Source organism: Peromyscus californicus, unplaced genomic scaffold, assembly GCF_007827085.1.
Source record: "Peromyscus californicus insignis strain IS unplaced genomic scaffold, ASM782708v3 Scaffold_82__1_contigs__length_181997, whole genome shotgun sequence".
Taxonomy (NCBI): Eukaryota; Metazoa; Chordata; class Mammalia; order Rodentia; family Cricetidae; genus Peromyscus; species Peromyscus californicus.
The window spans coordinates 120,620-181,998 of NW_026294598.1; the positions used below are offsets into that span (position 1 = coordinate 120,620).

Below are 61,379 nucleotides of genomic sequence, written 5' to 3' on the forward strand. Positions count from 1 at the left end.
GATATTGCACACTCAGTGGAAGGGCTATCACCCATCAATCATAAATCAACAAAATCTGCTAAAAACTTAGCAACTAGCTACTCTGATGGGGCACATCCTCAACAGATGTTCCCAAAGGTGACTGTGAGCTCAGAAATGTTGACCTATGAAAGTAATTGTGAAACAGAGACAATGATATATGAGACTTTACAAACCAAAACCCAATGATTCAACTGCATCAATAACTTAAAGAGAAAAAAATGATGATGATAACAAGTAGCAATACAGATACACCAAGAAATGAAGAAATACAAGTTTCTAAGATCAAGAAGATAAAAACTAAAATTGTTCCTCCACAATTCCTCCAAATCAAAAACCTAAGGAACTCCTGCTGTGGGATGGTCTGTATGTCAAATGTGTTGCTGATTAGTCAATAAATAAAACACTGATTGGTGATTGGCTAGGCAGGACAAGGAGGAGAATAAAGCTGGAAAGTGGAAGGCTGAGTCAGAGAGACACTGCCAGCTGCCACGATGACAAGCAGCATGTGAAGATGCTGGTAAGCCACGAGCCATGTGGCAAGGTATAGATTAATGGAAATGGATTAATTTAAGCTGTAAGAACAGTTAGCAAGAAGCCTGCCACGGCCATACAGTTTGTAACCAATATAAGTCTCTGTGTTTACTTGGTCGGGTCTGAGCAGCTGTCGGACTGGCAGGTGAGAGAGATTTGTCCTGACTGTGGGCCAGGCAGGAAAACTTTAGCAACAAATGACGTCCAACGTGGTGGCAAGAGTTTCCACCTAAAGACTGAGAAAAAAGATTCTAAAATGGAGCTAAAAACAGCTTCCTAATTGTCTCTCTCAAATGAGCGGCAGCTGCCAGTTTGAGCTACTCCTAGCGTGCGAGCTCAACCTGCAGTTTGGCAGGAATGAGGCCTCTGCAAGTGGCACATTAAGCTGCATGGTGGATTTAGCCTTTGCTAGTACAAAACAGAAAAAGAGGTTTCTGGGCTACACGGTGCTTGGATAAAAGCATAGACCCACAATAGCTCCCAGAGCAGGCGGTAAGCATAACACCACCATGTTGGGAAGCTGAGGTGGGCGGAGCCAGCAGCCAAAGCTGCAGCAGTTTAAAACAATAGATTCACAATAAGAGCTTCAGATGTAGTAGTTTACAATGTGTGTAAAATATACGTAGGCATGAAAGAGACAAAATAGGTGATATATACAGTTATATAAACAAATACATAGTTTTAAAAAATAAAGTCTTTAAAGAGACAGTAAAGTTAATATAAAAAATAAGACATGTGAAGATGAATAATACACAGAGAATCTGGATTGTGTTTTCTTTGGGATTTTTAACTGCAGAAAAACATTTGATTATAAAAACTGTTGAGTTATGCCAAAATGTATATTTTAAATGTACCTTGACTTCAAAATTTGGATATAAGGATATGTTGCTTTGGAAAGGAGACTCTGCTTTTGTTCCCACAGAAAGCCAAAGGCTATGGATTTGTTCCAGATTAAGATACATCAGGTTTGACCAGCCAAGACCCCCAGAAAGGTGACACCAAGGCCCAGATGATCCAACATCCAGAATGGTTTCAAGGCAACTGGCTCAGACGATACAGCCTCATGGACTATTCCATGATCCTAAAATTTTCTTTGTGTCCCCATAAGATACAGCGTCCCCCTCCAGCAGGAAGTAGTAAGAGAAGCTACGCCCAAATTCCCAAATTATATGTAATTTTACTTTGTTAAGGTTAAAAACCTTCCTTTTTGAAAAAAAAAAGGGGGAAGTGCTGTGGGATGGTCTGTATGTCAAATGTGTTGTTGATTAGTCAATAAATAAAACACTGATTGGCCATTGGCTAGGCAGGAATTATAGGCGGGACAAGGAGGAGAATAAAGCTGGAAAGTGGAAGGCTGAGTCAGAGAGACACTGCCAGCTGCCATGATGACAAGCAGCATGTGAAGATGCTGGTAAGCCACGAGCCATGTGGCAAGGTATAGATTAATGGAAATGGATTAATTTAAGCTGTAAGAACAGTTAGCAAGAAGCCTGCCACGGCCATACAGTTTGTAACCAATATAAGTCTCTGTGTTTACTTGGTCGGGTCTGAGCGGCTGTGGGACTGGCAGGTGAGGGAGATTTGTCCTGACTGTGGGCCAGGCAGGAAAACTTTAGCAACAAACTCCTAACTTAATATAGCAATTTTCCATAAAATAAAAATAAGTGAAGTTCCATCATTTGCCAGAGAAACAATATAACTATATCATAACTAATAAAAAATCACAGCATACAGACAGTACCACTGATAAAAGGGGACAAAAAGACAGACCTACAAATATAACATTGTCCCTTGAAAAAGAATTATAAGTTTCTAATCAAAATCAAAATCAAAGAAATCACTGACTACCACTCACAAGGTGCACTCCACTTCTCTCCTTCACAAATACTAGAAAATCGGTTGGGTGAGGAGACTGTTACACCAAAATTGGAATCACTTACTTGAAGCCTGATATTTCTACATTGTAGAAAATAGTTTTGGCTACTAATACTATCTCATTCTCCTTTGATTAAAAAAAGGATGTCTGTTAGAAAATTTAGAAATAATTTTGTTTCCTATGATTGAAGATTAGATGTAAACCTGTATCAGAGTGAGGAAATGAATTTTTATAAATAAATGAAAGACAGTAGTTTTTTGAAGATATTGTATGATTTTATTATATACTTAAAGCAACCCGATTTCTCTTATTGCTTTATAAGTCATAAGAGCTTTTGAAAACAAGTCTAGACCCATTGTATGTGTATATTTGTAGGTATGAAAAAGAATATTTTCCATGTGTGTATAGGTGACAGAACAAAGAGCATGTCAGATCCCCTGCATCTGCAATTGCAGTTGATTATCATCCTCCAAACTCTGGGTGCTCATATCTGAACTCCCACAAGAAGAATACTTGTTAACTGGCATTTGCAGCCCAAATACTACTTTTTCAACCAATAAACTAGACATCTTTCACAGATTAGCCACAACAGAAGCCTAAATAAGTAAATAAATGATCCCTGGGAAGCTAATGAATCAGTATTAAGATGTTGGGTATGGAACCAGGAAGACTATCCACAGACCTTCTCCACTCTCAGAGATCCAATACTCAGGGTTGCCCTGAGGGCTGAAAACAGAACTTCAACTACAGCTTCTCTTCTCTCTTTCCATGTCTCCTGTGGATTCCATAGACCATCCCACCTACCTTTCCCTACTCACCTCATATCTGAGTCCCATTACCCAACTGGGGTGGATACCCTCTGGTCATTTACTCACCACATCTTCCAGATGACCTGTTAGGATGTCTGCAGATCTACCACATTGTCTCTTACCCCATATCTAATTTAAAAAGTTGTTTCTATCCATGGAGTAGAACATCAGAGGCAGCTTACTCTCTTGTCTCTCCATGGTTCCAATGCATCTGAAGATCATCTCCCTTGCATTCCTCTTTTCCCAGTTCCCAACACCATCAAGCATTCTCCCTTGAACACACCAGCTAAGAAGACCAGGAAAAAGGCAACACTCATTCAACAAACATTCTGAAACTCCAGAGAACAAATACAAACCCAGGAACAAAACTCCTATCCAACAAAGATGATGTTATAAACCAGCACCTAGACCTATTATCACCCTAAACCCAGAGGCCTAGTAGATGAACATAATTAATAAAAGCCAGGGCAGTATGTCACCACCAGAACCCAACTATCCTACCACAACAGGACCTAAATACTTAAAAATAGTTGAAATACAAGGAAAAAAAATCTTAAAACCAAATATATGTAGATGATAGTGGCCTGTAAAAAATGAATAGCTTACATGAATTCATGAAAGCACAAACAAACAATGGAAGAAAATCAATGAACTCCTCCAAAAAAGATAGGGAAACACAAACAATTGGAGTAAACCAATGAAAAACTTAAATAAAGCCAAGATAAAATGAATTGTTACAAGAAACAATACAGCTGTTTAAGAGCTGAAAATGGAAATAAATACAATAAAAAAAAAACAGAAACTGAAGGAATTCCAGAAATGAAAACTTTAGGACTACAAACAGGAATTACAGAGGCAAGGTTCACAAATAGAATAGAGAAATGCAAGGGAGAATCTCACACCCTGGGATACAATAGAAGAAATGGATACATCAGTTAAAGGGAATGTTAAAAATAAAAATTCCTTGATGCTAAACAACTAAGAAATCTGGGATATTATGCAGAGACCAAACCTGTGAAGGATAGGAGTAGAGGAAAGATTAAGAAAAAAAAACATAACTCAAATGTCCAGAAAATATTTTCAATAATATCATATAATAAATTTTTCCTAAGTTAAAGGAGGTGCTGATGAAAGTACAAAGAAGCATGTAAAACATCAAATAAACTGGGTCAGAAAGGAAAGTCCCCTTTTCACATAATAACCAAATCTTTAAACATACAGAATAAAGAAAAATATTAAAAGATGCAAAGGAAAAAGACCAAGCAACATATAAAGGCAGACCTATGAAAACTATACCTAGCTTCTCAATGGAGATTCTAAAAGCCATTAGGGCTTGGACACATGTGGTGCATGTTCTAAGTAAACACAGATGCCATCTCATATTACTATATCCAGAAAATTTTAATTACCAAAAATAAAGAAAATAACTTATTCTATGAAAAAGTCAAATTTAAACAGGATCTATGTACAAATCCAGTACTACAGAAGATTCTTAGAAAATTATGCAACCAAAGGAAGCTAACTACACACATGAAAAAACAGTAAATAAATAATCTCACATTATCAAAACCAAAAGAAGGAAAACACAAACAAGCACACACTCATTCATGTAGTACCATCACTACTAACAACAAAATAACAGGAATTAATGATCATTATTCCTGATATCTCCCAGTATCAAATGACTCAACTCCCCAATGAAGACACAAATTAAGAGTATGGATTCAAAAAAAAAAATATCCATCAATCTACCATATTCAAGAAACACACTTCAACACCAAGGATGGAGAGTACTAAAAGGCAAAGGCTGGGAAAACATATTTAAAGTAATTGGAACTAAGAAGCAGGCTTGTGCAGCCATTTTATTACCTACCAAAATAAACTTCAAACAAAATTTAATCAAAAGACATTAGAAGAACACTCATTATTTATCAAAGGAAAATCCACCAATGACACTTCAATTATTAATATCTATGCCCCTAACACAAGGACATCCACTTTTGTAAAAGAAACACTTCCACAGAGTAAATGACAGACTGACTCTCACACAGGGTTTGACAGTGGTAGACGTCAATACCCCACTCTCACCAATGGACATGTCATCTAGACAAAAACCAAAGAGAGAAATGTTGGAGATAATGGATTTTATAAACTATATGATCCAAAGAGATACTAGAGAATATTCCACCCAAAGAAAAAAGAATACACCTTCCTCTCAGCAGCACATGGGGTTCTCCCCAAAGTAGATTACACACTTGGACACAATTCAAGTCCCAACAGATACAAGAAAATTTAATAACACAATGCATGCTACCAGACAACTGTGGATTACAGCTGGATATGAAAAAAATAAATTTTAAAATCTCATGAATATTGATCAACTTTCTACTGAAGAAAATGAGTCAAGACAGAAATAAAAAGGGAAATTAAAGAGTTTCTAGGACTCAAAGAAAATGATTGCACAACATACCCAAACCTAAAGGACACAACAAAAGTGGTGATGTGAGCAAACTGTATAGCATTGAGTGTCTACATTAAAAAAGGAAATAAATTAAAATTATAACTGTCTAGTCTTAAACTCTATCAAAGGCCCAAGAAGTAAATAATAATACCTGCATAAGCAGGAAGTACAAGCAAGTGACTTCCAAAAAACTGTAAGAAACAACAGAAAGAGCTGGCTGCCTGGACAATCACCCAAGATTCCTCTGCAATTCCTCTGGGGCATCCAATTTTGGCCTACACCCTTAGCATATCTGACAGACTTTCATGTGAGGCAGGAAGTTTTTTACAAACTGTCCCACCTTGTCTTGAAAAGGTTTGGTAGTTATCTTTCATGCATCCAAATGACACTAAACACTGTTTCTTCCCGTATACAGAAGCAACAAAGGAAGGTCATCATACTGACTTTTAGTTAGGAAACACCTATAAAATGGTGTTAAAACTGATTGTGGCTTCATCACTGAAGACCAAACCTAGAGGTTGAAGGGAAACATCTAATAGATGGGTGCCATTGTGAGCCCATCAAAAATGTCTTATGGACTTTGGAAAGTTAATTCTTTCCAGACACCAGTAAAGGAAATCTACTTCTGTCTATATCTGAGATTTTGGACATTATAAGAGGACAATGGAAGGATATCCCAATACTGCCACCTAGTAAACCAAATTCAGTGGGAAGAAGCCAGATCAGTCATTGTTTCAATCTCATAATTTCAGTTAGTGTTACCTCTGCAGAGGGATGTGGAATAAGAACTGAAGGAAAAATTCAACTCTGCAGTTTAGGGTAAAAAAACCCAAAGTAATGTAACCAGTTGTTTCTTGACTAAAAGCCAGAAGTGTCTCTAAGACTCTTAGCAGTTTCAAGTGTTTGGGAGTTCTGATCTCTGATGATAAGTGATACTAGGGGCCAAGAAGGTACAAAGTTAAATGTAGTAAAGAAGACCTGTTATGAGAAAAAGGCCCCTGATTAAGAGAATAGAATCTCTGTTCTGGCACAGACCTAATATTTCAATGAAAACATGTACATCTCCTGGCCAAGGATCCTGTTCTCTGGAGCCCAAGAAATGGTCAATTGGGACAATTATAGATCATCTATACCTGATTCACTGGTTGCATATTGGTAATTCCCAATGTTGACAAAACTGGATAATTTTTGTTTTTTGTTTTCCAAGAAAGGAATTCTCCATGTAGTTTTGGTGCCTGTCCTGGATCTCACTCTGTAGACCAGGCTGGACTTGAACGTAGACAGATCTGCAAGGCTCTGTCTCCCAAGTGCTGGGATTTAAGGCATGTGCCATAGCCACCCAGCCCAAATCTGATTTGTATTGACTCATCCTGAAATCATTTTCCAAAATGCACTGAAGCATCCCAGCTTAAGCTCTGCAGAGATACTCACGTTCAGGACAATAGCTCTTACTTAAAGTCACTTTTGGTATAAGCCACTGGTCCAAATTATTTTCAGAAATAAATAGACCAAGTATGATAGCAGAGCCAGGCAGATCTCCTTGAATTTGGTCTTCATGGTGAATATGAGACACAGACCTTTATCAATGAGACACACACAGAGACACACACACACACACACACACGCACACACACACACACAAATATAGTTAAATATAATTTTGCTCTGTTGTTTGAGACAAGATTACAAAGCTCCAGCAAGCCTCAAACTCATACTGTATAGTTTAATGAATAATATATGTTGAATATATGGAATAAATAAAACAAATATAAACTAATTTGCTTTAAATATATAAAACCAATTCCAGTAAACATATCATTTTATACCATTGGTTTATTATTCAAAATATAACAGTTTTCTTTCTATGCAAGAGAGTGCTTCCAAACCCTGACTTGTCTAACCAACATGTATAAGAACAGCAACAATGTATAATTTCAACCAGCTCCCTAATTCTGATAATAATCAATATAACTAGATTTTTAAATACAAAATAGAAATGCTTCAAAAAACAGTTATGAGTTTATTTGCCTTATAACACTACCAGTTTTGCCTATGAGGATGACCCATGCTGTCTCAGGAACATCCAAGTCTCTAGCAGTATCTGAAGTCTCAGAATGCAATGGTGAGCCCCTGGAACACTCAGTAAAGCAGCTGGGTACCAGAAAGTATTTGGAAAACATTTGCACTCAAAGAAGGGTCTGGAGAGTATCTTAGAGACTAAAGAAACAGAAGGCAGCCTGGTGGCAGGAAGATCTTTAAAAAGGATAGGTGGATTCTTGGATCACTTTTCCTGCATCAAATTCTCACCTCTATGACCATGGCAAGCTGTTCCTGCACTGTTCCAGCATCCTGCTACTCCTAACAACTACAGTAGCAGCACTATAACCTCCACATCTCTGGGTTTCATCATCAGCCTTTGTTGACTCCTTGTCCACCTAGATCCACGTCCTGGGGGATTCCAGGGACTAGTTCAAGGGCTCCAAATGATCAGGCCACGTGACACTCCATGAACATTTCCTTCATCTCTACAGATAATTGAGATAGGTAAGAACAGAACTGTGTTGGTGTACAGGGTCTGTGAGCTTTTGCAGCCCCAACTTTCTGCCTCCCTGGACCAAGTCCACAAATCATCTACTATGCATACCCTCTCCCTGAGGCAAACTGAACAGAAATTTCTCCACTTCTCTCCTCACAAGACCAGCAATCTCCAGATGCAACCCCAGGCAAGTCCCTCACAGACACACCCATAGAACATGTTCACAGACATTCCTCTTGCCTGGAAATGCCCTTCCAGACATTATTCTCAGCCTGACTCAGAAGAAATGGGAATCCTGTGATGATTTCAGTTTTGAGGAAAGAGGAAGAATATGGAGTGCTTGACAGCTAAACTTGAGACCTGCTCTAAGATCAAGACCAGTGGAGACAGCAAGGCAGCCCATCTACTGCAAACCACAGGGCCCTGGAGGAGGAGACCTGGACCTCCATACAGGAAGCTGGGAAGCCAAAGCCACAGCCACAGCTAGCATGGAAGACTGGCCCTAAGATCTGCAAAAAGATCTCAGGTAGAGAAGCAAGCATGGCCAGTACACATGCTAACATAGAAAGTTTAGGGAGATCTAATGAGACCCTCTTTCTAGAAGTACTATAGGAGACTAATGACTATTGAGAGGGAAAATTGTTTTTCCCAGATGTCAGCATCCTTGTTGGTTATTCAAAACAATGTGTTCTGCCCCTAAGTCATATAAATAGAAAAAAATAATTAGAAGAAATAATGGACTCAGTAGCTCATATTTATTCATGAGCATAGACATACAAATAACAATAGAGAAACAACCAACTTGAAATGAAGTAAGTAGGGGCATGTAGCGGGTTTCTTTTTGTGGCATGAACCAGCTCCAAAATCATGACACAGAGACTTCTTATCAGTTATGAATGCTTCTTGTCACATGGATAATGGCAGGAGATGTGGATTCTGCCCTTTCCACCCACACAACATCATGCACACCTGAGAAATCTCTGAAGATCAGAAACTCCTTTTGTACCCTGGAAATAAATAAATTTTACAGAATCACACCATTGTGTCTGGTGGTGGCAGAACCTTAGAAGCATTCTAATCATATTTTGATGAAACTCTGTCTTCTAACTACACACCAAAAGCATGCCTGTGTGTGCACGCTCGGCAGTGACACTACAAGCATCATATCCTCCCATGCCAGGACTGCAGAGTCTCCCCTCTCCCTTAGAAATTCACACAACACACAGTGAGGCTCAGAAGACAAGGACCACTGCCCAGATCATCACATTAACCAACAGAACAGCAGTCTGGCTCATGGTTGATGCAAATTCCAACAGAAATGACAACTCAGTAGACCTGCTATGAACACTCCATACTCATCATGGCATATTTTGTGATCTTCTTTAAAATTCACTACAGCAAACGTAGAGGAGAATTCTGTACAGAACCTGAGAGCTACCTTCCACTAACTAGTACTCATAATTGCTAAGACTTTCCAGAGTCCTTCATTGTCTAGGGCCACCCATCTAGGCCTCAGAATATTAACAGCTCCCCTACTGGGTGATCAGAGATCAAATGATTCAGAAAGCACAGTCCTTCCACCTCTGCCCTTCCAGTCCTGCATACATGCCCTAGTCCAGAAAGTTTGTATTTTAGTAGACATCCTTCTACTTTCCCAGAGCACATCATGATCCTTATCCAAAATACAGGGCCCTTTGTGTGCACATTCTATTACACATTGAATGTGTATAGCAGCTGACCCATTGCCTTGTAGCTGGGACAACTGCACAGGTCATAGGTCAAATTCACACAGTAGCTATTGCTATTGTTTAACTGTTGATACTGTTTAACTTTTGTTAAAGAAAAATAGACTGTGAATTAGAAAACAATGAGGGGTTATAGCAAAGCCTGGCTATAGGAAAGAGAATGTGGATATGATGTAATTATAATCTCAAAAAATTATTTTGGAAAGTTGAAACAAACTTTATGTCCATGGGCTCCAGAGACTAAGAATTTATTTTACAGCATATCAAAGATTTCTCACAACATTTGTATCAGGGTTAACATATAAAACCAGAAAAATAACAATCCTCTTAGGCACAGCCATGACATTATACATAGATCTCTTTTGGTTGAACTACTGAAGCTATAGAAACTTGGGTTCAGGATAAGGTCAATCCTTTATTCAGATTCATGATTGCCCTGGTCTATGGATCCCAATAATGACCAATCAGGATATTTATGGAGCATCTGAAATTTATTATCTAATGACACATTGCTAATCTTAATTATTGTTGAAGTAGGAAAGATCTCAACCTCCATCCTGCCTCTCCCTTTCTGCACTGTGACTCTACCAGCTTCAAAGTTAGTCTGTGAACTTAACAACTGTACAGGTCCCTCTTCATTTTCAAGTCCCCACTAAAAGTCAGAGACATTGGAGGTCACTCATTAACTGGTCTATTTTTCCTTCTCACTGACCAGTCAAGGCTCAGAATGGAAGGAATTGTGGGACTGTCTGCCTAGCAGTGGGCAGCAAAGCCAAGATTAGGTGTCCAAAGTAATTCTCAATTATGTAACATGAAGCAGTAATATTACAAGCTCATAATCTCCCATGCCAGGATGGCATGGCCTCCCCCTTCCCAGGGAATCCACACTAAGCAAATCTCATAGGCCAATTGCCACTACCCAGGTCACCATAGGGACCAACACAATCTCAGTCTGGCTCATGGTCCATCAAAGCCCAAGAAGCTTTGACAGATCAGCCAACCTGTTCTTTCTAGTATAGGGACGTGGCCCCCACACTCACTATGACATGGTTTGTCATTACTCTTACATCTCCCTACATCAGAACAAGAGGAGAATCCTGGAAAGAACCTGTAAGCTACTTCCTACTGGTATTCCATATTGCTATGCCTTCCCAGAGTCACTTATTAGCTAAGATGACCCAACTGGACTTCAGGACATTAGCAGAGATCAAAAGACTCGGAGAGCAAAAACCCTCCTAGGTTGGTCCTTCCATAATTGGCCGACCTGACAGGATCCTAAACTGGAATATTTGTAGTTCAGCAAAATCTTACATTCTCCCAGAACACTTCCTATTTCTCTTCCAAGGCACAGGGTCCTGTAGGTACACATACCATTACACAATCAATGTGCAGTGTAGACAGCCCTGTACTTCATAACTGGAAGGTCGTGCAATCAAACACAGGTAACATTCAAACTGTTTCTGTTGTTAAACAAAAAGAGGCCATGGCTTAAAACACAAGAGACTATGGAAGGTATTGAAGGCAGCAGATAATACAGTGCAAATAATGTAATTATAATAAAAAAATCTATTAAAAAGATGAAACAGGCTTTATGGCCATGTGCTCCAGAGACTAGGGATTTTTATTACAACACATCAAGTACTACTCACATTATTTCTCTCCAAGTATACATTGTAAACCTGGAAAACACAATCATATTAGGCAGGGTGACTCCATTTTATACAGTTCTACTACTTAGGTTGAAACAGTATAATTAGAGTAATTTGGTTTCATTAAAACTCAGTTCTTTATCCAGATTTTAGATACCCTGGTCTGTTGACTGAAGAAATGGCCAGTCAGAAGAACATTTATTGATCATCTAAAATGGATTACTTACTCATTGCTAATGTCAACTACTGTCACAGCAGGAAAGTTTTCACAATCTTCCTTGCCCATCCCTTTCTCTGCTTTAACTATACTTGTTTTACACTTGGTCAGTGAATTAAAATCTCATGCAGTTCCCACTTTATTTGTCAAACTCACAATAAAATCTAAAGAACTTGGAGGATACTCATTCACTGGTCTATTTTTCCTCCCCACAGATCAGTCAAGGTCCAGCCTGGAAGAAGTTTCAGGACTGTCCTTCCAGCACTGGGCAGCAGAGGCAAGATTAGGTGTCCAAAACAATTCTCAATTACATAGTGTGATGCGGGCCTAAGCTACAAGATACAGCCACCTAAACCTGTGGTTCTCAACCTACCTAAGGATGTAACCACTTAATACAGTTCCTCATGCTGTGGTGACCCCTCAACTATATAATTATGTTCACTACTAGTTCATATCTACATTTTTGCTACTGTTAGGAATTATAATATAAATATCTGTCTGTGCTTTTTGATGGTCTTAGGCCAGTCCTGTGATAGGGCCTTTTGATTTCCCAGAGGGGGCAATGATCCCCCATGTGGAGAATCACTGCTTTAAACTGATATAAATGCATAAATAAATAAATAAATAGCATTGAAAAAAAATAGAATGAGATTCTTAAAATGGAAAGTATTGTTAAATAGTAAAAAATTACAGTAATACATTTTTAAAAAATGAATTTTAAAAATGATACCAATAATTTATGTTCATAATGATACAAATAATTAGAAGGACACTTAGGTATACTGACATTGAAATGGAATAGGTAATACTTTGATAGAGAGAATACCATTAATAATACATTGTATGACTTTGTTCCATGTAACGTGTTAGCCTCTGATTGTTGTAAGTAACACATGGAGTTATGGCCAATGTCCTGTGTCTCAAACCTCTGTGTTAACTTAACTGCACATATCTAAGTAGGAGAGTTCTCTAATTTGAAACTGAATACTTACTTGTTCAAGATATCTTCCCCAAATTGTACACCCACCAATTCTGTCTGTCTTTGTTCATATGGAAGAAATTAATCCATGCAGAAAAATTACAGAGAATCTCACTCACCCTGACCCTCAGTCCTTCTTTATAATGGAGACGACTGCAACTCACTGCTTTCAACTTCAATCAGGGATCAAGCTATTGTCTAGTCTGTTTCCCACTGCACTGTACACAGTACACTGTTCCTCTTCTTCCAGTCTGCAGTGAGAAGTTATGCTCCACACACAAATCCTTTCCCTGTTCTGCAATGGACAGTCCACAATGTGACTCAAATTGGTAATTTTAGAACTCTGTGGTGCTGCAAATGTATCATCCAAGATTTAGGATGGTTAGTCACAAGGATAACAAGGGCAGTGCCCTGTGGGACTACAGACAGGGTTCAATTCCAACTCCAGCAACATCAGAGACCATGACTCAAAACTGAAAAGACCACACAGGACCACTCAAAACCAGAGTGGAGCATGCAGACACAGCAGAACCAGGCAGGACCAAGCAAGAACATGTGGAACTCTCCATCCAGACACTGGCTCCCACCCAGCCAGGAGAAGACCCACCACACTGGCTCTCGGGGATCAACTGACCTCTCCTCCCAGTCTGGGGATTCCAGCCACTAGCTCACCATAGCATGGTTTTCCAGTTCTCCCATTTTCTCTGCTCACTTCCCTGAAGCGGAACTCACAGCACACAAAACCACTGGCACCAGATCCTCCAGCCAAGCCTGAAGCCCGCGACAGGAGGGACCCTGCACAACTTTTGACTGGCAGGTTGCCTGGAGCCCCTGATTGGCTAGTGAAGTGTGAGTGACATAGGTTTAAACTGTGCTTAAAGCACAGTACAATGGTTCCCAATCCTGCTTTCCACCCCAGACCCAGAGCTTTTCTGAATCAGCTGTGATTTGCATTTCAATAGCACCTGCCCCAGGCTCTAATAGGGAACCCTGCTTTCTTCCTGCCCTCCACAGGCACTTCCCCTTCATTCTCCTGGACACAATGTGGCTAGCTAGCTTGTACAGCCCACTATACTATGTAGGGTGGAGGGATTCCCTGTCACACACATGGATGGGTACTGGGAATATTAACAACTAAAGAGAGATATAATCACACAATAGGAGATGTTTGTTACATGGCTTCACACTGAGTCTTCTCTCAGGTCAGGTCAGTTGAATGTGCATGAACAAAAGACTTTTTTTTCTGCTTGTCATGGGGACTTTAGAAAACCAGAAAAGAAAAGCAGGAACCAGATCACAAAATCCCCCCAACAAGATAAGTCTTTCTCCAATTAGAATGCTGGATGATGGCTCTATTGCTTAAGGAGTTTTACTCTTGAAATTCAGTTTTACTCTTGAAATAAAGTGTTGGAAAATTAAATAATGATAAAGAGTAGTCTTCATTGAAAGTTTTATACTTAGAGAATAACTGAACCAGAAAGAATGCAATTATGAGCACCATTGTTAGTCAGCACATCTTCCTCAGTGGACAGGTGAAAAAAAAAACCACAACTGTGTTATTCAAGGTTCTCTACATGAACAAGACTAGTAGAATAAATCTCTCCATGTATGTAGAAAGTCGATTTAATAGAATACCTCACAAGCTGTGTTCCAGGTTGTCCAACAACTTTTCTATTATTCTTATTTCCTTTCCTTTCTTTTTTTTTCTTGTATTTTCAAGACAGATTTTTACTGTGTAGCTTTGGAGCCTCTCCTGGAACTTGCTCTGTAGACCAAGCTGTCCTCAAACTCACAGAGGTCAACCTGCCTCTGCCTCCTGAGTGAGTGCAGGGAAAATAGGTGTGCACTACCACCACCACCGGCTAGTGTTTTACTTTTCAAATAAGTTGACATATTTGTCATATTGTCCATCTGGCAGAACTATGCTTTTCTCAAGAAGAAAACTGGAACTTCATGGCATACCAGGATTTGAGGTTGTTTGTGACCCTGTAATGCCTCAATGAGCAGCTTGTTAGAGTCCCATTCTTTGATTCAGTGTTAGGCCTAGTGGTTTGTTTTAAATAAGCAGTGGCTCCTTTGTGATGGTTTGGAGATAAACAAATGTGTTTCCTCCTGTCCTAATCTCTAACAGGCCTGGCTGCAATACAACTACCTTTGAGGTTTTTTTTTTTTTTGAGTCAGTCCTCCCTCAGCTAAATTCTATTTTGTGAGACTCACTATCTCCAAAGAATTAGTAAATCCTTTATATCACCAATTATACTCTTTTACTTCACATGCTAATAGTGACATGCTATCCAACACATGAGATGCCTTTTACAACCTCCACAAAATTACCTATGAATGGATCTTACACATGAAAGTGAAATGCAAAGTGCTGAACCTCTAAAAGCTACTGGAAGGCACTCTCCATGTTTGACAACCTGCTTTCTTTGTTTTTTTTTTTTTTGTTGTTGTTGTTAAAAACAGTTTATTAACATATAAATGCCATATGCACATTACAGAAAGCACAGAGAAATGAATAAGCCTCTAGATTGCATAGCAAAGAGTCTATGCTTCTGTGGGGTGTTTACCACCAACCTCACATTTCCCCAGAGTTTTCTTGAGTGCGAGCAGCAGGAAATATTAGATAGAAGGATTTAGATTGTGGAGATGAACAGGTAGAAAATACAGGATAGTCTCAAGAGGGCCTGGAACCTATTTCATTTGGCCCTGACTGTCTCTGCTCCCGGTATTTATAAAGATGCAAAGGGGTGGAACAAAAGACCTCCCCCCAGCACACCCAAGTGCAAGCCATCTCAGACACCTACACTAGGGCTGTGGTCCAATCATCCTCTTTATTCAGACCTGCTGGGTAAAGTCACGAGGAATCTGAAACCGGGCTCCCACAGGTCCCCCTTTCTTTCTTTTTTTTATGTTACTTTTTTAAATTTTTTTTACTTTTATTTTTTAAATTACACTCATGATATTCATTAATTACACTCATGATATTAATTACCTTTGGACAACCTGCTTTCTATGGGTGCAACAAAACATGTCAAAGCTCACTACAAAAACATTTCTTTCTTTTCTTTTTTTTTTTTTTTTTTTTGACGGGGATTCTCTCTGTAGTTTTGATACCTGACCTGGATCTCACTTTGTAGAGAAGGCTGGCCTTGAACTCACACAAATCTGCCTGACTCTGTTTCCCAGTGCTGGGATTAAATGCATGGGCCACTCTCATGCAGCACCAAGATGTTTCTACACACAACTCGCTGTGCCCAATTCTGTGAAGATACAGTCCACAGAGCAAAGTTATTCAGAGGTCTGCCCCAGGGTCCAAGATTCAAGTACCACATGGGACCTCATAGTACAAAGATTCTGCAGGCAGGTTCCCACCCAGATCCAAGGAGGACACATCACACCAGATCTTCCACCTCACCACCTCCCCCACTCCGTCTGGAGATAGCAGCCCCTCACTCACCATGTCATGATTTCTCAGCTCGGCCATGCTCTCTGCTCAGCTCCCTGCAACAGGACTCACAGCACACCACACAAAACTGCTGGAACCAGCTCTTCTTCAAAGCCAAGTTTGAAGCCAGTGGCCAGAAGGACCCTGCACCACTTTTGACTGGCAGGTCACCTGGAGTGCCTGATTGGCTAGTGATGCCTCAGTGACAAGAGCACCTCCCATAGGATTACAGTGACTTAAAGACACAGCACAATGGTTCCTGACCCTGCCTTCCACCCTAGACAAAGACTTTTTCTAAATGAGCAAAGATGTGCATAATAATAACACTTGCCCCTGGCTCCAATAGCTGACCCTGCTATCTTCCTGCACTCCATAGGAACTTCCCCTTCTTCCTCCAGAACACAATGTGGCTAGCTAGCTTGCACAGACCACTAAACTATGTGGAGTGGAGTGATTTCCTGTTACATAGGAAAAAGAATGTCAGGAATATTAACAACTAAAGAGAGATTTAAAGACACATGAGGAGAGTGTTTATTATGTGACTTAATGCTGACATCAGGTGAACTAAATGTACTTTTTACCTGGTTGTCATAGGGACTTCAGACAACCAGCAAAGAAAAAGAGAAACTGGATCACAACCAAGAAAATAGGTCCATTGCTTTAGGAGTTTTATTCCAGAAATTCAGATCAAACTCTTGGCAAATTAATAATATCAAAGAGTAGTCTTCATGGATAATTTAATACTTACAGAACAATTGAGCTATGGAGAATGTGTTCATGAACACTATTGTTAGCCAGCACATCTTTCTCACTGGGCAGGTGAAGGAAAAAAAAACAACGGCATTATTCAAGGTTCTCTATCTGAAAATGATAGAACAAATCTCTCTATGTATAAAAGAAGTAGATTTATTAGAATGTGGTTCAGGCAGTCCATCAATAGCAGCTGCCAATGGAAATTTGAAGAATTCAGTAGCTGTTTAGTTCATGAGGCTGTCTATCTCCACTGGTCTCAGTATAAACCACACGTCTAAGGAAGTGGGCTCTAATGCTGGTAAAGGAATGAACTTGGTCCAAGATTCAAGTACCACATGGTACCTCATAGAACAAAGATTTTGCAGTCAGGTTCCCACCCAGATCCAAGGAGGACACATCACACCAGATCTTCTGAAAGGACCAAGCAGATGCCATACAGGCTGCTCAGTCTTCTCTCAGAGATCAGGCCTCAATTTCAGTTTCCTGAGACTTGAGCAAGCAGTTTCTGGGAGGGCCATGAACAAAAGACTGCTCAAAGTTTAGCCAGATGTTTACTTTCCGGGGCCCCTCACCAACTTAGTTATGTGCAGTACGTGCTTGACCAGCCAGCCCCCATGGTGGCTCAAGGACAAAGCCTGGGACTTGTGCTGGACTGCCCCCAAAGTAATAAATTGTAACCACCAACCAGTAAGTTCAAAGGTTACATACCCTCACCCAATTAAAAGAGAACAGAGATAAAGATAAACCAATCCGAGTTGCACCCGTGCAAAACTCCCCCAACCCCCCTGAAGGGCTTGTGGATTTTGCCTTTAAAAAGCTAGCCACACAAAGAAAAAGCAAGTTCCTCCTGGCCTCACGACTGCGAGTGAGTGCTTTGGATCGAGCTTCCCTGTCCGCGGCTTGTAAACAGAAATAAACCATGCTAATTGCATTCTGAACCTAAGGTCTGTGGTAGTTTGTCTTTGGGGTCCCAATCTGGGCATAACACTTCCACATCACCATCTCCTCCACTCCATCTGGAGATAGCAGCCCCTCACTCACCATGACATGGTTTCTCAGCTCGGCCATGCTCTTGGCTCAGCTTCCTGAAGCAGGACTCACAGTACACCACACAAAACTGCTGGAACCAGCTCTTCTTCAAAGCCAAGTTTGAAGCCAGTGGCCAGAAGGACCCTGCACCACTTTTGACTGGTGGGTAACTTGGAGTTCCTGATTGTCTAGTGAGGTTTGAATGACAAGAGCACCTTTCACAGGATTACAGTGGCTTAAAGACACAGCACAATGGTTCCTGATCCTGCCTTCCACCCTAGAGAAAGACTTTTTCTAAATGGGCAGAGATATGCATAATAATAGCACTTGCACCTGGCACCAAGATCTGACCCTGCTTTCTTCCTGCACTCCATAGGAACATGCCCTTCTTCTTCCAGGACACAATATGGCTAGCTAGCTTGCACAGACCACTAAACTATGTGGAGTGGAGTGATTTCCTGTTACATAGGAAAAAGAATGTCAGGAATATTAACAACTAAAGAGAGATTTAGAGACACACAAGGAAAGTGTTTATTATGTGACTTAATGCTGACATCAGGTGAACTGAAGGTACTTTTTACCTGGTTATCATAGGGACTTCAGACAACTAGCAAGGAAATGCAGAAACTGGATCACAACCAAGAAAATAGGTCCATTGCTTTAGGAGTTTTATTCCAGAAATTCAGATCAAACTCTTGGCAAATTAATAATATCAAAGAGTAGTCTTCATGGATAATTTAATACTTAGTGAATAATTGTGCTAAGAAGAATGTGTTCATGAACACTATTGTTAGCCAGCACATCTTTCTCACTGGGCAGGTGAAGGAAAAAAACAACTGCATTATTCAAGGTTCTCTACCTTAAAATGATAAAACAAATCTCTCTATGTATAAAAGAAGTGGATTTATTAGAATGTGGTTCAGGTAGTGCATCAATGGCAGCTGCCAATGGAATTTTGTAGAATTCAGTAGCTGTTTAGTTCATGAGGCTGTCTATCTCCACTGGTCTCAGTATACACCACACGTCTAAGGAAGTAGGCTCTAATACTGGTATAGGAATGAACTTGGTAGCCAGAGCTAGGTCATGGAAGCAAACAGAAAGCTTTCTCCTTCAGTGTCCTTTATGTATGTAGGCTGCCACCAGAAGTTATGATCAAGGTTAAAGGTGGAGCTTATACTTTGTTTGATTTTTTTAAATATTTTTGAGACTTGACTTATCTGTGTAGCCTTGGAACTCATTCTGTAGACCAGACTGGGCTCAAAGCCAGAAACCCCAAGTGATTCTGCCTCCTCACTCCTGGGCTTAAAAGTGTGCACAGACACCAAGCAGCTGAAGGTGGATATCACCTCAAATGATCTAGATTAAAGATCAGTCTTTAATTTCAAACCTTTCAAAAATCCCTCACAGGTGTACCCAACTATTTTGGTTTTAGTTAATTGCAGAGGTAGTCAGTTTGACTACCAAGAATAGCCATTACAATATCCAAGATGGAAGAAAGGAGAAAAATTTCCTACCTCCAGGAGGATGGTAGAGTAGGAATGCTTTTCTAATGCTTTTTCTAAGCAAAGGAAGCATGTAGATTTTGCATAGGGAATCTGGACTTGGTTGTATAGAGTTCTCCATATTCCTAAGCAGGCTAGGTTAACCAATCCATTTCTGAACATGATCACAATGTAACAGTGGAGAAACTTAGAGATATTTATACATAAAAATCATGTGGAGCCATATATAAATTATAAAAATGATGGAAAGAAATGCCTCTGGGATGTTCATCTTGTACCACAAGGTCTTAGGCCCTTTTGAAATACCTTATAAACTCTTCCTTGTTTTTGTTTTGTTTTGATTTTTTTATTTTATTTAATTTTTAAATTTTGTTTCTCTTTTTTTTTTTCACCTTGGTACAGTACAGATTCTTTTTTTTTTTTTTTAGGTTTTTTGAGACAGGGTTTCTCTGTGTAGCTTTGCGCCTTTCCTGCATCTCGCTCTGTAGACCAGGCTGGCCTCGAACTTATAGAGATCCGCCTGCCTCTGCCTCCCGAGTGCTGGGATTAAAGGCGTGTGCCACCACCACCCGGCGAGATTCTTATCCTAATAGTAAAATATTTCACTATAGCTTGCCAAGTGATTGGGTAAAACCAAAACTTATTATAAGCCACAGTCATCCTAGGTTCCCCCCTGCTATGTAGCCTCCCTGGTTCTGTGGGTTGTAGTCTGGTTGTCCTTTGCTTTAGATCTAGTATCCACTTGTGAGTGAGTACATAGCATGTTTGTCCTTCTGAGTCTTGGTTACCTCACTCAGGATGATATTTTCTAGTTCCATCCATGATGCCATTGTTTTTCTCTGCTGAGTAGTACTGTATTGCATTTATGTCCCACATTTTCCTTATCCATTCTTCAGTTGACAGGCATCTAGGTTGTTTCCAGGTTCTGATGATTACGAATAATGCTGCTATGAACATAGTTAAGCAGATATATTTGTGGTATGATTTAGCATTCCTTGGGTATATGGCCTAGAGTGGTATGGCTGTGTCTTGAGATAGATCGATTCCCAGTTTTCTGAGAAAATGCCATACTGACTTCCATAGTGGTTATACATTAGTTTCAAATATTTAAATATGTACAAATAATTTCCATCAATTGTTAATTAAAACATATTACATTGCTTCCTCCTTTTATGTCTTCATTTATTCCCTACACAAATTCGATACAAGAAAAATTTAAATAACCCCCTGCATCCTTTTAGACTACCATGGATTAAAGCTGAGTTTAAGCAACAAGAACCATGGAAATCCTACAAACTCATGGAAACTGAACAACTCTGTAGCTAGAATTTTCCTGCCTGGCCCACAGCCAGGACAAATCTCTCTCACCTGCCAGTCCCACAGCCACTCAGACCCAACCAAGTAAACACAGAGACTTATATTGGTTACAAACTGTATGGCCGTGGCAGGCTTCTTGCTAACTGTTCTTACAGCTTAAATTAATCCATTTCCATTCATCTATACCTTGGCTCGTGGCTTACCGGCATCTTCACATGCTGTTTGTCATCATGGCGGCTGGCAGTGTCTCTCTGCCTCAGCCTTCCACTTCCCAGCTTTATTCTCCTCCTTGTCCCGCCTACACTTCCTGCCTAGCCAATGGCCAATCAGTGTTTTATTTACTGACTAATCAGCAACACATTTGCCATACAGAACATCCCACAGCACTTCCCCTTTTCTTTCTTTTTTTTTTTTTTCAAAAAGGAAGGTTTTAACCTTAACAAAGTAAAATTACATATAATTTGGGAATTTGGGCGTAGCTTCTCTTACTACTTCCTGCTGGAGGGGGGCGCTGTATCTTATGGGGAAACAAAGAAAATTTTAGGATTATGGAATAGTCCATGAGGGTGTATCTTCTGAGCCAGTTGTCTTCAAACAGTTCTGGATGTTGGATCATCTGAGCCATGGTGTCATCGGAGACCTTTCAGGGGGTCTTGGCTGGTCAAACCTGATGTATCTTAATCTGGAACAAATCCATAGCCTCTGGCTTTCTGTGGAAACAAAAGCAGAGTCTCCTTTCCAAAGCAACACATCCTTACATCTAAATTTTGAAGTCAAGGTATCTTTAAAATATACATATTGTGAGCGAGAATTGTTGAGACCAAGGTTGGATAAAGCACAGGGACAAATAGCCAGACGAATGGAAACACATGAACTATGAACCAATGGCTGAGGGGTCACCAACTGGATCAGGCCCTCTGAGTGGGTGAGACAGTTGATTGGCCTGATCTGTTTGGGAGGCATCCAGGCAGTGGGACTGGGTCCTGTGCTCATTGCATGAGTCAGCTGTTTGAAACCTGGGGCCTATGCAGGATCGCTTGGCTCGGCCTGGGAGGAGGGGACTGGACCTACCTGGACTGAGTCTACCAGGTTGATCCCAGTCTGTGGGGAAGGCTTTGCCCTGGAGGAGATGGGAATGGGGGGCAGGCTGGGGAGAAGGTGAGGGGAGCGGGAGGGGGGAGAAGAAGGGAATCCGTGGCTGATATGTAGAACTGAATTGTATTGCAAAATAATAATAATAATAAAAATATACATATTGGTGCTGTGGGATGGTCTGTATGTCAAATGTGTTGCTGATTGGTCAATAAATAAATCACTGATTGGCCCATGGCCAGGCAGGAAGTATAGGCGGGAAAAGGAGGAGACTAGAGCTGGGAAGTGGAAGGCTGAGTGAGAGAGACACTGCCAGCCGCCACCATGACAAGCCGCATGTGAAGATGCCGGTAAGCCACAAGCCATGTGGCAAGGTATAGATTAATAGAAATGGATTAATTTAAGCTGTAAGAACAGTTAGCAAGAAGCCTGCTACGGCCATACAGTTTGTAATCAATATAAGTCTCTGTGTTTACTTGGTCGGGTCTGAATGGCTGTGGGACTGGCGGGTGTCAGAGATTTGTCCTGACTGTGGGCCAGGCAGGAAAACTCTAGCAACAAATGGCGTCCAACGTGGTGGCAAGAGTTTCCACCTAAAAACCTGAGTAAAAAGATTCTAAAACGGAGCTAAAAACAGCTCCTAGTTGTCTCTTTTAAGCTAGTGGCAGCCTGCGTGTTTGAGCTACTATGGCGGGTTCCTGGCGTGCATGCTTGACCTGCAGTATGGTGGGAATGAGGCCTCTGCAAGTGGCACATTAAGCTGCATTGTGGATTTAGCCTTTGCTAGTACAAAACAAAAAAAGAGGTTTCTGGGCTACATGCTGCTTGGATAAAAGCATAGACCCACGATAGCTCCCAGAGCTGGCGGTAAGCATACCGCCGCCATGTTGGGAAGCTGAGGTGGGCGGAGCCAGCAGCCACAGCTGCTGCAGCTTAAAGCAACAGATTCACAATAAGACAGATTCAGATGTAATAGTTTAAAATGTGTGTAAAATATACGTAGGCTTAAAAGAGACAAAAAAGGTGATATATACAGTTATATAAAGAAATACATAGTTTTAAAAAATAAAGTCTTTAAAGAGACAGTAAAATTAATACAAAAAATAAGCCACGTAAAGATGAATATTACACAGAGAATCTGGATTGTGTTGTCTTTGGGATTTTTAACTGCAGAAAAATATTTGATTGTAAAAGCTGTTGAGTTATGCCAAAATGTATATTTTAAAGGTACCTTGACTTCAAAATTTGGATGTAAGGATATGTTGCTTTGGAAAGGAGGCTCTGCTTTTGTTTCCACAGAAAGCCAGAGGCTATGGATTTGTTCCAGATTAAGATACATCAGGTTTGACCAGCCAAGACCCCCTGAAAGGTCTCCGATGACACCATGGCCCAGATGATCCAACATCCAGAACCGTTTCAAGGCAACTGGCTCAGACGATACACCCTCACGGACTACTCCATAATCCTAAAATATTCTTTGTGTCTCCATAAGATACAGCACCCCCCTCCAGCAGGAAGTAGTAAGAGAAACTACGCCCAAATTCCCAAATATACCAAGCTGACTTTGGAGATGTGTAAAGGTTAAAACCTTCCTTTTTAAGAAAAGAAAAGGGGAAGTGCTGTGGGATGGTCTGTATGTCAAATGTGTTGCTGATTGGTCAATAAATAAATCACTGATTGGCCCATGGCCAGGCAGGAAGTATAGGCGGGAAAAGGAGGAGACTAGAGCTGGGAAGTGGAAGGCTGTGTGAGAAAGACACTGCCAGCCGCCACCATGACAAGCCGCATGTGAAGATGCCGGTAAGCCACAAGCCATGTGGCAAGGTATAGATTAATAGAAATGGATTAATTTAAGCTGTAAGAACAGTTAGCAAGAAGCCTGCCACGGCCATACAGTTTGTAATCAATATAAGTCTCTGTGTTTACTTGGTCGGGTCTGAATGGCTGTGGGACTGGCGGGTGTCAGAGATTTGTCCTGACTGTGGGCCAGGCAGGAAAACTCTAGCAACATATTGGTTTAACTCAACATCTTTTACGATCAAATGTTTTTCTGCAGTTAAAAATCCCAAAGACAACACAATCCAGATTCTCTGTGTAATATTCATCTTTATGTGGCTTATTTTATATATTAATTTTACTGTCTCTTTAAAGACTTTATTTTTTAAAACTATGTATTTGTTTCTATAACTCTATATATCACCTTTTTTGTCTCTTTCAAGCCTACATATCTTTTACACACATTGTAAACTATTACATCTGAATCTGTCTTATTGTGAATCTATTGCTTTAAACTGCAGCAGCTGTGGCTGCTGGCTCCGCCCACCTCAGCTTCCCAACATGGCGGTGGTATTTACCGCCAGCTCTGGGAGCTATCGTGGGTCTATGCTTTTATCCAAGCAGCGTGTAGCCCAGAAACCTCTTTTTTTTTGTTTTGTACTAGAAAAGGCTAAATCCACCATGTAGCTTAATGTGCCACTTGCAGAGGCCTCATTCCCGCCATACGGCAGCAGGTCGAGCGTGCACGCTAGGAACCCACCAGTAGCTCAAACCGGCAGCTGCTGCTCATTTGAGAGAGACAATTAGGAAGCTGTTTTTAGCTCCGTTTTAGAATCTTTTTTCTCAGTTTTTAGGTGGAAACTCTCGCCACCACGGATTAAAGCTGAGTTTAAGCAACAAGAACCATGGAAAGCCTACAAACTCATGGAAACTGAACAACTCTACTGAGTTATCACTGGGTTAAGAAAGCAATAAAGAAAGAAAATTAAAGATTTCCCACAATTCAGTGAAGATGAATGCACAACATACCCAAACTTATGGGACACAATGAAAGCTAAGAGGAAAGTTCATAGCACTAAGTGCCTGCATAAAGTATTTGAAGAGATCACATACTAGCAACTTAACAGCACACCTGAAAACTCTAGAACAGAAAGAAGCAAAAACACCCAAGAGGAGTAGATGGCAGGAAATAATCAAACTTGAGGGCTGAAATCAATAAAATAGAAACACAAAGAACAATACAAAGAATCAAGGAAACCAAAGAGTTGGTTCTTTGAGAAAGTCAACAAAATAGATAAACCCGTATCCAAACTAACCAAAAAACACAGAGAGAATATCCAAATCAACAAAATCAGAAACAAAAGGGCAACATAATAACAGAAATGGAGGAAACCCACAGAATCATTAGGTTATACTTCAAAAACCTGTATTCCACAAAATTGGAAAATCTAAAATAAATGGACAAATTTCTTGTTAGATACCACTTATCAACATTAAATCAAAATTAGATAAACAATTTAAATAGACCTATAACCTCAGGAAATAAAAACAATCATTAAAGTCTCCCAACCAAAAAAAGCCCAGGGCCAGATGTTTTTAGTGCAGAATTCTATCCGACTTTCAAAGAAGAGCTAATACCAATACTCTTCAAATTATTCCACAAAATAGAAACAGAAGGAACATTGCCAAATTATTTTTATGAGGCCACAGTTACCCTGATACCCAAACTACACAAAGATGACACAAAGAAAGAGAATTACAGATCAATTTCCCTCGTGAACATTGATGCAGAAATACTCAATAAAATATTGACAAACTGAATCCAAGAACAAATCAAGAAGATCATCCATTATAGCCAGGCAGTGGTGGCGCATACCTTTAATCCTAGCACTCAGGAGGCAGAGCCAGATGGATTTCTGTGAGTTCGAGGCCAGCCTGTCCTACAGAGTTGGATCCAGGACAGGCACTAAAACTACACAAAGAAACCCTTTCTTGAAACTGCCCCCCCCCAAAAAAAAAGATCATCCACCATGATCAAGTAGGCTTCATCCCACCCAAAGATGCAGGGATGGTTCAACATATGAAAATCAGTAAATGTAATCCACCATATAAATAAACTGAAAGAAAAAAACCCCACATGATCATCTCATTAGATGCTGAAAAATCCAACACCCCTTCATGATAATTGTATTGGAGAGATCAGGGATACAGGAAACATACCTAAACATAAGAAAGGCAGTATGCAGCAAGCCAAAAGCCAACATCAAATTAAATGGAGAGAAACTCAAAGCAATTCCACAAAAATCAAAACAAGACAAGGCTATCCACTCTCTCCAGATCTATTAAATTAGTACTTGAAGTTCTAGCTAGAGCAATGAAACAACCAAAGGAAATCAAGGCAATACAAACTGGAAAGGAAGAAGTCAAAGTATCATTATTTGCAGATGATATGATAGTATACATAAGCAACCCCAAAAATTCTACCAGGGAACTCCTACAGCTGATTAAAAACCTTTAATGAAGTGGCTGGATACAAGATTAACTCAAAAAAATCAATAACCCTCCTATACACAAACAAAAAAGGAGCTGAGAAAGAAACCAGGGAAACACCACCTTTCACAATAGCCACAAATAATACAAAATATCTTGGTGTAACTCTAACTAAGCAAGTGAAAGACCCGTATGACAAGAACTTCAAATCTTTGAAGAAAGAAATTGAAGAAGATATCAGAAGACGGAAAGATCTCTCATGTTCATGGATCAATAGGATTAACATAGTAAAAGTAGCCATCTTGTCCAAAGCAATCTACAGATTCAACACAATGACCATTAAAGTTCCAACACAATTCTTTACAGACCTTGAAAGAACAACACTCAACTTCATATGGAAAAACAAAAAACCTAGGATAGCAAAGCAATCCTGTACAATAAAAGAGCTTCTGGAGGTATCACCATCCCTGATTTCAAGCTCTACTACAGAACTATAGTAATAAAAACAGCATGGTATTGGCATAAAAACAGACAGGTAGATCAATGGAAGTGAACTGAAGACCCAGACATAAATTCACATACCTATGGACACCTGATTTTTGATAAAGAAGCTAAAATTAAACAATGGAAAAAAGAAAGCATCTTCAACAAATGGTGCTGGTCTAACTGGATGTCAGTGTGTAGAAGAATGCAAATAGATCCATATCTATCACCCTGCACAAATCTCAAGTCCAAGTAGATTAAAGACCTCAACATAAATCCAGATACACTGAATCTGACAGACAAGAAAGTGAGAAATAGCTTTGAACACACTGGCACAGGAGACAACTTCCTGAATAGAATACCAGTAGTGTGGGCACTAAGATTGATAATTAATAAATGGGACCTCATGAAACTAAAAAGCTTTTGTAAGGCAAAGGACACCATCAATAGGACAAAATAGCAGCCTACAGAGTGGGAAAAGATTTTTGTCAACCCCACATCTTTTTTTTTTTTTTTTTTTTGGTTTTTTCGAGACAGGGTTTCTCTGTGTAGCTTTGCGCCTTTCCTGGAACTCACTTGGTAGTCCAGGCTGGCCTCGAACTCACAGAGATCCGCCTGGCTCTGCCTCCCGAGTGCTGGGATTAAAGGCGTGCGCCACCACCACCCGGCCAACCCCACATCTTATTAGGAGCTGCTGGTAGCGGAAGATCATGAGAGTGTGCAACATGTGGCAGCTAGTGTTCAGAGGGTCAGCCTGTCGGAGCCAGAGGTTTTGTTGGAGGAGGCTATCACACAATGCATTGTGGAGTTGCTGCCTTGTGAATGGGTTGACTGTTTCTTGTTGTCGACTTCTTGTGCAGTGGCAACTGTGGTGTCTCCACATTTACCATGCATTTTCATGTGGTGTGCGCATGTGGTCTCATGATTGCATATTGATCTTGTAAGCACACGTGATTGTGGACGGTCAAGAAGATGATTTCTTTTTTAACTGTACAATTTTTATGATTAGAGACATACTGGTATGTGCTTCATGGCTAGGTCTGTTGTTCCATGTGGACTGTGGACACTTGGAGGTCTTGTTCTCCATCCTTGGCCACTGACAAGGAAGAGTTGGCTGGGCAGGGTGTGCTCATGGAGCTTTCACAGAGCAGAATTGCAGGTGCCTGGCCTTGTTGGACCAAAACCCTTTGGGAGAATTGTGATGAACTGGAGGTGATAGTACAGGTGTCTGGCCTTGGTGTGTCTTGGTCCTTCGAGAGATCAATAGCACCTATGTTGCCCTAAGCTTCTTCCATCGGCCCCTCCCCACTCTGACTCAAAAAACAATTGATGCTTTGTATTTATTTCTACACCAGTTTTTAATGCAAGATATTAGGCTTAGTAGACTAATTATGTATAGGTCCTGAGATTCAGGTGATTAACAGAAAAAGGCTGTTAACTGACTAACCATGTCTAGATATTATTAATCACATAAAATAATACATGTATTCTTTGCCTTTTCCTTAAATCTCTCATTGGTTTAATTTCTTCCCTTGTAACTCTTGTAGCTATCCCTTTAAGAGATAGCCAGAAATTTTTACAACCCACAACTGTTGTCAATCACCAATTAAGCTGACCAAGTCTTTGCCAAGTGTGACTCTTATACTTGTCCTTGAGAGTTTGCTTTGTAGTTTTTACTAACAAGTTGTTAAAAATGCTTGGGAGAACAAAGATGAAAACAAGGATGGAAAGAACTAGATAGAATAATGAGAGAACAGAGAAGAGACAAAGAGAAGCTAAGTATGAGAACAGAAAAGTAGCTTCGTAGATAGAATAGACTGAAAAGAATAAAGTGAATGAACTTAAGAGCTCAGTGTGCTTAGATTCATTGGATATCCCTCAAATTAGTATCTCAGTTGTTTGTAGCATCTGTTCTGGACCCTGGTAGAAATCTCTTCAAGGTAGGCACCTGCAGAGAATTCATTAACATCTGACAGAGGATTGATTTCCAAAATATATAAAGAACTCTAGACATCAAAAACAAACAAACAAAAAAACCCAAATAATCCAATTTAAAAATAGAGTACAGACCTAACAGAGAATTCTCAACAGAAGAATCTCAAATGCCCGAGAAACACTTAAAGAAATGTTCAACATCCTTAGCCATCAGGGAAATGCAAATCAGAATGACTCTGAGATTCCATCTTACACCTGTCAGAATGGCTAAGATCAAAAGCACAAATGACAGCTCATGCTGGAGAGGATGTGAAGCAAGGGGAACACTCCTCCATTGCTGGTGGGAGTGCAAACTTGTACAACCACTTTGGAAATCAATATGGCAGTTTCTCAAAAAATTGGGAATCAATCTACCACAAGACCCAGCTATATCACTCTTAGGCATATACCCAAAGGATGGTCAATCATGCTACAAGAACGCTTTCCCAACTATGTTCATAGCAGCTTTATTCATAATACCCAGAACCTGGAAACAACCTAGATGTCCCTCAACCAAAGGATGGATAAAGAAAATGTGGTATATTTACACAATGGAGTATTACTCAGTTGTCAAAAACAATAACATCAAGAAACTTGCAGGCAAATGGATGGAACTAGAAAAAAAATCATCCTGAGTGCGGTAACCCAGACCCAGAAAGACAAACATGGTATGTATTCATTCATAAGTGAGTATTAATTGTAAAGGATAACCATACTACAATCCACAGACCCAGAGAGGCTAGGTAACAAGGAGGGCTCAAGGTACGGGGGGAATGCATGGATCTCCCTGGGAAGGGGAAATAGAAGGGATTTTGTGGGTAGACTAGGGGCAGGTGGGGATGGGAACATGAAGGAACAGGCAGAGAGTGGAGAGAGAGTACTGAAAGAGATAATTGGAAAGGGGGTGCATTTTGGGGTGAGGTAGAAACTTGGTACAAGGGAAACTCCCAGGAATCTACAAGGATGACCCCAGCTAATACTCTAAGCAATCAGGGAATGATATCCTGAACTGGCCATTCTCCACTTCTAGTGGAGGGACTGGGACACCAACACAACCACATAACCTTTGACCTACAGTTTGTCCTGCCTATGGGATGTGCTGGGGTAAAGTTGGCACAGAGATTGTGGGAGTTGCCAACAAATGACTGCTCCAGCCTCATTCCCATGCCATGAGAATGAGCCCACCCTGCCACTGCCTGAGCACCAGGACCCAGAGGCTAGATGATCTAGAGATCTAGGATAGAACCAAAGAGGACTGGAGGAAAAAATGTCAATGTAATGATGCCTAATGATATTCTGCTATACTCAGATAGGTGCCTAGCCCAATTGTCATCAGAGAGGCTTCATCCAGCAGCTGATGAAACCAGATGCAGAGACCCACAGCCAAACATTTGGCCCAGCTCAGGGAATCCTGCTGAAGAGGAGGAAGGGTTGTAGAAGCCAGGGGGTCAAGGACATCACAAGAAGACCCCCAGAATCAACTAATCTAGGCTCATAGGTACTCACAGAGACTGAACCAACAACCAGGGAGCCTGCATGGGACTGACCTAGGCTCTCTGCATATATATAAAACAGTTATATAGCTTGGTCTTCATGTGTGAGTCCTAACAGTGGGAATAGGGGCTGTCTTTGACTCTTTTGCTGGCTTTTGGAACCTTACTCCTCCAATTGGGTTACCTTACCCAGCCTTAATACAAGGGGTGGTGCCTAGTCTTATTGCAACTTGATAGGCCATGTTTTGTTGATATCCATGGGAGGCCTGCCCTTTTCTGAATAAGAATGGAGGAGGAGAGAATTGAGGAGGGCAGACTGAAAGTGGTGCTGAGAAACTGGGAGGGGAGGAAGAGGGGAAACTGCAATTGGGGTGCAAAATAAATAATTTAAAAAATTTAAAAAAGAATGTCCCCTAATAACATCTTTGAAGGAAAAATGTAAGTAAAATAAAAATACTCAGTAATAAACACTTGTTACCTCAACTGCAATGTCTCATCTTTTCCCCACAAACCATAAACTTTTTTAAAAATCTTACCATTGTTGGCTTCTTACTCATAAGTAGGACATTTAGACCGAGACTGAAATACTGCTGGCTGTATAGTCCCTGACAAGCTATTCAATGAGTTTATTGTTGCACTTGCCTTTGAGGGTTTTTATGAGGCTATCAAAATCCCTGGAACAAAGTCAGTTCTCAAAACACAGAGTCATTGTAGATGAAGGCCCAAGTAACCCAAGCTGTTGTAGAGTATTAGTTAAAGATGTGTTACATTTGTTTATGCCGTGGAACATTTTTTGATGATGCAAAGATATGTTACATTCTTTTATATCGCATTTGTTTGACTCTGTGAAGCTGTGTTATTTTGCCTGTCTAAAACACTGATTGGTCAAATAAAGAGCTAAACAGCCAATAGCCAGGCAGGAGAAAGGATAGGCAGGGCTGGCAGGCAGACAGAAAAAAAAAGGATCACAGAGCAAGAAAAGGAGAGAGGACACTAGGGGCCAGTCACCCAGCTACACAGCAAGCCATAGAGTAAGATTTAAGAAAGGTGTATAGAATAGAGAAAGATAAAAACCCAGAGGCAAAAGGTAGACAGGATAATTAAAGTTAAAAAAAGCTGGCAAAAAACAAACCAAGCTAAGGCTGGGCATTCATAAGAAAGAATAAGTCTCCTCCTTGTGATTTATTTAGGAGCTGGGTGGCAGTCCCCCAAAGAGCAAAGAGTTAAAAAAAAATAGCCAACAACACCAAGTGGAAGTCTTGAGGTAAAGGATACAATTCAAAGGCTCTCACCAATAACCTCTGTGAGGAGACAGAGGCCTAAACAATGGTAGTAATGAGGGGGCCTATAAAAACATGGAAGTTTAGTGACTACATATGGAGAACAGAGGCTTCGTGGACTCCAGTGTATCAAACATGGATGATTCACAGAATGAAGTCCTCTGACCAAGAGAGAAATGTCTCCTTCAGAGGTGACCCATACAATACACTTTAGTCACAAAGTACTTCAAAGACAATACTTAAAACAGAATAAGCCAGAAAGAAGACTTCCATTTTATGTAGTGTCTACTCAAACGCTTTATCTACTTTAACATTGAGTCACTTTTATTATTTATTGAGATAGGGTCTCACTATGGCATCCTGGCTGTCCTGAAAGTTTCTGTGTGGATCAAGCTGGCCTCAAACTCAGTGATCCACCTGCCTCTGTTTCCCAAGTGCTGTAATTAAAGATTTATTTATTTTAAATAAATAAAAATTATTTATTTTGCAGCCAATGCTTTCCACAAATAGCTTTATTACTTCCCTCCTTCTACTTGTTTTGGGTGTAATTTGTTCCTTTACACACTTTGTTAATAAGATGGAAGTTTAGGAGATTTAATTTGATGTTAGGACATGATTTTCTCATTTTTATTTACTTCAAAATATTCCCAAATTTCCTTTGTGATACCTTCTGTCACCCACTGAGTAATGAGAACAGTGCTGAGGAAGGACAGTTACTCCACCAGGCTGGAAGTTGGAGGAACATGTTCAAAGTGCTAGATGGGAAGAATTACCCATTAAGAATCCTATCTCCAGCAAAACTATCCCCTGGAAAGAAAAAGAAAAGCATTCACAGATTAATGAAGAATGTATGGCTAACAAAGATGCTGTACCAGGGCTGAGGAGACACATGCTCAGTCCAGAAAGTCCTTGGCAGGCCAAGTGAGGACCTGAGTTCATCCCCAGAAGAACCCAGGTTTTTTGTGTGTTTGGTGTGATATGGTGCCTGCATGTGTAATCCCAGCATAGGGGAGGTGGAGACAAGTGAGTTCCAGGCCAGAGTGATGTCTCAGAAAAAAAGATAGCCTGAGGAACATCCCCCAAGGTTGTCTTCTAGCCTCCACATAAATTTGAGTGCACACACACATATGCATCCACATCATCTGCACACACAAATGGAGATGTTCTACCAAAAAAAACCCAAAAAATTAAGGGACCTAGCATTAGATTTCTATCACACTGTGATAAATACCTAAGACAAATCAATTTCTAAGGAGGGAATTATTGACCACTTGGTCCTTTGCCTATAGTAAGGCAAACTGTCATTACTGAAGCATGTGGTGGGAGAAAGCTGGGAGAGGGGCAGGGGAGAAGGGCAAACCAATATTCTCTTCAAAGGCATGCCCCAATGACAACTTCCTTCTGCTGTCCCCTCCTCCTAAATATGCCATCATCTCCCAGCAGAGGCATAGGTTGCTGAAGGAACTTTTAGCACATGATCTTGAGGGGACATTCCAGATCCAAACTATACCACAGTTGTTCAGGCTGAAGTGAAGGGACAATGGAAAGAAGTCAAACCTACATGAAGGAATGAAAACTGACAGACACAAGTACAGACAATGTAAACACATTTTTCTCTGTAAGTTTTTCTCCCCTCCTGACTTGAGACAGCTCCAAAAAGCACTCATAAATCTACAGACACACACACACACACACACACACACACACACACACACACACACACACAAATTTAGATGCATTTTGTGACAAGGATAGCATGGGAAGTGATTAAGCTGTAGAGAGCAAACGTTTTGTTACTGAAACTGAAATTAATCTGAATGTGACAACATAGGTCAACACTACAACCTCCTACATGAAGGACTGTTTATTTATTTATTTATTTATTTTGGTTTTTCGAGACAGGGTTTCTCTGTGTAGCTTTGTGCCTTTCCTGGAACTCACTTGGTAGCCCAGGCTGGCCTCGAACTCACAGAGGTCCGCCTGGCTCTGCCTCCCGAGTGCTGGGATTAAAGGCGTGCGCCACCACCGCCCGGCCAAAGGACTGTTTTATAAGAGTGTATTTTTGTTCCTTTGGGTGCCGTATCTAAGAGGCATTTGCCTTAATGAAAATCACAGATTATTTACCTCTATCTTGTGTTTTACATTTCTTGCTTACATTTAAATCTAGGATTGTGTAGCTATTGACAGATTTTGCCCTTTGTTGTTTTGTTGTGCTTCAGGTTGCAAAGTCTCTAATTTTCAAATTTTTCGATTCTTCTACCAGTTCAAACATCTGTTAAGCTGCTAGTGAGTATTTGGCTTTGGCTTTGGGTCCAAAATTTTCATGGAGTTTTAAAACAGATTATTATTATCCCTAATGGATGAGGAATTACTAAACTTTCCTAAGTTCTTTGAATTGGTTTCCTTTAGTTTTTGAACATACTTATCAATGTTGCTCATCATTTACCTGGTACAACTCTTAAAGGCTCCTAGTGTTTTTCCCTGATCACATTTTTAATTCTCTATTTCATAATTTTTGTATTGAAATTGCATTTTATGTCATGTTTTGCACCCCGACCCTTCTTCCTATCATCTTACACATACACACACACACTTCAGATATATTACTTTGTAGTGATTTGAGTGGGCTAAATCAGAAGCCTAGTTCTGCCTCAGATGTTATTATTCAAGCACCCACCCCTGATTTTCTAAGGCTCACTTTCCCAGGAGTTGCTCTTGGTCCATGTTTAGTGGTCAGCCCTCTGCATCTGTGAAGTGTACCTCTTTGGTACAAGATCCATGTGTTTATAAAGACAGCTTTCACTGCTAAGGGAGTCTACCGATTTGCCTGTGTTTAGCCAGAACTTGAAACCCAGAAGCCCTCTGGTCACTCCTTGGAGGTTATAGCTTGCAGCATATGCATACTCTATTAGAAGGGGTATTGGTTTTCTCCAGGTCCCACTTTGACTGACCCTGTCCTTCAACACTTGGGTGGTACCTCTGGTATGATCCACAACTGTTGGTCTTCCCTACGTTCTTGTTGATTGTTGCTTTTAGCAATACTCTGGGGTACAAACTGCTCGTTTTGCATAAAACCATGACCAGTAATAGGCTTAAGGCATCACTTTGACTGGATTAAAGAATACCCTGAGAACTGATTTTTTTTTCCCAAAGATTGTGGCGTAGTAGTAGGTGGGCATAGGGTATGCTGTCTCTCCCTTTTCAAAGTCTAGGACATTTATCTGCCCTTGGATGTCAGAACTAAAGTCCCCTGGCTCTTGGGCTTTTGATCTTGAGCTAAAGGATCATGCTGATTCACAGGTTTGGGGACTTGTTCTGAGCCACATTACCAGCATCTTTGAGTCTCTAGTCTACAGACTATATGGCTTCCCAGACTCCCTAACAGCAGAAGCCAGTCCCTCCAACCGAAGTTCACATGTACACCTGTAGTGTTAGTCCAACCTCTAGAGAACCTAATATAGACCCCTTGAAAGAGGTAATACGCTAGTCAGTGAAGCGCACTCTAGCCCTCTTCTGAACAGAATCTTTGCTTATGTAGCTAGATGTTGGGGAAGGAGTTACAGTCAGGGCCATGCTGAGAAAAATGCAGTCAGCGAAGTTTAATACAGATAGTTGTCCACTGAGAAATTACCTATTTCTTAGACTAGTTTTTCCTGTAGATGAGTCATGCAGATTACTTTGTGCCCTTTTTGTTTAGGAATCCAACTCTAAGTGTACATCTTAAAATTTTCAGGATATGAAAGCCAATGATCTTCAATTAATAAGCTTGCTCTAATATTAATATTTTCATTTTGCTCTCTCTTAAAAAGAAAACATCTCATATGTATGGGTATTTTGCCTGATTGTACATCTATTCACATGCATGCAGTGTCCTTGGAGGCTAGGAGAGGGAGTCAGAACTCATGAAACTTGAGTTACAAGGGATTGTGAGCCAACACATGGGTGCTGGGACCTGAAGCTGGGTCCTCTTTAAGAGCAGCAAGAGCTCTTAACCCCTGAGCCTCTCTCCAGCCCCTGAAATACATTTTGAATGTTACAAGACTGTCAGGGTAGCCTCTTCTCTCCTATTCACAGATGTTAACATATGTTATTTATGGACCTATCTGTAACAACAAAGTTCAACTCTACTGCTACTAAGGTGCTGAAGATCAAAAGCATTTCCCAGCAGAGCCAAGGATAAGTTACCACAAATGTGACCTTTCTCAAAGTTCATCTATAATTTTGGAAGAAAGAAGAAAAGTCCCATATTTATTCTGTAGTCTTCCGACATTAGAGAGAAGGGGAGCTACTTCCCATTAGAATTTCCATTAGGTTTTAGCTCAGTCAAAAACAAAATAAAGAACTCTCATGTAAACACAAGCTTAAGTTTAATTGAAAACCTTCATTAACAACAAACAAGGAAATTAACAATGCTTACCATTCTTTAAACATCTGTACATTATTAATATATACTGTGCATTTCCAATCAACTCCACCCAGGCTCAATTCAAGAAACACAATTTTAACAGGTTTTATACAAAAAATACTTCACTAAGAAAGTAGATAAACTGCACAAAAACAGTACAAGTATAATGTGCATAGCAATATAGCTTTATGGCTTTGTTTAAATCAAAACTATCATGGGAATGGGCCCACTTAGGACCTACTGTTACAGTTGACATATGTAAACTGTTTACATCATTTTTAGGCACTTGCTAACAATAGTGTTTAATCCCTGAAAAAAATAAAATGTATGTCCCCAAATAAAAAAAAAGTCAGAAATAAAAAAACAAGAAAATAACATGGGTACAGTCTTCTTTTTAAATCACCCACATTTATTAATGCATGCACAGAACTGAAAGAAAATAATTTTGTGTCATAAACTTTCTGTGCAAATTTACATAATCAAGTACAAAAATATGTACATTTTTGTTATATACAAAAAAGAAGCCCTGAAGTTTTGATCCAATCAATGAAAATGTCATAATATGTATAGTAACAACAAAAAATTACACTGTACATCATTTGTTAATAGAACTCCATTATCCAATGAGGAAAAAAAAATTGATACAAATGTGTTTGGTAAAGTTAAAATCAATGGATTGTTAGGAAAATGTCCGTTTTGAAAGTGTTGGGCATGTCTCTTAGGAATTTTTCTTAAAGTTTTATGAATTGCTCTGAGTCCATCATTAATGCTTGCTTCTCTATTTTCAAATGCCAACTATTAATATGATTATGGGTCTTATTGGTCATCCTGAAAAGTTACTAATGAAAATGGTCTGACCTAATGAAGAAGTGTTTAGGTAAGAACAGTAATTAAACACAAGCAAAAATATGATCTGCTTTGCTAATCTTGCTTCAAAATATTATCTTTGTAAAAATAAACTTTTTGAATTTTCAAGAAAAGCCATTCCCTTTGAAGTGTTTCTATGTTCTTTCTGTTCATTTTGAAGGGATGCCAATCAAGGAAGAAAAGCCATTTGGTTATGGGCACTGCTAATCAGATAAGCACAGTTCTGTACAAGGGGATCACTGGAGAACAGAACCAAACTCAGGAAAATGTTGACTTTCAAATGGATTTTAGAGAAAGTTTCTCCCTCCTCTGGAGACTGCCCCATTTACTGCAATGGTTGAGACAGTCACAGAAAAAAGAGAATCATTTTGGGAGGGTATTCCAATCTAACACAGGGCAGAGCAACAGGATTTACTTGCCCAAAACTCTTCAAGCATTATTTCATGTTTAACTACAGTCCAGTAAGATGTAGCTTCAAAGGAATGTAATACCATTCAAATGAACTGTAACATAATAGAAAATAACTTTTTCCAAGTTCAGTCCATCTTCACAAGTAGTAAACTCATGTATGAAAGAGTTCTACATCTCCAGAGAAACTCATCTGTCAGATCTATAAGGCTGGTGGGAGAAGACAGGGAATGGGGCTATCCACCATTACCCTCTACTCCGTCTCTGAACCCAATTGGGAAAACTCTTATCAAAACTTTCCTTAGTCCTACCTTCCCACAGATTCATCTTTAGACAACTAAATCAAGGTCTATGCTAATTACTTTCTTTCGAAACACGTATAACTGTAGCATTTTCAAGTACCACACATAAAGCTTTTGTTCTTCCACAGAAAATAATCAACTCTTAAAATGTTCAAAAACTATATTGATGTAGAAAATGCCTAAATTATGGTAATTTAGCCCATTTTTTTTCTTCTTAAGTATCTTTCCTTGGCAATCACAGTAAGTTATTCTAACATATTCCAATCCCGAGTAGCTTCCACTAAATGTCTCTGCCCATGGCCAGCCCACACATCCTGATTGTCAAAAACTCTACCACAGAACCAGCAGTTAAACTTAGCTTTCAAGACATCTTCAGAGGTAGTTTTTACAATCTGGTAATTATTTTTGCTTGTCTTTTTGAGTGTTAGTTTTAGCACAAATCTTTCCTTCACAGAATTAACAGGCTTAAGCATTTTGTGTCTCTTGGAAAAGTCATTGTCAGTTGTTTCAGAAGTGTTATAATAAACTGGTTTCAGTAAAGCATTAATAGTTGTTTGTGACAATGAAACCTTCAGTACACGTCCATTAAACTTCGCAATAGTTTTCATTACACGTTCTACTTCTGGGGCATCTGCATCAGGATGGTTCAAAACCACAACTGGTTGGTTTCTCCGAGGACATTTCACCAGCTGTTTGGAATTAAAAGGGAAAAGTCTCAAAGTTCTACCTGAATCCTTTGAAAGCCTGGGTCTGCTAAATCCGTATGTTTCCTGGACATCTTCAGCATTAGCCTTTTCTCTACACTTTCTATGCAATGTCAACTTTTTTCTTGGAGGTTCTTGGTAATTATCAATGTACTTTCGTTTACAGCTTCTGTTTCTAGATACAATAGTGGTTTCAGAATCTTGACTTATACGAGTCTTAATTTTTGCAAACTTATTTTTACAAGTCTTTCTTTTATTGAAATTTGTCTCAACTGTACAATTCGCTTTACACCTTAATACTCTTGTCTCTGAATGCTCACTGATACATACTGGTTCCTCAGAAGACTCTGGGCATGTTGCAGTAGAAGGAAGGACAATTTCATTTGCTGGCATCAAACCATCTGAGACTGGTAAGGCATCTCTAGAAGATTCTGGCTCTTTCTGCTCTCCAAGACCTGCTAGTTTAGATGGTACATTCTCTTTCTGGAATGAAGATGCAGAGTTGCTAACTGAAAGATTATTAGCAGCACTCACATTTAAAACAGGATTAAAAATTTTTACCAGTATTTTCTGTGGTGCTCCTTCAGGTCTCTTTGGCTGAATACGTTGGTAAGGACCATTTCTGATTAACTTACGCTTAAGAGGTTCAGTGTTATTTGGCATCATACACTTAAAAAACACAGCTTGTTTACCATCAGGCATGAGGGTATACAGAGACGCTTTGGGCAAGTTTTCATTCTGTTGCTTTCCTGTATTCAAGATATTCATCTTAGGGCCCTGCTGCTCAGGTAGAATGTTAGGAAAATGAACAGCTCTCACTGAAGAACCTACTGATGTTTTAATAATGTAAGGACCCTTCAATGGCCATGTATTCTCTGGGCAACTTTTGATGTTCGTACAACTGCCAACACTGGAACAAAGTACAGGTTTAAGACAGTTATTGTTTTGTTCTACTTTCAGAAGAGGCATTTTGCAAGGTTCTGTAGTTATAGTTCCATAACTTTGAACATTCTCAGTTTTGACAGTGGGAACACCTTCAGGTTTCCCATTATTAAGTGTCAAAAGCATTCCACGTTTCTTGTTTACAAGGAGAGAAGCAGGTACACTCTGTGTGTTAACCAAAGGAAGTGGTCTTCCAGAAAAGACATGGAATCCAGGTTTGTTAGCAATATGCAGTGGTATAATAAAACCTTTTGGAGTTTGAAAAAACACAGGACTTTTCTGGTCCGAGGTTAGAAATGGATTCTGAATATACACAGGACCTGAATTTTGTGTGGTGGTTCGGAGTTTGTCTTTTACAAGCTGCTGTGTTATTATTGCATCTGACTGAGTCTTAAGTAATGTGACCATACTTGGAATTTTAGTGGTCACCTCGGAATCTCTCACATCTTGTAATACTGACACCACTTGTTTTTCTTGTCCATTACATCTTAAATTCGGTTCATTTGTAGGCATACTAACACCTACAGTGGGAGATGGAACTGGGAAGATGTCTTGTACTTGCAAGTCTTTTGAAGATTCTACTATCATTTCTTCTTCCTCAACCTTTTTAAATGTTTGGTCACAATCGAGTGGAAGGTTTTTACTGGGAATGTTATTAGAGTCTTCCTTTGTATCAGATTTTGGTTTTAATATATCTTGGAGTAACTGGTTTACTTCTGGTGGCAAAAATTCTGAAGCCTGCTGGCTCTGGAGAGAGAAAACAGATGTGATTCTAGGCATCATGGGGGAGCCAGCACTGGGAAGGTCATTCCATTTAGTTTCTTCAGTCACACTTAATAAATTTTGGTTTTCATTAGTGAAGAGGCTTTGTTTATCAAAGTTTTGTCTTTCTTCTAAATCACATGGTTCTTCAATTTCAGCTTTCGTCTTTAAAGTTCCATCTTTACCATTTAATAGACTGACAGATGTTATCGGGCTATCTGAGTTGGAGCTCTCACTTTTCGGTAGTGGTGAAAGTGTATCACTATCACTAGTTGATTCCTGAGTAACTGTTCTGTTCGAAGGGTCCCTCTGAAGGTTTTCAAACACTGCTGTTCTTGAAAACCTACGACGCTTATTATCCACCTTTGAGTAATTATGAAAAGGTAAAGATCCTTGGTCGGAGAACTCAAAATAGCTGGATGATTCATCAGGTAACTCAGAGCTGACATAATTAATGCAATAGTTATGCATATCTCCACAACTGTATGCATTTGGCTTAGTGGTAAGGTTGACTTTATCTGGACTTTTAATGGTGGTGGTATCTAATGCATCTGGATGACTCTGAGTGGTATGATTTTCCCACAAGTCAACATTATCACTTGATTCAACTTTTGTGGTTAAACTCACTGATGCAGTAACTGATTCTGATGTTGTTGGCAAAGAAGATAAACTTTTACTGTTATCCACCGTCTGAAGTATATCATTCTTTTCAGATATGAAAGCGATTTCTTTTTCAGAAATTTCTTTCCTGGAAAGCACAGGAGACGAATGTGAAAGTGGAGCTGCTTTCACAAAATCTGTGTCAGTCACCTCAGTAGTTACTCCAGTTGCAAATCCAGTGTTGTCCGAAGCCTGGGGTGCCAAATTAGCTGTACTATCCTTTTCTGTGTCTGGTTGTAAGGCTGGTGCAGGTGAATTCTGTTTACTAATAGGCAACAATTTTATTACAATATGCTGTCTCCCATCTACCAACTTGAAACTCATAAACTTAGCACTGTAATTAGCAGGAATTGTTATCTTATTATTTCTCACCAGTAACACTGAAGGCCCTTGTAGACCACTCTTCAAGAAACTTGAAGTAGCATTTGCTCCCTCGTCAGCTTTATTCTGTTGCCCAGTGGAGAGCGGAGTTGACTTTTCTGAGTCTGTGGGTTTATCACCATTCTCACAGTGCAGTCTTTCACCCCTTTCTTCAGTTAATTGCTCTTGACTCTGGTCTTCACATTTAGTCTGTGTTTTGTTCACTGTATTAAACGCTTGAGCATTTTTTCCTATACTTTCATCATTCCCATTGGTAACTGTTTTACGTTTCCAAAATGTCTTTGTTGGACCTATTTTGTATCTTTTGAGTATTAGTTGAAGTCCTGTTGTAGTCGTTGCCACTCTTTTATCATACGGGTCTTTCTCCAGTTTTTCTTTTGCATATAAGTGTTCTTTATGCAAAGTTATAACATGTCTGACGAGTTGGTCTTTATGAACGGCACCATAGCTACAGTAGTGACAAGTGAAGGGAAGAGAACCAGAGTGGACACGAAGGTGCTTCTGAAGCTCTCCCTTGGTAAAGCAGAGGTGACGGCATTTTCCACATTTATAATGCATTTCTTTATGTCTGTGAATGTGCTGAACAAATGTGCCGACGTCCTGGGTGAAGAATCTACACTCCTCACACTGAAAATTACCATTAACACAATGTTTAGATGTGAAGTGTTTTGTCAAGTCCAATAAAGTATATGAACGCTCACTGTTACAAATGTCACATTTTACAAAAGTGTTCCTATGGGTTTTTCGGTGTTGTTTAAATATCTGGAAGTCATTTGCTGAAAAACTGCACATTTCACAAGGAAACGAAGGTAACTCACCATGATGCCACATTTCAAAGTGTTTCTGCAAATCGTTCGGACTATACTGAGTACTGTCTTGGCATTTTAAACAACTGAAGTTGAGTATTTTTGCAGACATGTTTACACTCTCTTCTTCAGCTCGTTCAGATTTACAAAGCAGTACACACTCCTCAGCACAGCTTACAGTTTTCACACTGATAGATTTCCGTGCAGTCTGTGGTTTACTCTGAAATAATATTCTGTACTTTTCAACTTCATGTTTCATTAAGATTTCATTTGGAATATTTATCTTGGGCAAACTGATGTTCACATTTTTTAGCTCGTAATGAAAATTAGTTTCTGAAATTTTTGGTGTAGGTATTGATTCGATGGTATCTGCTATCTCATTTGTTGTATCAATTTTTTCCAAAACAGTTTGTTTTTCATCACAAAATAGCTGTGTCTGTTCAAATGGCATGATTTAAAAAAAAATTCAGTTTCTTTTGTTCTGAAAACTTGTGAAGTTATTTGTGACTTAAACACAAAACAATACTGAGCTGCAACATCTTCAAAATAACCAGGATTTCCCTCAAATCAATTCACCTAGAATTAAACAAAGAATTGAAATTTTAAAATTCAAAGTAAATTTCTTATGTCTAAGTTTATTCTGACTCAACAAAGCAGAAATTCTAATCAAGCACATATACTAAAACCACGAAGACCTGATCTGTTAAGAACTCCCAGGTTTAGAGGAGGCTTCATCTAGCAATAGAAGCAATTAGCTTCTGGTATCTCTCCTTCACTTAGCTTCATGGTCAGGCTCTAGATGATGCCAAGATGACTATTCAAGTTCAGTTAGCAGCCTTCAAGGTACAACTTAATAAAAAAAAAAATTATCACTCCTCCAAAAGCAGGACATAGTCTTGGCCCCAATTTTCTTAAGTGTCATTCCCTACAGTAAGACACATTTCTATGAATGACCATACCTGATTTACAGGCCACTCATGGAGCCAGAGGCATAGAACACCATCAAGCATGAACTGACATTAAGGACTAGAGGATGCTTCCCTAGAAGAAAATCGGAGCATTATTACCAGATAGTAGGAATGAACAAGATAAAAGGAAAAGCAGCATACACACACGAGGTTTTCTATTTGTTCTTGCATAAATGGAGTATTACATAAGACTTTAACATCTTAACTTCTTTCCAAGAACACAAATGCAAACAGATCTAAGTTCCCTCTTCCAATGGCTACAGAACATCTCAGAGTGGATGTATTGTAGCCTATTTCTTACTGCTGGTGGAACTTAACTCCTACTCTTTCGCTGTTACAAAGGCTGCTATAGGCCCTGACCAGGGAACAAGATCTAGAAGGACACATTAAGCTGAACTGCTCGTGACTAGGTGACTTTGTTCTTGTGTTTTGTTTCTTGTAATGCACATATTAAAAAAATAAATAAATAAAAGCTCCTTTTAAAAGCTAAAAACAAACAAGTAAAAAAACAAAGACAGCTACAGTAACTATTATTCATGTCACATTTATACATATATTTCTGAAAGATATCTAGATATACATTTGTTTTCATTCTAATGTTCACTTTTGCAGTTCTAAAAATTCCTTATATCCAACAAAATTTAAAACCTATACTGGAAATATTATGAAAGAATTACAGACTTAATTTTTCTAATATATAGTTGTATTTCTTTTTTGTGCTTCTCTCTGAACAGAAGACAAAGTGTTCTATGAATAACATCAGAGGTAAATGTGTATTTATCTTTTCTTCATATATTAAAAGGGATTTAAATTGAAATGACTATTGGTTGCAAATGACAAAATACTAAAAACTCAAAACATAAAGAAGTAAAAAAACTATGTAAGCAAACTTCCTATCAACTATTTTGTTGCATTATATTTAAATTTCCAAGCAAGATTTTCAATAATGGTTATCAACAAGGACAATTGTCATCAAAGTCACTATTTGATCTGATAAGCCCATTTAGGAAAGCAAACTAAGTTATTGACTCATAAATTTTTGAAATAGTGAACCTAGAATTAGATCTTTAAAACTTTAGTATTACCAAAAAGGGTGTGTGTGTGTGTGTGTGTGTGTGTGTGTGTGTGTGTGTGTGTGTATAAAACAGTGAAGGTCATATGAAGGGCAGGTGGTCCTAAAAGAAGAAAAGCTACTGAAATTGACTAGAACTATTGGAAAGCCGGGATATTGGGATGTCTAAATGAATGCTCTCTTTCATCCACATGGAACTTAAAGATGATTCAATAATGACTAGCTAGGGAAATGCTTAATTTACAAATAAGAAATGCCCTTCGCTTTTGATGTAGAGTTTACTACATCACAATGGATAATAAAACTATAGGTTTTCTTCCCTCTACCAACTGACCACTGAAATAACAAAAAGACTTAATAGAGAAAAAATTTTAAAGGTCTAGAAACAAACAAACAAAACTCCACAAACATACTATAAAACATTTGACAGGAAATGGCCTGGTGAGAAAGACAAATGCTGACCTACTAACAACCATCATTTTAAAAAATTTGTTTGTTTGTGACACTGGGTCTAGCTGTATTGCCCAAGCTGGCCTCAAATTCCCGGGCTCAAGCAATTTTCCCATCTCAGCTAGAGAGCTACTAGCTGGGACTACCAGCTTAAGCATAACATTCAGATGCAAACTACCTTTTTGAAAGAGGAAGAAGTCCATTAGGAGACACTCATTCAACCAATATTTAATGAATATCAATTACACCCTAGGTAAGGAAGTGACAAAATTTTGCCCCCTCTATCTACTAACCATACCTTGGGAAAGATGGAGACTTGAATGGAAGATCAGATTGGAGCTCTTTGGGTGACAGAAGGCTCAGCTCAGGATGACATGTAAGAGGACAGGAATCGGAGTTTCCAGCTGAGTTCAGAAGCCAAGAAGAATAGGAACTGCTAGTATCAACTGTCAGGAGAGCTGTAAAGGGAAAATTATTATTGAACACAAATGAACCTTGCTATACTAACAGCTATCTACCTCTGCCTAGTACCATCTTTTCTTAAGTTATGCCTATGTCACCTTCTAATTCAAAAACTGAGAAATCTTATTTTATCTCATCTCAACTAGTGATGTCATTAGAAAAGTTAAGCAGGAGATGGACATAGTGGTGCATGCCTTTAGTCCCATCACTGGGAGGCAGAGGGATCTCTTTGAGTTTGAGGCCAGTCTGGGGCATATAGTGAGTTCCAGGCTGCTCAGAGATACACAGTAGAGTCAAAGAAAAAAAGAAAAACAATAAACAAACTAAAAAGATATATACAAATAACTAGATAAAGTGACGGGTAGGTGGGAGGAAGGAGGGAAAGAAACAATTTAAATATTCAGAGAAACTTCTTTTTATCTTTCTCTTACCCAGAGGTGACTATAAAGTTATGCCATTTAAAAAAAAAAAACAAAAAAACAAAGAAAACTTCTTTTTTTTTTTTTTTTTGGTTTTTTCGAGACAGGGTTTCTCTGTGTAGCTTTGCGCCTTTTCCTGGAACTCACTTGGTAGCCCAGGCTGGCCTCGAACTCACAGAGATCCACCTGCCTCTGCCTCCCGAGTGCTGGGATTAAAGGCGTGTGCCACCACCGCCCGGCTAAGAAAACTTCTTTTAAAGATCTTGTAATAAAATAGCTCCTCCGTATCCCCGACCTCATCAGGGGCAGGGAACCCACCCCCCAGGTAGATGCCTAAAACCAGAAGTACCTAAATCCTGTATATATAGTTATCGTCTTACATACACCTACGATGAAGTTTAACTTATTACTATATGTAAGTTAGACAGACAGAGTAAAAGATTAACAATAATAAAATAGGATAATATGCATAATAAAAAGTACGTAACTGTATTATATTCATCATCCTTCTGGTGTGATGAAAGTCTGATGATACAATGCTCCCAAACCAAGATAAATGATACAGACACTGTAGTATAGCACTGAGCTACTACACTGAGAAATATGATGCCATGAACATCAAGTTGACAACTAAGATACCTCCCAAGTGACTAGCAGGCAGGTAGCATATACAATGTGGGTAGGCTGGAGAAAAATAACTCATATCCCAGGATGTACAGAAATAAGACTTCAGCACACCACTCAGAGTAGCATGCAATTACAACATATGAACTGATTATTTCTGGACTTTTCTATTCACCATCTTCAGAGTATCACTGTCTGTTGAAAATGGGAGAATTCTATGGTTGGCAATCGCAATGAGATTCAAGGTTACAGAAAGAAAAAACTGGCTAATGTTATATGAGAGAACAAAGTAAATGAGAAAAATAATTTTGAAGTCAAAAGAAAAAAATTACAGTAATTTTTCTTAAAAAAGAGATTTGAATTTTTAAAATCAAAGTTCCTCCAAATGTTAGGCAAATTACTAGTAGGAAGAGACTATAAAACTCAACACCTACAACTTATCTAGTAAAAGATTTTAGTTTAAAAGACAAAATAAAATTATATCCAAATATGGTATAGGAGTTATCTTAAATGGGATTAAAGTTTTCATTAACTGCATCAACTAATTAGATAGCTATACCCAACACCAATACTAGCCAGTGGTAAATGCTGAGATATGGAATATGGAATAGAAATTTATGGAGTTTTCAGGGCAAAGGAGAAACCCAAGACTGCATTCTATATCCAATAAAAACTCTCAAGTGAGTAGAAATGTACAAAGATCAGAGACTATATAATAAAATCTGCAACATAGAAGTAAATATAACCGGGCGGTGGTGGCGCACGCCTTTAATCCCTGCACTCGGGAGGCAGAGGCAGGCGGATCTCTGTGAGTTCAAGGCCAGCCTGGTCTACAGAGAGAGTTCCAGGAAAGGCGCAAAGCAACACAGAGAAACCCTGTCTCGAAAAACCAAAAAAAAAAAAAAAAAAAACAAAAACAGAAGCAAATATAAACAGCATTACTAGTATAATTAGGGAAGCAGAAAAGAAACACATACAACATCAAATACGTAAGAAGTTCTTATGGAAAAAATTAACAGTGAGTTCCCATTGCAGAGATTATAAAAAGAAAATATTAGATGCTGGAAAGCAAATAGGCAATAAATGACCAAGAGCACTTAATCTCTGACCAATGGCTGATAAAGTTAAGAACTGATCCATCTTACACTCTGAATTTTCAGAAGACCCAGGAATTGCAGCACCAAGCAGGTAGGAAAGCTGAAGTAAAGTGAAATTTGAAGACACAAACTGTAATTTTTTTTAATGTAAAAACTAAGAGGCACATCCATCATATTAGTATGCAAACTTGCTTTAGCCTTTGCTAAGTTATAAAATTATATGTGTACCAGATAATTGTTTTAAACCAAGTTTTTATGATTCATTATCAATAAATATTTTATTTGTATATCTATTTTATAAGCCTATTTACCAATAGTTACATAAAAATTTCTCGGGCAAAAGGGGGTCAATGAGTGGAAAAAATTTAAGAAGCCTGTATTAGATAGAATACTAATTTTTGTTTGTTTATCTGATTGTTTTGAGACATAGTCCTGGTTGTCCTGGAACTCACTACATAGACCAGGCTGGCCTCCAATTCATAGAGATCTATGCCTCTGCTTCCCCAATTCTAAGATTAAAGGTGTGTATCACCATGCCCAGCATAATACTGTTTTGGGTTTTTTTAGGAGTGGGGTAAAAAGGAGAGGGAATGATGCAGATTAAACCCAGGGCCTTATACTTGCTAGGTAAGTGCTCTAGGTACAAACACATCTCAACATATTCCTTAAGAAAGTCCTGAAATTTGATCTGACAAAGTTTTATTTAAAAGATTTAATGCTATCTTTAAGAGTGTGGATTTTGATATTTCAGAGAATTTGAACAATGACCTAGAATACTGTCTACCATGTCATATTCTCTGTACTAGTTAACTAACCATAATAACCTTTTCCTTAAACTGATATATTCTGTGTCCTCTTCTGGCGCCACAGGTACCGAATGCATATAGTGCACATACACACATGCAAGCAAAACACTCATACACATTAAAAATAAATTTTTAAAAGGATATACCTTACAAAAAGAGTATGTATAAATATCACCCAAACATAGGTTAATAAGAATATGATAGCCAGGCAGTGCTGGCACACATCTTTAATCCCAGCATTTGGAAGGCAGAGGCAGGTGATCGAGTTCAAGTTCAAAGCCAGCCTCATCTACAGAGCGAGTTCCATGACAGCCAGGGCTACAGTGAAATCCTGTCTTGAAAAATCAAAAAGAATATGATGAAGTAAATTATAAAATATCAACAAGAAAACATTATACAGAAGACAGAAAAATGTGTGATTGAACTGGGAAAGATAGTTTGTATAACATTTTTAATTTAAAAAAGGAAGTTGTACATTAAATCATACCATGTATTTTCAAGTTAGGAGGAAAGGTCATCATTTGTATGACAGGAAAAAGAACCTAAAAGGCAAATAAATCTATAGAAAGACACTCACCAAGCGACTGATAGCAGATGAATTTTTTCAATGACAGCATGTCCTGTACACTAAAACACACCCATCAGCAGACTCTTCAGCCCCCTAAGTATGTAGATGGCAACCAAAGGGCAACACGACTACTACAAGCCTTTAGGGACATAGGTATATGTAGTCTTGCCCTTGAATTCTGGAACTCCTCAATCTTTAAAGTCTCTCTTTTGCCTTAAGCCAACTCATACTGCTTCCAGTAAATGTAACTAAAGGCTCACACTTAGGACATATAATGGACAAACCAATGTTAAATGTACTTGTTTCACAAAAAGGTATGCTTTCTGAAAAACCTTTGAAGAACAATAGGACTTAAACATACAAGAAAGATTGAAAAGGCAATCTAGACGGAAGAACAAGAAACATGAGAAGCATTTTTCTCCAAAGGTACTGCAGAATCGAGCTCAAAGAGACTGCCTAAGAGAAGGCTAAAGAAGAACAAGACTACAGACGACAACCATGAACTTATATGCAATGTCATCAGAGCATGGCTAGTCAATAAGGAGAAAATGTAAGAGTAGCATTTCCAAAATAGTAATAGATGGCACTAGAAAACAAGGTAAACTGAAGAGTAAAAAATACAGGGAAAAAAATCAAAAGAGTAAAGTAACAAAATAAGATTGGGTAATAGTAGCGCACATCCATAATTCCAGCACTTAAGAGGCAGAGGCAAGAGGATTATGATTTCATGGGTGGCCATTACACAGCAAGACCTTATCTCAAAAAGCAGTAATAATTTTTTAAAAAGTCAGAAACCAGGAAAGAAGCAATGTTGGCACAGGTTAGAAATCAAACAGTGGGTCAAAGACTGAGAAATTCTACAGCAAAATGCCAAGGGTGAGGCGATCCCAAAAGAGTGAGAATCACAAGGTACCATTCCTAGAATGAGTCTTGCTTCCTACAACACAGCAAAGAGCAAAGAGACTCTGCAGAGCCTAAGAATGAAAAACTGTGGTCAATCATAGAGTCCAGTTAATAAAAAATAACAAATAACAGAAAGACCTACAGTTTTAATCTTAGCAGTGCTTGTGACTGAGCACACAGCTCTGTAACCTCACAGTGCAGATCAGAAAGCTAGTAATTATCATGACGTTTTTCTTTATAACTACTGCATTCCTTAACAATAATTCAATCTGTTTTCTGTAGTGATAGCTAAGTGCAAACAGACATACGAACACAAGTGACTGAAGAAAACAAAACAAAACAAAAAGCAGCATTAAGATAGAAAAAAATGACTAATTATTCTGCCTAAGACTAGAAAAACAAAAATAAAAGCGACAACAAAAACCTTGTCTATTTCTTTAAAAGCAGATCTTACATTAATATCCTCAAAATACTGTCTTTTTATGATTTGGAAAAAAGTACCTGAAGCTTTCTTTCTTTCTTTTTTTTCAGTAGTCAGGTAAAAATTTTAAAATGCCTACCTAAGGAACTCAGACTATCGTACTATAACAAGGAAAGGTTTTGTAATATAAATATAAAACTAACTAGAGCCTGCTTATTTCCAATCAATGTGACCTGAATAAGCAAATTAAATACAAAAAATAAGAAATAGATTAACATAACATTTTGTCTTCATATACATAAAGTATATGTGATTGATCTAGTATTGATCTAGAAATGCCAAAATTTTAGTGCATATATGACAACATACCATTCAACAAGGCAGCTATAAAGGACTTTAAAATTGAAGTACAGGTGCAGTTCTTTGTTCGGGGAACTTTGTATCTTCTGAAACTCTGATTCCTCACTATGCTCAATACATTTACCTTTGTTCAGACTGTTTCTTTTCAACCAAGCATCCCATCATCCTCTTTCCCTCTATCTAAATTAAAACTGGTCAAACACCCTTTCAAATTCTACCTCCTCAGTACAGAACTTCTACACATTAATCTCTTCTTAGAATATTCGTATAAAGAGTAGCCACTGCTCACCAGTTTACTGCAATCTTTGAAGTTATGTTTTGTTTTTTTTTTTTTACTTCCCCAGATGATTTACAAACTTCTCAAACAAGTTCAAGGCTCTACTTCCTATTTCTCATTCTGCACAAAACCCAAGAAGACTGGGAACACATGCATCTAATACATTTTTAAATGATTCATTCTTTTCAATTCCTGTATCTGACTCTCTAGGATTTCAGATGAAATCATTTTATAACAAACTTTAGAGATCATGTGAACTTGCTTTACAATAATCTTGAGTTTAGTTTAAAATATTAAAAATCAGAAATATAATCTTAATATGTAATACCATAAAACTAATGGTATAAAAATGAAACAAATGATCACTCAATACAGTATGTGATGAATAAAGACTAATCTTTGATGCCTTTCTTCTGTACATTATGGTTGTGATTGAGAATTGGCAAATATTAAGATTTTTAAATGTAGGAGGCCAGAGAAGAGGCTCAAAAGACAAATTGCTATTTGATTGGGAAAACATGTATGATCACATAATTCATCCCCCTCAGCTTCCTCAAAACAATATAAACTGTTTTTCTTCATATGTTTTTCTATGGTTAGAATTTCCACTCCCAAGAATTCTCCATCTTGGTACACAGTACCAAAATCCATCCTATGATCCAACACGTAATCAAGTAATTATCCTTTCTCTTACTAAATATTGTCTTAGTCACTGTTCTGTAGCTGTGAAGAAACACCATGACCAAGGCAAGTCTTGTAAAAGAAAGCATTTAGTATTTAATTGGGGCTTGCTTACAGTTTCCGAGGTTTAGTCCACTGTCATCACGCTGGGGAGCATGGTGGCACACACGGCGCTAGAGCAGTAGCTGACACATCCTGATCCACAGGCACATAGAAAGACAGAGAGTGCACACACACCCCTGGGCTTTTGAAACTTCAAAGCCCAGACTCAGTGATACATTTCCTCCAACAAGGATACCTCCTAATCCTTCTACATCTTCTCAAATAGTGCCACTCTCTGATGACTAAACATTCAAATATATGAGCATACTGGGGCTGCTCTTATTCAAAAGCCACCACAACCTCATAACCCTCAAGTAATATTAATCTATTCTATCTTCAAAATGTATCTTGTATCCTCACTCCCTTTCTCTCGATATTCAATGTCATCACCTTAGTCCAGCCACTGTCAGCTCTAACTTGAGGGAAAGTAACAGTCTTCTTAAGTGGCATCCATGCTTCCTTCCCATCTATCACATTCTTCTAAATACATTCTCTAGGGCTGGAGAAATGGCTCAGCTGGTATGGGCAATAGTTGCTCTTCCCGAGGACCAGGTTTCAATTCCTAGCACTCACATGGCAGCTCACAACCATCTGGAAGTTTAGTCCCAGGGGATCTTCTCCCTACCATGGGCACTACACAAGTGGTGCAAAGATACACATGCAGGCAAAACACCATGCAAATAAAATAATATAATATTAAAATAAAAGTAAAATGCATTCTCCAAGCAGGAGTCAAATAATCTACTAATATAAGTCACAATGTTCCCTAACTTAAACCTTAAGTCCATTGGGCTGATCTCAGGATACTACATAATAGGATACTATAGCCAGGCAGTGGTGGTGCACACCTTTAATCCCAGCACTCAGGAGACAAAGGCAGGCAGATCTCTGTGAGTTCGAGGACAGCCTGGTCTACACAGTGGGTTACAGGACAGCCAGGGCTACACAGAGAACCCACACAGCAATATATATACCCACATGCAGACACATACACACCTATACATAATTTAAAACTATTAAAAACAAATCTTTATTTGTGATTATTAAAAAAGGAAACCACACCTTATCCTTATCGCCTCTCTTCACTTTCATCTCACACCACATTTGCCATCTGTAAACACACTCTAGCAAGCCACCATGGTCTCCTAACTCCTTAGATATTCCTTTCTTCACTTTGCCTCTGCATTTGTTACTCCCTGCTTGAACTATTCTATCTCAAAGGGCTACATTCATTTCATCTTCTGGTTGAGCTCAAATGTACCCACTTCAGCAAAGCCTTCTCTTAACCTACAAATCACCCCCCTTCTCAACAAGAAATAAAAACTCTATTTTATGTCTTTTTGAAATTAAAAGATCTCTTTTATGGCTTTCATTAGGCTTTTACAATGTATTGGCAACATTTTAACTATCTGCCAATTTATATATTCTAATTCTACACTATGGTGTGAACTAAATAAGGACTGTACCTATAATGTTCTTTGCTGCTCCATCAACATAGTGCCCCAGAACAGTACTAGTCTTTTCCTCTAAAGTACAATAGGGGTACTCCTGATACAATAGGGGGGCAGATAAAAATCCCTCCCCTTGTGGAGCTAATATTCTACTGTTTAGAGAATGAAGAATACTGATACTCTATTCAACGGGAGCAAGAGCAGATAAAACAATGGAGAAAGGAAGAACCAGAGTGTTATTATTTTAACACAGTATCAGGAAAATCTCACTCAAAAGTTCTTATGGGGTCCTGGGGTGTAGCTCAGTGATATTTACTTGTCTAGCACTGTCTATAAGGCTTTGAGTTCGATCCTCAGCACTGCCAAAAGAAGAGTTAAGTTAAAAGTAGAGACGGCCACCGGTGTGGCAGCACTTGCTTTGAGTTCCTGGACTCAGGAAGCAGACAGGTGGACCTCTGTATGAGACCAGCCTTAGTTCTTGGCCAGCCAGTGATACACAGTACAACCCTGCCTCTAAATAATGAACAAAAAGAAAGGAGAAGTTGAGAGAGCTGGCATTCTCAGTAAAGAAATAGTAAGTGCCAGGATCCTGAGTATGCAGCATGCCTAACATATTTGGATATATCAGTATCACTGGATCAGAAAGCATGAAAGGCCAAGTAATATAAAATCAAAGATATAATTTGGGGACAGAAATAGGGCCTGAAGGTATAAGCAATTTGGTTTTACTCTGAATGAGACAGGAAGCTACTTCAGATGGGACATGAACTGAACTGTTATTTTTGTTTCTCCCTTCAAAGTGCCTTGGCCATGCTAGGCAAGTATACTCCAACTAATCTACATTCCCCAGCCCTTGAATTGCTTTTAAAAGAGACCATCTGAGTTATTATATAAAAAAACAGAAGATTTGGGAGAGATATGGAAGTTATTAAGGGACCAATTTAAAGTTATTATAATTATCTTGTACAAGATGATAGTGACATAGCAAAATCTAGAAGGCATAGTTGGGTTCTGAATTGATTTTGAAGAAAGCACCTACAGAATTTATTGACCTATCTTCTCTGACATAAAGAGATCTATCAAAAGCAACTAAAACTTCCAAATCCAGTAACTGAAAGAACTATGCTCTACTGTAAGCCATACGTATTCTAATATAATTAGAATGTATGTCAAACATTTACTGAGATTAAAAAAAAAAAAAGCTGTAGAAATAGCAAGGAAGTGTATCAAAAGGTCAATTATACCCACGCACCATTCCGGACATCTGACATTGAAGTGGAATTGTGTGGTGATATTGTGTTCCCCAAAATATTGTGCACCCCAATAAACTTATCTGGGGTCAGAGAACAGAAGAGCCACTAGATACAGAGGCCAGAAAATGGTGGCACACACACCTTTAATCCCAGCATTCCAAAGGCAAAGATTCATTCGGATCTCTGTAAGTTCAAAGCCACACTGGAAACAGACAGGCATGGTGACTCATGCCTTTAATCCCAGAAGTTATGGCAGAAAGCAGAAAGGTATATAAGGCATGAATACCAGGAACTAGAGCCTGGTTAAGCTTTTAGGCTTTTGAGCAGTTCAGCTGAGATTCATTTAGATGCGAACTCAGAGGCTTCCAGTCTGAGGAAACAGGATCAGCTGAAGAACTGGCAATGTGAGGTGGCTGTGGCTTGTTCCGTTTCTCTAATCTTTCAGCTTTAACCCAATACCTGGCTCCGGGTTTGATTTTATTAATAAGACCTTTTAAGATTTGTGCTACAGAATTGTATAATGAGTACTGCATGAAATATCCAGAGTTCTAGTTAAAAGATAAAATTTCAGTGGTCACCACGATATAACTGTGGTTGTATTTATGTACTTAGGACACAATTAAATCACCAAAGCATAAATAAAAAGAAAAGTTCAAAGCCCAAAGTCTCAAGATATAACAGTATTGCTGGGCAGTGGTGGCGCATGCCTTTAATCCCAGCAAAGGCAGGCGGATCTCTATGAGTTCGAGGCCAGTCCGGTCTACATAGCGGGTTCCAGAATAGCCAGGGCTACACAGAGAAACTGTTGGGGGTGGAAAGAAAAGAAAAAATAAGTGACAGTATTTAGGAGGAAAAGATGAATAGTAAGTGAGGTAAAAAAGGAACATCCACTGAGACTAAAGCTACATGAGAATGTGGTATTTGTTATTTATTTCTCAGCATTATTTACCAGGTGCGAGAAAACGAGGTACAACGGAACCCACTATAAGAGTTTTTATTAGAGAAGGGAAAGGGTGGAGGTGGGTAGGCCTACAGAAAAGAAAGGTGTGGGAGTGGGTGAGTTGAAGGGGTGGGGAGGGGATGCGCTACCTCTGGTGAGAGAGAGAGAGAGAGAGAGAGAGAGAGAGAGAGAGAGAGAGAGAGAGAGAGAGCGAGCGCGCGAGCAGGGAGCAGGCAAAGTCTGCTTTTATAGGTCACCTCATGGATGAGTGTATGTGCTTATGTAGCTTTGCCACACATGTGCATAGATTACGTGATCACATTGCCGAGCAGATTACATGACCAAGCAGGGCACATAAGGCCCTGGAGTGTGTAAGCATTTTGCCTGACTGCTGACAGCGCATGTGCAGTCATGTGACTCCAGAAGTGGCTAGGAATAACAGTATTCTAAAAGCAAGGTGAAGAAAATGAGATTAATCAATTCTATTAAATGAGATAAGACAGAAATTACTACTGGTTTTAAGGTCACCATCACCAGCAACAATGGCTAGGATAGTTTTTGAAGGAGTTAATAGAGACGCTAGAACAGTATATATAGATTTAAGAGAAAAATGGGACAACTCTTTCAGAGAGTTTACCACAAAAGATCTACAGGTAGAATTGAAGTGTCTGTTTTTTTTTTTTTTAATAAGCAAAACTATAGTATGAATGAATATTTATGAAAATGATCTGATAGAATTTTTTTAAGCTGAAGATAGAAGAACAATGTAGGAGCAATGCCCTGGGTAGATCAGAAGGGATGGAGTTGAGAGTAAATCAAAATCATCCTTAGGAAACAACAGACCACTCATCTACAGTAACTGCAGGGGATGGCACAGATGCTAGCCGCCGGACAAATCTGTGAGAGCTTGTGGAACACAATGTCCATCAAGTTACCACCACAGAGGCTGACAAACCACAAACTGTAGATGTAACCGTCTTGTTAAATAAGAAACACAGAGCCAATGCAGAGATGAAAGCCCAAGAGGTCTGAGCAATAGCTAAGAGCTAAAAACCTTACCCTTCACAGCTGCTGCTGTCCTCCTCAGCAAGAGACCTACTTCCTGTGTGTTTGTCCTTTTCATTGACTTTCTATTCTGCCTTCTCATTGGTTGTAAACCCAACCACATGACCTCCTCGTCACTGCCCGTCTGTACAGACCTCCAGGTCTTCTATGGTTGGTACTGAGATTAAAGGTATGTGTCTCCATGTTGGCTGTATCCTTGAACACACAGAGATCTGCCTAGCTCTGCCTCCCAAGTGCTGGGATTAAAGGCGTGCACCACCACTGCCCAGCTTCTGCTATGGCTTGCTATTAGCTCTGACCCCCAGGCAACTTTATTTATTAACATACGAATAAAATCACATTTCAGTACAAATAAAATATCACCATAACAAACTATCAGATAAACTTCGTCAACAGCCTGTTTCATAAATTTCCCTGAAACACAAGCTATGTCTGTTCACCTACATATTGTCTATGACTACTTTTCATATGACAATGACAGCTGATAGCAGTAACAGAAGCCATATGGCCCACAAAATCTAAGATGTTTTCTGTTTGTTTATAAGAAAAGTTTGCAAACACAGGTACACTTGAACTATTATATCTTAAATGTGAAGGTACATAATCTGGCTATGAGGAAAGAATACATGATCCTAGACAACACCAGCATCTAACAAGCAAGCGACTCATTAACTTTTATGTCCTTCCTAGTACAAGACAAGTGCTCACTGTGTAGCCCTGGCTACCTGGAGCACACTCTGTAGACCAGGCTGTCCTGGGAACTCACAGAGAACCTCCTGACTCTGCCTTCTGAGTGCTGGGATCAAAGGCGTGTCCCAGCATGCCCTTCAGGAGATTCATTCTACAAGTAATCAAATATTTAAGTTCATTCCTTATCCTGTCTATCAAACTGTTTCGTTATCTACTGCCACATCACTTTGACTAGTTTTATCTCTAAAAGTATAGTTTTAGTCTGTTACTAAAGGATCTCTCAAAAAAGGGTGAGGTAAGAAAAAAAAATCAGTTATATTTAAGAAACAGAATTGCATTTCAAGTTAATTATGACCATTTGTTTACTGAGAGTCTGAGAACTAAATGCAGAGCCTGACACATGCTACACAAACACTCTACTACAGAGCTATAGCCCTAGCCCGATGACCTTTCATTTTAAATTTTCAAGATAGACACAATAAGGCTTTTACCACAATGGATAACTTCATACCATTTAGGTATACTTTATATTTAACATCAACAAAATGGCATTAATAACTGTCTATAGAGCTAATATTTATTTTTATCTATTATTACTTCTTGAAATGAGACACCTGTGAAGCCTAAGCTTTCAAACTCAAATACAGTCTATTTTTCTGACACTCATGTAGCAATACCAATTCATAGCATCAATTCTGCAACATGTATAATCCAAATTATTTTAGTATGTAATCATACTGCAATTTCTTATTTACTTCACTTCATGCGATGCTTTTACTACTCATGATGTCACTTTTTCTACACAGTACACATCAAACGCAATTTTGAAAATTCTCTACATTCATCATTATTTTACTAAGGAACAAAGTACCATGCAAATCTGGCAAGGTGTCAAACATGTTATATAAAAAGAAGTTACTCAAGGAAGGACCATAAATGATATCTTGGTATCTCAACTCAACTTTGTTGTTCTACTCAATATAGCTGTCAGACAATGTCTAAATAAATAAAAATTTATGCCTTTGTGAAAAAAGGCCCTAAAAATAACGAAATCTATTGATAGAGTTATGGAAGAACATGGTTATGATTACCAAGTAATGTAAAATAGTATAATCAACTTCAGCTAATTTAGTATATACTTAATGCATTTGGAGAGGAGAATTAAAAGATATTGTGGTACCCACTTTAAAGACATCACGACCTAACTAACACAAACAAATGGCACATATCTTTGTGTCAAGAGTAGATTAAACCATGTTTTTGTACAAGGGCACAATATTTTCCACTACAATTTTATACCTCTTAGAATTTGTGGGCAGTTTTTGCCATTCTTTTTGTCTATATCAGGTTATTCAGATATTTATCCTAGGAAACCAGTCATAATTCTTTAGTGATTCTTCACTACCTTTTCAAACAAAGTAGATATCATTAATTATAATGTAAATATATATTACTGTCTTTCTTTAGGTGCATTGAGTAGTACCTGCTAAACTAAAGCATAGACTCTGGCCATTTATAGAGCTTTGAAACACGTTTCTACCATGTTTATCTTTATTGGTCATTATCTAGAAGCCCTTAGTACTACCTCTGTATTTACTGTTACTGTGACATATTACAAAACATTAAATAAACTATGAAACCCAAATTACTTTTTGCTTACATTAAAATGAAAACTTCTGTAGAAGTCCCTTCTATTCTGGTCAAAAATAAAACACTAAGGTCTCTTAGAAAATTCACATACATATAACCATTCAGTTTATTTAATCCAGTACTAAAACATGTGAACTTACTACTTGATAGACTTATCTACTCTAGTACTCCAATCCTTATCATACCTTTCTCCCAGGAACAAAGGCACACAACTTAATGCTTGGACAATGCCATAATCAGGTACAGTGATCAAAAGAGATGATATCTGGAAAATGAAAAAATCAAGATTTTAAAATTCTGACTGCAAAAGTAAAATCTCCTTTGTCAATTACACTTCATATTTAACTTAGGCATATTAAGTTTGTCTTTAAGATCCTCTGTACTTAGGCATAAGCATATCATTGATATCCAGTGATAACATGTCATAACTTGTATAACACAAAAGTCACAACTCAAAGTGTACAAAGTTATCTAATGCATTAGTATCATTTAATACAATAAAAAGAAAACTGTTCTTGCCCCACCCAAATCAGAAAAACAGAACGAGTACTGCATCCGATTCTGAACCACTTATGTGACCACTACAAAAGCATCTTATGATGTTCAGTGCTGGTATCTAACATCCCATGAAAATTGTTCACCATGTGAAGCCAGTATGAATAAATTCATAGTCCACAAATGAGAGCAGACAACAATAATTTGAAACTTTGTAATAACCCTTTTCTTCTGCTTACTGCAAAAAACCTTTTACTAGAACACCTGAAGAAATGCAGGATTCAAACTTTGCATTTAAAAAAAAAAAGGAAAATAGGAAGACTGGTCATATTTAAGTGCTCTATAGGGCACAATGCTTCAGTGAGAACAATCCCAAACAACTGCAAAAAGCAGCAATAAAAGTACATTAAAAGGGCATTGTGGCACTGTATGGTATTTTTTAAATCAAACTATATTTAGATAAAAAAAAAAATTCCTTATTCAGAATATTTCAAAATACAGCAGCTTTTGGAATCACAGTATACTATTTCCAGAAAAGATACAGGAAGATATGAAGTACAGGAAGATATGAAGTATGCAAAGACAAAATCCTCGGGTTAAAAGTTTATATACTATGAGATTACACAGTAGATATTCATTGTAATTGCTGCCCGTTTATCCTTTCAAACACCAGACACATAATGTTTTGAATTGGTAATCATAATTTGGCAAAAAAAAGAAAGAAAGAAAACAATAAGGTCTATGTGATTACCCACCCCATAGAATGCCAATACCCCAAAAGTGTTCATATGAGCTGCCTTTTATGAATTTCTCAAAAAAAAAAAATACAGTTTTGCTGAAGGATAATAAACCCATCTGCACAGAGTTGCAGGAATAACTTTAAAAAGTGTTAGGGAATTCTAGTGAGTCACCTTAAATGTTCTCTATTCACTCTGACCATACTAGAGCACACTCAAGTCAGATCTGTTTTGCTAGAAAAAGAGCAATTCAATTAGTATTAATAAAGAGTGCCTAAAAAGTAGACTTTCAAATTAATGACGCTCCTACCACGATTTGAGTTATTTTCACATTGCATCCCTGAGATAATTACAGACAGTTCAACATTCTCATGAATTCCTTAAAAAATTGACTTTTCCCCCATTTTCAAGACTTGAAAAAATAATTCACCAACCCTAAATGCCCCAAATTTAAACCTAAAGAGAAAACTAACCCTTAACTTTTGCTTTCTAAACTTCGAAGCTCCATCTGTTCCATTGGTCTAGAGAAGAGTTAAAACACATTATCATATATGCATTCAGCCCATATACTTTGAATTACCAAAGCCATCTACTCAGAGACTACACACTTAACAAAGAGGACACCATGTTAAGAACAGATTCAAGATGGACCCTACAAGTAAAAAAGGCAGTTACAAAGAAATCCATCTGCCACTGGGTGTGGTTGGGAGGGAGTCTGCAAAGAGGACCACTTTTTTGCCCAACTCTGAAGAGGGCGCGGAGTGCGTGCGCCAGAGAGTGGGGAGTCTCTGCAAGGAGCAGCCCCCAATAGCCATAGACTGGGCCCATAGTAGAGATGCCGTCGAGGCGGGCCACAGCGAACCTACAGCTCGAGGGGTGCGGGCTGAGGGACGCCCATCCTGTCTCCACCAGCCGCGGAACCCGACTAGCGACGGCTTCGCGCACCAAACGCCCCGTGTCGCCCCCAAACGCCGCGCCCGATCCGCCCCTTTCCCCGGAGTTCCGCTGCCCCTCGGGCGCGCGGAAGTATACTGTCGCCGCGCTCGCGCCCAAGTCCGAGGCTCTCAGACTGTGGGGAGTGGACACAGACAAACTTACAGCAAGCCCGAGCTGAGACGAGAATGGCCAGCTCTCACAGCTGGCAAAAGCCCGGGGTTAAAAACCACTGGCTTCTCTAGAAAAACTTTGCAGCAAGTTGGGCGGAAGCGCTGAATGGACGGGACTATTTAACATGAGCTTCCTATCACAAGAGGCGGATCCCTAGACCTTTGGGGTAGCCCTGACAGCCCTCAAACTCTCCCTTTGCCCCTTGCTGTCCTTCTGTGCGTCCCGACATCCTAACCGGTCTTGGCGGCTCCGCACACAGGGAATACCTGTCGTGGTCCCCATTGCCTGCGAGTCCCAGATGGCGGCCATTACCCGTCCATCCGGGTATTGCCGGAAAGCCGAGCGCCGCGCTGCCGGCAGCGCACGCTGCGGCGGAGGGATCCGCGCTGCACCTGAGGCGAGCGGAAGAGAACGGCGGCCGGAAGGGCCCGCGCCTCAGCCGCACGAGAGTAGGCCATGGCGCCGAGTCCACGGGTGAACTCGCAGGAAGGCGCCCCCCAGGGTCCTCCCTCACTCCCCGCCCTGTGCTCCCCAGCCGCGGGCATCCTACTGCCGGTGGAAGAGCGGGAAACGGCCACTCTGTGCTCTCTCCAAGGAGACACCAGAAGCTGGGTGCGCTTGGCAAGCCTTGGCTGACAGGAAATGGCCTCCACACAGAGAATTTGTAACCAGCCCCGTCTTAGCAAATGGCGTCTCCCCACTACTCACTCGGACCATGCAACGTTTGGTATCCCTTGCAGTCTTGGTCGATGGAGGAAGCTGAGGCCCACAGAGAGCCAACACTGAGCTCAAAAGTGGGGTCCCAGGCGACACTGTGAGGGATGGTCTCCCCACGACGCGCGAGACGTCCTCATCCCAGGGCAGGGAGGTGTCGTCTGAGCGAAGGAATCCCCGAGGTCCACGCACAACAGTCTCAAAAGTGGAATCCTTGCCCCCAACAAAAGAATCCGTCCCCCCACGTCACTCAAGAGTCGTACAGAGTTCATACATGGCTCCTCTCTTTCATAACATTTCAGAAGCCTACTCAACTCACTTGGTAAATAATTACCTTACTTTAAAAAAAAAAATACGTTAAAGCACGAC

The 61,379-nt window shown here is 39.3% G+C and overlaps 1 protein-coding gene across 7 annotated transcripts; it reads right to left on the reverse strand.

The window, feature by feature from the left end:
• Window positions 1–36,060: 36,060 nt before the first annotated feature.
• On the reverse strand, window positions 36,061–60,669 carry LOC128102848 (zinc finger protein 518A-like). 7 transcript variants are annotated; one of them, XM_052726737.1, is made up of 6 exons: window positions 60,563–60,669; window positions 58,143–58,222; window positions 44,487–44,634; window positions 42,658–42,739; window positions 42,394–42,547; window positions 36,061–42,274 (listed from the first exon to the last, which is right to left on the reverse strand). In XM_052726737.1, the coding sequence occupies exon 6, from the start codon at window positions 42,147–42,149 to the stop codon at window positions 37,689–37,691; it is 4,461 nt and encodes a 1,486-aa protein (XP_052582697.1). In that variant the 5' UTR covers window positions 42,150–42,274; window positions 42,394–42,547; window positions 42,658–42,739; window positions 44,487–44,634; window positions 58,143–58,222; window positions 60,563–60,669; the 3' UTR covers window positions 36,061–37,688. The 7 variants fall into 7 exon arrangements, with proteins under 7 accessions (XP_052582697.1, XP_052582698.1, XP_052582696.1 ...); XM_052726738.1 differs by adding an exon at window positions 59,663–59,710 and having other exon boundaries at window positions 36,061–42,547; window positions 60,563–60,646; XM_052726736.1 differs by lacking the exon at window positions 42,394–42,547.
• Window positions 60,670–61,379: the final 710 nt, after the last annotated feature.

What these genes read in the sequence shown, in the direction of transcription:
- LOC128102848 (XM_052726736.1), bottom strand. Translation starts at nt 42,149, where the DNA reads ATGCCATTTGAACAGACACAGCTATTTTGTGATGAAAAACAAACTGTT.